Here is a 72089-nt window from a genome sequence, read left to right as displayed (position 1 = left end):
AATATAAGCCCCTTAATGTTTTAAATTGTTTATATGCCCCTACCCTAAATATCCCTAAAATCTATAGAAAGTGGTAGAACATTACGGTAGTAGTTAGTTATGTACCTTAAATGTACGAATCTACCAAAGGCTTGATATATGTTTCTAAGGTAAGTAATCCCTCCATTCCAAAAAGAAAACCTTCTCAACTTTTTTCTAGATGCGGATGTAGATATAGCTAAAACATGTCTATATACCTCCATATCTAGATAAAGTTGAGAAGAATTTTTAGAAACGAGGGAGTAATAAGTTTAGCTTAGATTCATGGGTTATATAGGGTTTGAAACCCAATTAGGGTAAGGGTTCACAAACAGGTGTGTATGTGATATATTCTCTGAAACTCATTCCAAATTTTGGTTGGAAACAAAATGAACTAACTTTCTTAAGATGCATAAAGTTAGAACACTGCATTTTGTATGTGTATCTTTGTTCTTTTCGTGGCCTCGGAGTGATCAATTACCCTATCAAGCGTCTCCAGTTTGTATTTCTCCTAATGTTACACTTGAAATACTAGACAAAATGTGTTTTCACGATTCTCGCGAATTGCTAGGTCTCCGTCTGTGGATACATTGGGCCTCGCGTTGGCTAGCTAGGCTGGGCAGTGGCATTAGCTTCTGGGCCGACTGTTTGTACTGTTTGGGTCAATGCGGTGAGTCAGCAACTGTGCAGTAGCGGGCAGCTATAGCTGCGCGTGGAGAACATATATAATGCTATCACCCCTTTAGGTGCTACCGTACAAAAAAACGTATTTTATATGTGTCAAAAAATTATACAAAAAATTGTGAGTGCTCATAAAGCATGTCCCTACAAAATCCCAAAATTTCATATCCAAAAACGACATGGACACTGAGAAATAAAAAAGAGAAAATCAGCATGAATAGTGTCATTTTCTGATTTGTCTTTTTGTGACACTAGGTAGCACTATTCATGCTGATTTTCTCTTTTTTTTTTCTCAGTGTCCATGTCGATTTTGGATATGAAATTTTGGGATGTTGTAGGGACATGCTTCATGAGTACTCACATTTTTTCGTATAATTTTTTGACACGTATAAAATATATTTTTTGTACGGTAGCATGGTAGCATGTAAAGAGGTGGTAGCACTAGATATCTTCTCGCGGCGCGTGAGCAGATCGATGGGGAGGTTCCAGCTGGCGGCGGACGCCTCGCCACTCGCCAGCCAGCGGTCCACGCTGCTCTCGTCTCGCTGATTTGGTGGATGCGCCCGAGGGGACACCAGTAGGGGCAGCTAGCTCTCATTTGAGGCCACGTCTTTGGGGTTGAGTCCATATGTCCAGTCCAGCTGTGCGCCTAGGGGCGCGTTTGGTAGGCTAGGTCGAAATCCTGCATCACTGGCGCAGCTAGATGAGCGTTCCTGCACATCGAGAACGGGCCACGGGCCACTTTTGACTCATTGTTTGGTAGGTTGTGCTGCATCGGTTCTAATAGAAGTGCACATTGTTTGGATGCCTGGATACATTGCTCCATCTCTGTTCAGCCACAACATATGTGTTTGGTTGCTATTTTGGGCACCCTGGCAACAACTTCTTCTCACCACATTTAAATATGGTGATCTTACCATCATATAACGGCCTACACAAACAGCTCAAACACAATCATAAGCACAACACATACTTATACACAACGAACAGAGTACTTAACAGTTTCTAATCTAGCGTCAGAGTAGTAAGACGCGCGCCTAAACCTGGGGGCAGATTACCCAGGTCCTAAAGCATTGTTCAACTGCCTCTACAGGCCAACATGATAGTGAGATATGCACAAAAGCAAGTGTTTAACAGCCTCCTAGAGGCCAGCACAACAATAGGATCAGACATAAACAGAGGCAGCGATGGAGCAACAGCACCTTAACAGCGAGGATCGGCAAAAGGGCCCTCGCGGCGCTTCTTGCAATCGAAGACGCTGGAGCAGGATATCTCCTTCCTGAAGACGTCGACCTTGAAGCCGTCGTCCTGACGGTTGAAGACGATCATGTCGTCGACGTGCAGCAAAAGCCTGGCAGCGAACTCGCTCCAAGACTTGATGAACCCGACGCGCTGGCATGTCCACTGCAGCTGCACCTTCCGCTCGCAACGCTGGCCCAAGTACAAGTATACCTTCACCGGAGGGCCATTGTTCTTGAGCTTGTACTTCGTGATTAGGAGCTACTCCATGTACGGTGGCACGACGAGGGCACGGAGGTCATGGCTTTCCATCTGCACGAAGAACGTCGGCAGACGCTGCCTGGCAGCGTGCCCCAGGTCAGCAGGACGGCCGGCGTGAACCCTCGGTGTTGTGATCTTGTGGTGGGCTTCCATGAACGCTACGTTGGGAACACGCAGCTGCACACAGACGGCCATGTCGATAGCATCCAGTATGGGTCCTTCCGAGAACACTTCCAGGAAGGGCCAGTTCTGCACAAGCACAAGCAAGCAATGTCAAGCTCAAGCGCAAGCAATGTCATGGACAAGCACAAGCACAAGCAAGCAATGCCATTGCCAAGCACAAGCAAGCAATGCCATTGCCAAGCACAAGCACTGCCGTGCACAAGCACAAGCAAGCAATGCCATGGACAAGCACAAGCACAAGCAAGCAATGTCATTGCCAAGCACAAGCACTGTCATGCACAAGCACAAGACAAGAACAAGCACAACACAAGAACAAGCACAAGCAAGTAATGCCAAGCTCAAGCGCAAGCAATGTCATGAACTTGACATTGTGCCAATGCCAAGCACAAGCACAAGCACTGTCCAGCCAATCATGGTGCTTGATCTTGGCATTGCCAGGTGCTTGAGCTTGGCATTGCCAAGCACAAGCAATGTCGCGGACAATGGCAATGCTAATCTCAAGCATTGTCATGGACTTGACTGCTTGTGATGGACAATGGCAATGCCAATCTCAAGCATTGTCATGGACTTGACATTGTCAAGTCCATGATGGTGCTTGAGCTTGGCATGGCAAGCATAAGCAGTGTCAAGAACATGCATGCACATTGCCATGAATCATATCTACTATATTCCTGTCTACATTCACATGCACAATGTCATCTAGTCGATGTAAACAAGCGAGAAGGAGTCGATTGAAGGTACTTACGATTGGGTGGAGCGACAGCGGCCCAGTCTGAGGAGGAACAAGACGCGCGCAGGCGCCTGATACGTCTCCAACGTATCTATAATTTCTTATGTTCCATGCTAGTTTTATGACAATACCTACATGTTTTGTTCACACTTTATGATGTTTTGATGCATTTTCCAGCACTAACCTATTAACAAGATGCCGAAGCGCCAGTTCCTGTTTTCTGCTGTTTTTGGTTTCAGAAATCCTACAGAGGAAATATTCTCGGAATTGGATGAAACAAAAGCCCACGGTCTTATTTTTCCACGGAGCTTCCAGAAGACCGAAGAGGAGACGAAGAGGGGCCACGAGGCACCCTAACCATAGGGCGGCTCGGCCAGCATGGGGCTCGCGCCCCCCTATGGTGTGGGGCCCCCGTGCCTCCTCCGGCTCTGCCCTTCCGCCTACTTAAACTCTCCGTCGCCAAAACCCTAGTACCGAGAGCCACGATATGGAAAAAGTTCCAGAGACGCCGCCACCGCCAATCCCATCTCGGGGGATTCAGGAGATCGCCTCCGGCACCCTGCCGGAGAGGGGAATCATCACCGGAGGGCTCTACATCACCATGCCCGCCTCCGGACTGATGCGTGAGTAGTTCATCCTTGGACTATGGGTCCATAGCAGTAGCTAGATGGTTGTCTTCTCCTCTTGTGCTATCATGTTTAGATCTTGTGAGCTGCCTAACATGATCAAGATCATCTATTTGTAATGCTACATGTTGTGTTTGGTGGGATCCGATGAATATGGAATACTATGTCAAGTTGATTATTGATCTATCATATATGTGTTGTTTATGTTCTTGCATGCTCTCCGTTGCTAGTAGAGGCTCTCGCCAAATTGATACTTGTAACTCCAAGAGAGAGTATTTATGCTCGATAGTGGGTTCATACCTCCATTGAATCTGGGACAGTGATAGAAAGTTCTAAGGTTGTGGATGTGCTGTTGCCACTAGGGATAAAACATCGATGCTTTGTCTAAGGATATTTGTGTTGATTACATTACGCACCATACTTAATGAAATTGTCTGTTGTTTGCAACTTAATACTGGAAGGGGTGCGGATGCTAACCTGAAGGTGGACTTTTTAGGCATAGATGCATGTTGGATGGCGGTCTATGTTCTTTGTCGTAATGCCCTGATTAAATCTCATAGTGATCATCATGATATGTATATGAATCTTTATTTGTCAATTGCCCACCTGTAATTTGTTCACCCAACATCCTATTTATCTTATTGGAGAGACACCACTAGTGAACTGTGGACCCCGGTCCTTTTCTTTTACATCTGAAATACAATCTACTGCAATCTCTGTTCTCTGTTGTTCTTCGCAAACAAACATCATTCTCGACACCATACGTTTAATCCTTTGTTTTCATCAAGCCGGTGAGATTGACAACCTCACTGTTAAGTTGGGGCAAAGTATTTTGATTGTGTTGTGCAGGTTCCACGTTGGCGCCGGAATCCCTGGTGTTGCGCCGCACTACACTCCTCCACCAACAACCTTCACGTGGCCTTCATCTCCTACTGGTTCGATAACCTTGGTTTCTTACTGAGGGAAAACTTGTTGTTGTACGCATCACACCTTCCTCTTGGGGTTCCCAACAGATGTGTGCTTTACCGTCACAAGCAACTCTTTTTCTGGCGCCGTTGCCGGGGAGATCAAGACACGCTGCAAGGGGAGTCTCTCACATCCAATCTCTTTACTTTGTTATTGTCTTGCTTTACTTTATTTTATTTTCTGTCGTGTTTGCTTTATATCAAAAACACACAAAAAATTAGTTACTTGTTCTTACTTTATTTTATTCTGTTTTCTTAGTTTACTTTTATTACTGCTAAAATGAATACTCCTGAAAATACTAAGTTGTGTGATTTCACTAGCACAAATAATAATGATTTTATAAGTACTCCTATTGCTCCACCTGCTACTACAGCAGAATTTTATGAAATTAAACCTGCTTTACTAAATCTTGTTATGAGAGAGCAATTTTCTGGTGTTAGTACTGATGATGCTGCTGCCCATCTTAATAATTTTGTTGAACTTTGTGAAATGCAAAAGTATAAGGATATAGATGGTGATATTATAAAACTGAAATTGTTTCATTTCTCCTTAAGAGGAAGAGCTAAAGATTGGTTGTTGTCTTTGTCTAAAAATAGTATTGATTCATGGATTAAATGTAAAGATGCTTTTATTGGTAAATATTATCCTCCTGCTAAGATTATATCTTTGAGAAGTAGCATTATGAATTTTAAGCAATTAGATAATGAACATGTTGCTCAAGCATGGGAGAGAATGAAATCTTTGGTAAAGAATTGCCCTACCCATGGACTGAATACTTGGATGATCATCCAAACCTTTTATGCAGGATTGAATTTTTCTTCGCGGAACCTATTGGATTCAGCTGCTGGAGGTACTTTTATGTCCATCACTTTGGGTGCTGCAACAAAGCTTCTTGATGATATGATGATAAATTACTCTGAATGGCACACGGAAAGGACTCCACAAGGTAAGAAGGTAAATTCTGTTGAAGAAACCTCTTTTTTGAGAGATAAGATTGATGTTATTATGTCTATGCTTGTTAATGGTAGGACTCATGTTGATGCTAATAATGTTTCTTTAGCTTCATTGGTTGCTCAAGAAGAGCATGTTGATGTGAATTTTATTAAGAATAATAATTTCAACAACAATGCTTATAGGAATAATTATGGTAACAACAACTATAGGCCATATCCTTCTAATAATGGCAGTGGTTATGGTAATTCTTATGGTAGATCTGTTTTTCCTAGTGAGGAAAAGATATTGGAAATTGAAAGAACTACTAAGAGCTATATGCAATCACAATATGAGCAAAATCAATTGTTTACTAAAACTATGAATGAACAATCTGCCTTGTTGAAAAATATAGGGAATCAACTTGAGAATTTGAATATGGAAATTTCTGGTTTGCAAACTAAGCTTTCAAATGCTGAAAACCAAATTTCATACATGTCTGAGTCACAAGCTTCCTTAATTAATAAAATGACTGCTAAACCTAAGGATAATGATAACAAAATTCTTGCTAAAACAAATGCTATACAAGTTCGAATTAATGATAATATTAGAATGTTGGCTAAATTGCATGCTAGGTGGGATAGAGAAGAAAAAGAAAAACTTGCTAAAGAGAATAATGTAGCTAAAGTTTGGACTATTACCACCACTAGTAATGTTGATTCTTCACATGTTGCTAAACCTCCTACTATCAATGGTAAAATAATTGGTGTTGGCAATGTTTCTACTCCTAGTACAAAGCGTGCAAAATTGCCTGAAACTGCTGAAACTGTTTGTGATAATAGTGCTGAAATTTTTCAGAATGCTGTAGATCATAATGGTTTAGATTTTGATGATTGTCATGTTTCTGAAGTTATTAAGTTCTTACAAAAACTTGCTAGAAGTCCTAATGCTAGTGCTATAAATTTGACCTTTACAAAACATATTACAAATGCTCTCATTAAAGCTAGAGAAGAGAAATTAAAACTTGAAGCTTCTATTCCTAGGAAGTTGGAAGATGGTTGGGAGCCCATCATTACGATGAAAGTCAATGATTTTGATTGTAATGCTTTATGTGATCTTGGTGCAAGTATTTCTGTTATGCCTAAGAAAATTTATGATATGCTTGACTTGCCACCATTGGAAAATTGTTATTTGGATGTTAATCTTGCTGATAATTCTATAAAGAAACCTTTGAGGAGGATTGATAATGTTCGCATTAAGGTTAACAATAACCATGTCCCCGTTGATTTTGTTGTCTTGGATATTGAATGCAATGCATCTTGTCCTATTGTTTTGGGAAAACCCTTTCTTTGAACTGTTGGAGCTATTATTGATATGAAAGAAGGAAATATTAAGTATCAATTCCCTCTCAAGAAAGGTATGTAACACTTCCCTAGAAAGAGAATGAAGTTGCCTTTTGATTCTATTATTAGAACGAATTATGATGTTGATGCTTCTTCTCTCGATGTTACTTGATTTGCACTTTCTGCGCCTAGCTGAAAGACGTTAAAGAAAAGCACTTCTTGGGAGATAACCCATGTGTTTTTATTTTTACTACTGTTTTGTTGAGTCTTGGAAGTTGTTACTACTGTAGCAACGTCTCCTTATCATGTTATTGTGCCAAGTAAAGTCTCTAATAGAAGGTTGATACTAGATTTGGATTTCTGCGCAGAAAAAGATTTGCTGTCTGTCACGAATTCGCGTCCTTCTCTCTGTAGAAGAATCAAAAAAATCTGCCAATTTATGTGCGTGATCCTCAGATATGTACGCAACTTTCATTAGTTTTGAGTTTTTCCATCTGAGCAAGTTAAGTGCCTCAGAAAAATTCGTCTTTACGGACTGTTCTGTTTTGACAGATTCTGCCTTTTTATTTCGCATTGCCTCTTTTGCTATGTTGAATGGATTTCTTTGTTCCATTAACTTTCAGTAGCCTTGGGCAATGTCCATAAGTGTTAAGAATGATTATGTCACCTCTGAACATGTGAATTTTTGATTATGCACTAACCCTCTAATGAGTTTGGTTAAAGTTTGGTGTGGAGGAAGTTTTCAAGGGTCAAGAGAAGAGGATGATACAATATGATCAAGAAGAGTGAAAAATCTAAGCTTGGGGATGCCCCCGTGATTCATCCCTGAATATTTCAAGAAGACTCAAGCATCTAAGCTTGGGGATGCCCAAGGCATCCCCTTCTTCATCGACAACTTATCTGGTCACTTCTAGTGAAACTATATTTTTATTCTGTCACATCTTATGTTCTTTACTTGGAGCGTCTGTTTGTTTTTTTTTGTTTTTGTTTGAATAAATTTGGATCCCACAATCCTTGTATTGGAGATAGACATGCTCCGCTTTTTCATTTGAACACTTGTGTTCTTAGTCTTACTTTAATGTTCATGGCGAAGGCTGAAAACTGCTTCGTTAATTGCTATTTGGTTGGAATCGGAAAATGCTTCATATGGTCTTGAATAATTTGATACTTGGCAATTGTTTGGAGCTCTCATAGATCATGTTTAAGCTCTTGCATCATGTAGTTTAAATCTATTAGTGGAGAACTACCATAGAGCTTGTTGAAATTTGGTTTGCATGATTGATCTCTCTAAGGTCTAGATATTTTCTGGTAAAAGTGTTTGAACAACAAGGAAGACAGTGTAGAGTCTTATAATGCTTGCAATATGTTCTTGTGTAAGTTTTGCTGTACCTGTTCATATTTGTGTTTGCTTTAAACAACCTTGCTAGCCAAAGCCTTGTACTGAGAGGAAATGCTTCTCGTGCATCCAAACACCTTGAGCCAAAACCCATGCCATTTGTGTCCACCATAACTACCTATATGTGGTATTTTTCTGCCATTCCAAAGTAAATTACTTGAGTGCTACCTTTAAAATTTCATTCCTTTGTCTTTGCAATATATAGCTCATGGGAAAATAGCCTAAAAACGATTGTGGTGATGAATATGTAGCTATGTATCTTAGTTCTTATAAGTTGCTTGTTGAGCGGTAACCATGTTTCTGGGAACGCCATCAACTTTTTACACCTTTGTTGAATATCATGTGAGTTGCTATGCATGTTCGTCTTGTCTGAAGTAAGGGTGATTTATCATGATTAAATGGTTTGAGTATGCATATTGTTAGAGAAGAACATTGGGCCGCCAACCAAAGCCATGTATCATGGTGGAAGTTTTCAGTTTGGACATTAATCCTCAATCTCTTATGAGAATATTATCTGTTGTTGAATGCTTAAGCATTAAAGAGGAGTCCATTATCTGTTTTCTATGTTGTCCCGGTATGGATGTCCTAACTTGAGATCTATTAAAAACGAGAAATCAAATGCGATTTATCTCCTTGGACCTTTGTACATGCGGCATAGAGGTACCCCTTTGTGACACTTGGTTGAAACATATGTTATACAATGATAATCCATGTAAATCCAACCTAATTAGGACAAGGTGCGAACACTATTGGTATTCGATGCATGAGGCTTGCAACTTGTAGGAAGTTTTATGCATAACACATATGAATTATTACTACCGTTGACAAAATTGTTTCTATGTTTTCAAAATAAAAAGCTCTAGCACAAAAATAGTAATCCATGCTTCCCTCTGCGAAGGGCCTTTCTTTTACTTTATGTTGAGTCAGTCTACCTACTTCTTTCTATCCTAGAAGCAAACACTTGTGTCAACTATGTGCATTGATTCTTACATGTTTACTTATTGCACTTGTTATATTACTTTATGTTGACAATTATCCATGAGATATACATGTTACAAGTTGAAAGCAATTGCTGAAACTTAATCATCCTTTGTGTTGCTTCGAAACCTCTTACTATGAATCTATTGCTTTATGAGTTAGCTCTTATGCAAGTCTTTTTGATACTTGTCTTGAAAGTACTATTTATGAAATTTTTTTGCTATATGATTCAGTTGTTTAGTCATTATCTCTTTGTTAGCAATCTATTGCTTCGAATCACTCCATTCATCTCATATGCTTTACAATAATGTTGATCAAGATTATGATGGTAGCATGTCACTTCAGAAATTATTGTTTTTATCGTTTACCTACTCGAGGGCGAGTAGGAACTAAGCTTGGGGATGCTTGATACGTCCCCAACGTATCTATTATTTCTTATGTTCCATGCAAGTTTTATGACAATACCTACATGTTTTGTTCACACTTTATGATTTTTTGATGCATTTTCCGGCACTAACCTATTAACAAGATGCCGAAGCGCCAGTTCCTGTTTTCTGCTGTTTTTGGTTTCAGAAATCCTACACAGGAAATATTCTCGGAATTGGACGAAACAAAAGCCCACGGTCTTATTTTTCCACGGAGCTTCCAGAAGACCGAAGAGGAGACGAAGAGGGGCCACGAGGCGCCCTAACCATAGGGCGGCGCGGCCAGCATGGGGCCCGCGCCCCCCTATGGTGTGGGGCCCCCGTGCCTCCTCCGACTCTGCCCTTCCGCCTACTTAAACTCTCCGTCGCGAAAACCCTAGTACCGAGAGCCACGATACGGAAAAAGTTCCAGAGACGCCGCCACCGCCAATCCCATCTCGGGGGATTCAGGAGATCGCCTCCGGCACCCTGCCGGAGAGGGGAATCATCACCGGAGGGCTCTACATCACCATGCCCGCCTCCGGACTGATGCGTGAGTAGTTCATCCTTGGACTATGGGTCCATAGCAGTAGCTAGATGGTTGTCTTCTCCTCTTGTGCTATCATGTTTAGATCTTGTGAGCTGCCTAACATGATCAAGATCATCTATTTGTAATGCTACATGTTGTGATTGGTGGGATCCGATGAATATGGAATACTATGTCAAGTTGATTATTGATCTATCATATATGTGTTGTTTATGTTCTTGCATGCTCTCCGTTGCTAGTAGAGGCTCTGGTCAAGTTGATACTTGGAACTCCAAGAGGGAGTATTTATGCTCGATAGTGGGTTCATGCCTCCATTGAATCTGGGACAGTGACAGAAAGTTCTAAGGTTTTGGATGTGCTGTTGCCACTAGGGATAAAACATTGATACTTTGTCTAAGGATATTTGTGTTGATTACATTACGCACCATACTTAATGCAATTGTCTGTTGTTTGCAACTTAATACTGGAAGGGGTGCGGATGCTAACCTGAAGGTGGACTTTTTAGGCATAGATGCATGCTGGATGGCGGTCTATGTTCTTTGTCGTAATGCCCTGATTAAATCTCATAGTGATTGATGTCTACTCACGCTTCTTTTCCTGTAGACTGTGTTGGGCCTCCAAGAGCAGAGGTTTGTAGAACAGCAGCAAGTTTCCCTCAAGTGGATCACCCAAGGTTTATCGAACTCAGGGAGGAAGAGGTCAAAGATATCCCTCTCAAGCAACCCTGCAAACACAAAGCAAGAAGTCTCTTGTGTCCCCAACACACCTAATACACTTGTCAGATGTATAGGTGCACTAGTTCGGCGAAGAGATAGTAAAACACAGGTGGTATAGATGGTGGTAATATTGCAGAAAGTAAACATGCAGTAAAACAGTAAACAAGCGGCGCCAGAAAATAGCTTGCCGGCGTGGGAAGCAATTCTTTGTGGTGGAAACAAGGCCTAGGGATCATACTTTCACTAGTGGACACTCTCAACATTGATCACATAATAAATAAGTTCTCTTTCCTTTGTGCTACATATACTCTTGTTGGATGATGAACACCACTAATTGTGTAGGGCTACAAGAACCCTCAATGCCGGAGTTAACAAGCTCCACAACATTCGATATTCATGTTTAAGTAACCTTAGAGCATAATAGATCTTTGCAAAATAAACCAAGTACTAACATAGCATGCACACTGTCACCATCACACTACGAAGGAGGCATAGATCACATCAATACTATCATAATGACAATTAACTCCACAATCTACAAGAGATCATGATCATAATCTACGACAAGAACTACACGATGCACACACTGTCACCATTACACCATGCAGGAGGAATAGACTACTTTAATAACATCACATGAGTAGCACATAGATAAATAGTGATACAAAACACATTGCAATCATAAAGGGATATAAATAAGCACTTCACTACGCCATTCATAACAGCGAATAAGTATTCTCTGAAATATAGCCTAAGAGACCCACACGGTGCACACACTGTCACCTTTACACACATGGGACAAGGAGTCTCCGGAGATCACATAAGTAAAACCCACTTGACTAGCATAATGACATCTAGATTACAAGCATCATCATATGAATCTCAATCATGTAAGGCAGCTCATGAGAATATTGTATTGAAGTACATGGGAGAGAGATTAACCACATAGCTACCGGTACAGCCCCGAGCCTCGATGGAGAACTACTCCCTCCTCATGGGAGACAGCAGCGGTGATGAAGATGGCGGTGGTGTCGATGGAGAAGCCTTCCGGGGGCACTTCCCCATCCCGGCGGCGTGCCGGAAAAGAGACTCCTGTCCCCCAGATCTTGGCTTCGCGATGGCGGCGGCTCTGGAACTTTTCTCGTACCGTGGCTTATTCGTCTCGGGGTTTTAGGTCAGGGACCTTATATAGGCGAAAGGGCAAGGTCAGAGGGGGTCTGGGGCCACCAGACACTAGGGCGGCGCGCCCCCCTCCTGGGCCGCGCCGCCACCATGTGTGGGCCCCACGTGGCCCTCCTCTGGCGACTCTCGGGTGTTCTGGATGCTTCCGGGCAAAATAGGAACCTGGGCGTTGATTTCGTCCAATTCCGAGAATATTTCGTTAGTAGGATTTCTGAAACCAAAAACAGCAGAAAACGGGAACTGGCACTTCGGCATCTTGTTAATAGGTTAGTTCCAGAAAATGCACGAATATGACATAAAGTGTGCATAAAACATGTAGATATCATCAATAATGTGGCATGGAACATAAGAAATTATCGATACGTCGGAGACGTATCAGCATCCCCAAGCTTAGTTCTGCTCGTCCCGAGCAGGTAAAACGATAACAAAGATAATTTCTGAAGTGACATGCCGTCATAAACTTGATCATATTGTAAACATATGTAATGAATGCAGCGATCAAAACAATGGTAATGACATGAGTAAACAACTGAATCATAAAGCAATGACTTTTCATGAATAGCACTTTCAAGACAGGCATCAATAAGTCTTGCATAAGAGTTAACTCATAAAGCAATAATTTAAAGTATAGACATTGAAACAACACAATGGAAGATTAAGTTTCAGCGGTTGCTTTCAACTTATAACATGTATATCTCATGGATATTGTCAATGTAAAGTAATATAACAAGTGCAATATGCAAGTATGTAGGAATCAATGCACAGTTCACACAAGTGTTTGCTTCTTGAGATGGAGAGAAATAGGTGAACTGACTCAACAATAAAAGTAAAAGAATGGCCCTTCGCAGAGGGAAGCATCGATTGCTATATTTGTGCTAGAGCTTTTATTTTGAAAACATGAAACAATTTTGTCAACGGTAGTAATAAAGCATATGTATTATGTAAATTATATCTTACAAGTTGCAAGCCTCATGCATAGTATACTAATAGTGCCCGCACCTTGTCCTAATTAGCTTGGACTACCGGATCATCGCAATACACATGTTTTAACCAAGTGTCACAAAGGGGTACCTCCATGCCGCCTGTACAAAGGTCTAAGGAGAAAGCTCGCATTTTGGATTTCTTGCTTTTGATTATTCTCAACTTAGACATCCATACCGGGACAACATGGACAACAGATAATGGACTCCTCTTTAATGCATAAGCATGTGGCAACAATTAGTGTTCTCATATGAGATTGAGGATATATGTCCAAAACTGAAACTTCCACCATGATTCATGGCTTTAGTTAGCGGCCCAATGTTCTTCTCTAACAATATGCATGCTCTAACCATTAAGGTGGTAGATCTCTCTTACTTCAGACAAGACGGACATGCATAGCAACTCACATGATATTCAACAAAGAGTTGATGGCGTCCCCAGAAGCATGGTTATCGCACAACAAGCAACTTAATAAGAGATAAAGTGCATAAGTACATATTCATCACCACAATAGTTTTTAAGCTATTTGTCCCATGAGCTATATATTGCAAAGGTAAAGAATGGAAATTTTAAAGGTAGCACTCAAGCAATTTACTTTGGAATGGCGGAGAAATACCATGTAGTAGGTAGGTATGGTGGACACAAATGGCATAGTGGTTGGCTCAAGGATTTTGGATGCATGAGAAGTATTCCCTCTCGATACAAGGTTTAGGCTAGCAAAGTTATTTGAAACAAACACAAGGATGAACCGGTGCAGCAAAACTCACATAAAAGACATATTGTAAACATTATAAGACTCTACACCGCCTTCCTTGTTGTTCAAAACTCAATACTAGAAATTATCTAGACTTTAGAGAGACCAATTATGCAAACCAAATTTTAGCAAGATCTATGTATTTCTTCATTAATGGGTGCAAAGTATATGATGCAAGAGCTTAAACTTGAGCACAACAATTGCCAAGTATCACATTATCCAAGACATTTTACCAATTACTACATGTAGCATTTTCTGTTTCCAACCATATAACAATTAACGAAGCAGTTTCAACCTTCGCCATGAACATTAAAAGCTAAGAACACATGTGTTCATATGAACCAGCGGAGCGTGTCTCTCTCCCACACAAGGATGAACTTATTCAGAGAATGAAAATAACAAAACGAAAAATAAAAGCACACAGACGCTCCAAGTAAAGTACATAAAATGTGACTGAATAAAAATATAGTTTCACTAGAAGAAACCTGATAAGTTTCGATGAAGAAGGGGATGCCTTGGGCATCCCCAAGCTTAGATGCTTGAGTCTTCTTAAAATATGCAGGGATGAACCACCGGGGCATCCCCAAGCTTAGACCTTTCACTCTTCTCGATCATATTATATCACCCTCTTCTATTGACCCTTGAAAACTTCTGCCACACCAAACTTCGAGCAAACTCATTAGAGGGTTAGTGCATAATCAAAATTCACATGATCAGAGGTGACACAATCATTCTTAACACTTCTGGACATTGCACAAAACTTCTGAAAGTTAATGGAACAAAGAAACCCATTCAACATAGCAAAAGCGGCAATGCGAAATAAAAGGCAGAATCTGTCAAAAACAGAACAGTCTGTAAAGACGAATCTGGACTGGGCACTTAACTTGCTCAAATGGAAAAACTCAAAACTAATGAAAGTTGCGTACATATCTGAGGATCATGCTCGTAATTTTGCAGATTTTTTTGATTTTTTTACAGAGACTTATGTCAGAATTCGTGACAGATAGCAATGCTGTTTCTGCGCAGCGATCCCAAATATAGCATCAACTTTAACATAGAAACTTTACTTGGCACAAAAACATGATAAGGATAGGTTGCTACAGTAGTAAACAACTTCCAGGATTCAACAAAACAAAAATTGCTGTAGTAAAATAAACACATGGGTTATCTCGCAAGAAGTTCTTTCTTTATAGCCATTAAGATGGGCTCAGTAATTTTAATGATGCACTCGCAAGAAATAAGAGATGAAGCAATAAGAGAGCATCAAGAAGAAAATTCAAAGCACATTTAAGTCTAACATGCTTCCTATGCATAGGAATCTTGTAAATAAACAAGTTCGTGAAGAACAAAGTGACAAGCATAGGAAGGCAACACAAGCGCAATTTCAAGATTCTCAACATAAAGAGGGGAAACTTAATATTATTAAGATGCATATAATCATGTTTCCCTCTCTCATAATAACTTTCAGTAGCATCATGAACAAATTCAACAATATAACTATCACATAAAACATTCTTGTCATGAGCAATATGCATAAAATTATTACTCTCCACATAAACATAATCAATTTTATTAGTTGTAGTGGGAGCAAATTCAACAAAGTAGCTATCATTATTATTCTCATCATCAAATATAGGAGGCATATTGTAATCATAATCAAATTTATCCTCCATAACAGGCGGTACTAAAAGACTACTATCATTATAATCATCATAAATGGGAGGCATATCATAATCAACATAAACTTTCTCCTCAATACCCGGAGGGCTAAAGAGATCATTTTCATCAAAACCGACCTCCCCAAGCTTAGAATTTTCCATAGCATTAGCAACAATGGTGTTCAAAGCATTCATATTAATAACATTCCCATTAGCATGCATATAAAGTTCCATGGGTTTTTTAATTCTCTCTTCAAACACATCATGTCCTAATTCAAGATAAAGTTCATAAAGATCTCTCATATTTTTGTTGTTTTCCATTATGCCTAACTAGTGTAAACAAGAAACAAAAAGATGCAATTGCAGGATCTAAAGGAAATAGCTTCGAGTACTTACAACGGCGCCGGAAAATAGCTTAGTAGCCGAGATCCGGAGTGTGAGTACCTTTTACCTTTCCTCCCCGGTAACGGCGCCAGAAAATAGCTTGATGTCTACTCACGCTTCTTTTCCTGTAGACAGTGTTGGGCCTCCAAGAGCAGAGGTTTGTAGAACAGCAGCAAGTTTCCCTCAAGTGGATCACCCAAGGTTTATCGAACTCAGGGAGGAAGAGGTCAAAGATATCCCTCTCAAGCAACCCTGCAAACACAAAGCAAGAAGTCTCTTGTGTCCCCAACACACCTAATACACTTGTCAGATGTATAGGTGCACTAGTTCGGCGAAGAGATAGTAAAACACAGGTGGTATAGATGGTGGTAATATTGCAGAAAGTAAACATGCAGTAAAACAGTAAACAAGCGGCGCCAGAAAATAGCTTGCTGGCGTGGGAAGCAATTCTTTGTGGTGGAAACAAGGCCTAGGGATCATACTTTCACTAGTGGACACTCTCAACATTGATCACATAATAAATAAGTTCTCTTTCCTTTGTGCTACATATACTCTTGTTGGATGATGAACACCACTAATTGTGTAGGGCTACAAGAACCCTCAATGCCGGAGTTAACAAGCTCCACAACATTCGATATTCATGTTTAAGTAACCTTAGAGCATAATAGATCTTTGCAAAATAAACCAAGTACTAACATAGCATGCACACTGTCACCATCACACTACGAAGGAGGCATAGATCACATCAATACTATCATAATGACAATTAACTCCACAATCTACAAGAGATCATGATCATAATCTACGACAAGAACTACACGATGCACACACTGTCACCATTACACCATGCAGGAGGAATAGACTACTTTAATAACATCACATGAGTAGCACATAGATAAATAGTGATACAAAACACATTGCAATCATAAAGGGATATAAATAAGCACTTCACTACGCCATTCATAACAGTGAATAAGTATTCTGTGAAATATAGCCTAAGAGACCCACACGGTGCACACACTGTCACCTTTACACACGTGGGACAAGGAGTCTCCGGAGATCACATAAGTAAAACCCACTTGACTAGCATAATGACATCTAGATTACAAGCATCATCATATGAATCTCAATCATGTAAGGCAGCTCATGAGATTATTGTATTGAAGTACATGGGAGAGAGATTAACCACATAGCTACCGGTACAGCCCCGAGCCTCGATGGAGAACTACTCCCTCCTCATGGCAGACAGCAGCGGTGATGAAGATGGCGGTGGTGTCGATGGAGAAGCCTTCCGGGGGCACTTCCCCGTCCCGGTGGCGTGCCGGAACAGAGACTCCTGTCCCCCAGATCTTGGCTTCGCGATGGCGGCGGCTCTGGAACTTTTCTCGTACCGTGGCTTATTCGTCTCGGGGTTTTAGGTTAGGGACCTTATATAGGCGAAAGGGCAAGGTCAGAGGGGGTCTGGGGCCACCAGACACTAGGGCGGCGCGCCCCCCTCCTGGGCCGCGCCGCCACCATGTGTGGGCCCCACGTGGCCCTCCTCTGGCGACTCTCGGGTGTTCTGGATGCTTCCGGGCAAAATAGGAACCTGGGCGTTGATTTCGTCCAATTCCGAGAATATTTCGTTACTAGGATTTCTGAAACCAAAAACATCAGAAAACAGGTACTGGCACTTCGGCATCTTGTTAATAGGTTAGTTCCAGAAAATGCACGAATATGACATAAAGTGTGCATAAAACATGTAGATATCATCAATAATGTGGCATGGAACATAAGAAATTATCGATACGTCGGAGACGTATCAGTGATCATCATGATATGTATATGAATCTTTATTTGTCAATTGCCCACCTGTAATTTGTTCACCCAACATGCTATTTATCTTATTGGAGAGACACCACTAGTGAACTGTGGACCCCGGTCCTTTTCTTTTACATCTGAAATACAATCTACTGCAATCTCTGTTCTCTGTTGTTCTTCGCAAACAAACATTATTCTCCACACCATACGTTTAATCCTTTGTTTTCAGCAAGCCGGTGAGATTGACAACCTCACTGTTAAGTTGGGGCAAAGTATTTTGATTGTGTTGTGCAGGTTCCACGTTGGCGCCGGAATCCCTGGTGTTGCGCCGCACTACACTCCTCCACCAACAACCTTCACGTGGCCTTCATCTCCTACTGGTTCGATAACCTTGGTTTCTTACTGAGGGAAAACTTGCTGTTTTATGCATCACACCTTCCTCTTGGGGTTCCCAACGGACGTGTGCTTTACCGTCACAAGCAGCGCCGGTTGGTCCTCAAGGAGGTCGCTCTCAAAATCCGGGTGGAGGAGGAGGCGAAGCCGGAGCGTAGGTCCTCAACGACGGCGAGGGTGCAGTGGTCGGGAAGCGGGGCGCCGATGGTGCTGTCGGCTGCCATCGAGCACCGCCTGAACCCCAGCGGCGGCGTGACGGGAGGCGCGCCATTGGGTGCAGGCGGACGCGGCATGCCCCATGGCATCGGCGCGTGCGTCGGGGTTGACCCAAACCCCGGCGGGGGCTCCATCTCCCTGCTAGAGCCCAGTGCACCGGCCGCCATTGCGACCGCTCTCGCCGTCAAAATCCCTAGTGGGGATGGGGCAAAAACCCCCGTCCCCGACCGTTCCGCCGGTCGAATCTCGGCAGATTGAAGAGCCAGGACGGTAGCGCTCCGGGTTGCCACGCCGACCGGCCTCGTGCTCACGAACGGCGATGGCCGATTCAACACCGGCATGCAGCCGGCATCGATCTGCGCCGCCGAGTCACGACCACCGGCCTCGTACTCGCGGACGAGGCGCATGAGCGCCTCATTGGACCTGGTGTCCGTCGGCCGGACGGCTGGATCCGTCGGCGCTGGAGAGGATGGCGGAGGAGGTGAGGAGGCCATGGCGGCGGTTGATGGGACAGGGCGGTGTTGTCTATGCCAGGAGTGGATGGGGAGAGAGAAGGACCGAACCGGTGAGGGGAAGTAGGGAGGGAGGACCAAAACAACTTGATGTCTCTCGCGCTTCTCCACGCGTGCAACCGTTGCACGCGGGCATGCAAAATGTCACTACAACGGGACAGACCCGCTGGAAACTGCCGATTCAGACGTTCCTCAAGGGCCTATCCCAGGGGTGCTTTGAGAACCGGTTGGGCCACAACGTGGACCTCTTACAGGCAACCAAACGGGCCGGTTTTTGCTGGGCTGATGCGAGCCAAAGGGCTCATAGCCTACCAAACGCGCCCTAGCTAGCTATACATCGCCGCCTATAGATTACTCATGAAGAGAATTGAGAAGGAATGAAGTAAACATTGTATTTCGTTGATCGCGACTGTGGTTAGGGCATCTCCAACGGGGCGACGCAAATCAGATGCCCAAATTGTCCGCGTGCGTCCATTTGCGTCGCCCCACAAACGCGAAAATGATCGTTTTGTCCGCGCGTCCGTTTGCACATGGGGTGCCTCCAGCTGCGCGACGCATTTCCGCGTCGGCATGAATTATGATGTTTGAAAATAATAAAATAAACAGTTTCAACGAAGTCATAGTTATTACATCCAAATTTTAAAAAGTCTACATGAAAATAAGATGGTATTTCTCTAGGCATTGTCTTCATGGCCAGCCAATGTGCACTGAAGCTCAATCAGATCCGTCTGCAGGCGTTTGCACATTGCCTCGTTAGTGACTTCGACATTCATATGCAGATAGTGCTCCTAAGATAAAGCCCCAGGGATTGACGGAACCAGCTCACCTTGGAAATCCAAGTGGTTCTCACTGCGGCCATCATGATGCTCGTTCTCAACGATCATGTTGTGCATGATCACGCAACATGTCATCACCTCATGCATGGTTTTTAGCGACCATGTTCTTGCCGGGTGATGGAAAATTTCCCACCGAGCTTGGAGCACACCAAATCCTCGCTCCACATCTTTCCTGCAAGCCTCTTGCATCTTGGCAAACCTCATCGTCTTCTCCGAGTTTGGATTACGGACACTCTTCATCAGTGTGGCCCAGTCAGGGTAGATGCCATCAACAAGATAATATGACTTGTCATATGCATTTCCATTGACCTCGTAGCTCACCCGGGGAGTTTTGCCTTGCATAAGCCTGTTGAAAACCGGTGAACGGTGCAACATAATTATGTCATTGTTGGAACCGGCCATGCCAAAGAATGAATGCCAAATCCATAAATCTTGAGATATGATAGCTTCAACAATGATAGTCCGTCCCTCCACATGCCCGTTGTACTGACGCTGCCATCCAAATGGACAGTTCTTCCACTCCCAGTGCATGCAATCTATGCTGCCAATCATTCCTGGGAACCCTCTAGACTTGTTGATAGACAACAACCGCCTTGTATCCTCAACAGTTGGCTCCCTACAGTAATGTTGTCCAAACACGGCAATCACGGCTCGGCAAAACCTGTACATGGACTGAAGGTAGGTTCTCTCACCCATTTGAAGATACTAATCGAATATATCAGCAGCTATTCCATATGATAGCATGCGAATAGTTGCGGAGCATTTTTGGTAGGAGGTGAAGCCTAGCGCACCTGTTGTATTGGGCCTGCATCGGAAGTAGGGGTCGTACTTTCTGACGCCCCGTAGAATGACCATGAACAGCTCCTTTGACATCATGTACCGGTGTCAGAACATTTTTTCCTTGAACACCGGATCGGAAAGGTGGAAGTAGTCCTTGTGGAGCCGGAGGTGCCCTTCCACTCTATTGCGCGGCAGGTTTTTTGAGCGGCCCTTGACAGAGCCCCTGTGCACCGGCGCCTGGTTTGAATTGTACTCGTGGATGATGGAGGCCGCAACAGTAGCCAATGTCTGCGTCGACTGATCGGATCCTCGTCAGAAGAGGAGTCAACGACCTCCGCGCGGAACTTGTCCAGCATGTGCCACATGTACATCTACGTGGGTACGAACTGCAGATCAATGGCCGCGCACAATAGCGCCGAAAACACGAGTAAGAAACCTACCGGCGCAATTGACCGAACATGTCGTGGGCGGCGAGGCAGGGCGGGGAAACTGGCAAAGTTTGGCCCCAAAAAAGGCGAAAAGTGCGCGCCAGAGCCTACCCCGGCTACGATCCTACTCTCCCGCGTGGCGAGAACCGATTCGTCGGCGAGTACTGCGGCGGTGCGGCGGGACGGCGGCGGGTGGGGTTGGGGTGATGGCGTCGCACTAGGGCAACAAACAAAGGGAAAAAGAAGCAAATCGAAGCGCTCGATTTCGCTGACCTTGACATGCGGAACCGGGTAAGAAAAGGAGGACGTTCGGCGCGACCATGGAGCATCCGCGGAAATGCAAACCTGGCGCATATTTGGGCCAGGTTTGCGTCGTCGCGGATGGCCCGGTCACTTTGCGCCTCCCCGCTGAAGCAGGGCCTAGACGCATTTTCGGTCACGGTGAACGCAAACGGTCGCTCAGCGTCCGTTTGTGTCGCCCCATTGGAGATGATCTTACTTATACTACCCAAAAGTCATGAGTAGATGCTGGTTACAATATTTGTATCCATTTGGTAAAGACAACGTAGAGATTGTTACAAGATTTTGTTCGCAAAATATTAATTTCTCTATTTTTCTGTAATTCATAAGAAAATAACAGTTTTGGAGCAATATGTTTAGTGGTATTATTATTAAGGGATTTCTATTTTCGTGCCCTCAGTTCCTTAGTTGTACTCAGTTTTCCCCAGCTCCTTAGTTTTTCCTCAGTTTTACCCCCAAACGTTTGTCTGAAACCCGCAGAAGCAACTCAGACGGCAGGATTCCCGTTTAGTTGACCGTTCTGTCACGTGTGGGGCCGCGTCGTGTGGGGCCGCGTCGTGTGGGCCCGCGTCGCGTGGGGCTGGTAGAAAGGGACCGCGTGGGACAGGACGAGAAGCGTTTGGTTGCACGTGAGCAGGAGCTGGGTTCTGTCTCTCTCGGCCCCAAATTGGCATTATTTAGTGCACCTTTTTCCCCTCTTTCTCTCTGTCCTTTTCACCAAATTAGTATAAAATCTAGAGAAGCTTGCATTTCTGACTTTCTTCAATTATTTGTGCCTTTTGGCCCTCGTTGTTTGCCCAATATGGCAGCAAATCTAGTACTCCCTCTGGTCCATATGTATGTAGTTAAATCTAGAAGCAAATCTCCAGGATAATGTACGATAAATTCACAGTCATAGTAAATCAAGAAAACTAAGTACGGCCAACAAAATATAGTAGACTAGGGATAGATAATCCCTAGATAATATGGATAGATAATAGGCTGCATACACAGCAGCCAACATAGTAACAGGTTCTTCACAGCACCATCATATTAACATAACAACAAGGGATCCCTAGCTAACAACAAAGGGATCCCAACAACAAACTAGGAGGCAGCAGCAGCAGCAGCACACGTCCAGGGACTCCGCCTACCCCATCTGGCTCTGCCTCCACTTGTTGCTCTTGCTCCCCTTGGGAGCCTTGGGCTTGAGCGGAGGCATGCGGCCGGCGGAGATCTCCACCCGCTGCAAGCTGCGGAGGTGCATGCCGAGCGCCCTGTGCTTGGCGCGGAAGGAGTGGACGTTCACCGTCGTGCCGACGTTGGGGAAGGTGTTGCTGATGTTCTCAGCATGCGTGACGAGGCAGTTGAAGTCCGTGGCGCCGAGTCTCCTGGTGCAGAAGGGGCACCTGTACACCTCCTTGGCGAAGTAGGAGATGTACTGGCCGACCTGCAGCCTCCGCAGGACCTGGCGAGTCTTGACGTCCTCCTCCTCTTCGTCGCTGCCGACGTCGCTGCCAGACATCTGATCCATATCAAACAGAAACTAGTGAATGAGTTGCAACGATGACTAACGTACATGATAACAAAGTTAAGAAAAACAGAGTCAGCCTCAGTTAGAGTGGACATGATTATATATCTACAGGGAAGGTGTTAGCGAACTAAAGCTCATGCACAACAGATTTGTACACAGCAATGGTTCGCTGAACCCTCCCTGTAAAAATTTGTGCCCAACCATTCATCATAGGCAAAGAAACAGATTCTAGATCTGAACTAGATCTAAACTTGAACACATTCGAGATTATTTGCAAAATTAAACGGTTGATATCTTTTGATTAGTGCATAAAATAACTGATTGAGATCCCATCATTACTTGCATAAATTAACTGATTGAGATCCAATATTACTTGCATAAATTAACCGAACAGCCGAACCCCAAATCTTAAACGAAATCAAGAAGTGATCAAAACAAAATGGAATAAAATCGGCGCAAATATTAGCCCAATACTCATCCATCTACAGATCCATCTACACCAGCAAAAATAGGGTTCAAAAAGGAATGGGGAACAAAAAAGGAAGCAAACCGTAGTTACCTCGTTCCATGGGTCCTCCAGGGAGGTGTCGTAGGGGTTCGGGGGCGGGACGTACGGCACGGGGTCGTAGGGGTCGACCCATCCCGCCGGGATCTGACTGCCACCGGCGGCAGCAGCGTCCGATGCACCGGCGGCGGCGGCGGCGGCGGAGGCGTCGTCGTCCGTATAGGGGACGGCGCCGAAGATGGAGGCGTCGCGCTTTGCGCCCACCTCGACGATGGGATTGGCATTCTCCTTGTCCATCTCTACGGCGGAGGAAGAGGAAGAGGGAGAGGGAGAGGGTTTTTTGCTTTGGAGAAGATGATGGGACGTGAGAGAGTTGGCGATGCGTGAGCGAGTGAGAGTGACAGAGAGAGTGCGAGGAGGCGTCTATAAAGGCGAGGGGTGGTTAATGCGACCCGCGTCCTACGCGTGCACCGGTGCACGTCTGCACGTCTTGGACTTCTGCAACGCGACACGCGTCCACGATTGCACGTCTCGACTTCTCCACCGCGACCCGCGTCTACGCGTCAACAATTGCACGTGTCCTCGAGTCTAACCCTGGAAATTTAGATATACTCAGGTATACCCTCGAGTCTTATACTAGCATTTTTTGTGTGCTCAATTTTCCCCTCGAGTGCTAATACTGGCTAGTGCAATATACTCAGTTTTACCCTCAAGTGGCTGGTCAACAGAGAGTCAACAAATGGGATTAACTAGTTAAATGAGTCATTTAATGTGCAAAAAAATCCTAAAAAGAGTGGCACTTACTCATGGAGTCTTTACCACAAATTGCCACTTCTCAAATCATAGATAAATCATAGATAAATCAAGTTTTACCACAAATTGCCACTTCTCAAATCACCTAGTAGCTATGAAGGTGCATGGTTTTCCACAACAAGCCCTTCCCAAAACAGCTTCCCCCAAATCATACTTTGTCTAAATGAGGCCACAATTCTCACACTGATGTATATTGGTATTGCAAATAGTTTGAGGTAGGCCAAGATGGGTTTCATTGTACAAAACACACATTTTCCATTTTTCAAATCTCAAATTTGAATCCCTTAGTCTGTTTACTACTCAGGTGCCCTTGGTTTCTTGATAGTACTCAGTTTTGCCCTCTCTCTTCACAAATTCTCGCAGACGTGCATCATCGCCCTGATTGGTCTAGCCCATGTCACGCGGATCGTGCCCGCCGACCGTTGATCGTATGATATAGGGAACGGGCAGGATAACCCCTCTCTCTCTGTTGGCGGTTAATTAGCTTCCACCCTCTAAGTATGCTGAAGGGCGGTTTTCTGTATTATTTTTCACGCGCTAAAAATTATAAACTATTTTAGGCGTTACTTTTCACGCAAAAAAATGATAAACCATCAACAATTTGTTGTAGCCATTACTTTTCACGCAAAAAAAATGATAAACCATCACCGATTTGTTGTTGCCATTACTTTTCACGCAAAAAAATGATAAACCATCAACAATTTGTTGTAGCCATTACTTTTCACGCAAAAAAAATGATAAACCATCACCGATTTGTTGTTGCCATTACTTTTCACGCAAAAAAATGATAAACCATCAACAATTTGTTGTAGCCATTACTTTTCACGCAAAAAAAATGATAAACCATCACCGATTTGTTGTTGCCATTACTTTTCACGCAAAAAAAAATGATAAACCATCACCGATTTGTTGTTGCCATTACTTTTCACGCAAAAAAATGATAAACCATCAACAATTTGTTGTAGCCATTACTTTTCACGCAAAAAAAATGATAAACCATCACCGATTTGTTGTTGCCATTACTTTTCACGCAAAAAAATGATAAACCATCAACAATTTGTTGTAGCCATTACTTTTCACGCAAAAAAATGATAAACCATCACCGATTTGTTGTTGCCATTACTTTTCACGCAAAAAAAAATGATAAACCATCACCTAATTTGTTACAAAAGCTGGTTTCAGTGAGACCTAACCAAGTTTGGCATACATGATGGCATACCTATAACAACAAGGAATATCTAAAAGGGAAAGTTTCAGAAAATTTGAAATTTAGGGTGAAATGATGCCATACATGATGCTGTTTTTCGAGGTTTTGACCTGAAAATCAATTGGGTATTATAAAGGGAAATAAAAAGTTCGAAAAATGTAAAAACGAAACAATCTATCTATCTATGTATAGAAGATCAGCTGTATGAAATTTGAGGTTATTTAGAGAAGGTAGAAAAAATCACCTTGTTAGAAAAGCTGGTTTCAGCGAGACGAAACGGCATGCGCTTAAGCAAAGTGATTTTTTCGAACATCTCCAAATGACCACAAATTTTCCATACATGATGCCATACGTGTAACAACAAGGAACCCTATCTAAAAAGTGTCAAAAAAGTTTGCCCAACCGTATAGCTCTATCAAAAAGAACCTCACCATGGCGCTAGTATAATTTTGGGATAGTTACAAACTTTCGTTACCTAACCTTCAACATGAAACTTGTTTCAAATTCATTTTGGCCTACGAGAAACAAATCCCAACTTGATTCGAGCACCACAGACTCCAAACGATGCCGATGCCGATATCGGCATGGTCAGAACGGCTATGCTCGCCGCCACTGCTAGGTCAACGTCGGGATGCACCCTCAATCCCGTCCCCTCATTCGATCACTGACACACCAGAGATACCGCCGAGGCCAATGCCGAACGTACATGCTGATGCCAATGCCGAACATGCATGCACGCCGCTGTGGGCACGGCCACGCCGACCCGCTATGCTGGACGCCACAGACCGCCGCGAGGTCTTTCCCTTCGCCACCACACTCTCCTAGCACCCACCTATACACGCCAGAAAGGAGAGACACTAGTTTTCTCTACATTGCTCGTGTTCGTGTCCGACACGGTCAGTCAAAGTTTTGACGTAGTCTTCGATGTCGTCGACCATTTCTTCTCTTCTTTGCATGGTTAAACGCGTCTAGTTCATATCTATCTAATGCGTCTGGTCTCGCCTCATGCAGTTCATTGTGGACGTCGATCTCATCTCGGCACCCCGCATGCCACCTCCTCCGTGCCATCGCTGTAGAGCTCCATTTAAAAATCTAATCCTACCCGTGTATTGCCCCTTGTATCAGCGTCATGGCCCCACTTGTCATTCGATATACCGAAGCCCCACTCGTTCGCGTTTTGGTCAGGGATACAGCGATGCTTACGGTCAAACAAAGATGGATGGTCTGACGTGTCTTTGCGGGCTCTACGTGGCCCCACTAGTCAGAAGATAACGGTCAACCGTCGGGCAACTGGCCGTTACATCACGTGTGATGGTTTCAGACAAAAGTTTGGGTAAAACTGAGGAAAAACTAAGGAGCTGGGGAAAACTGAGTACAACTAAGGAACCGAGGGCACGAAAATAGAAATCCCTATTATTAATGTATCGCATATGTATTTGAGAAACACATGCGGCGTTATCCTTATAGATAATGGTTGGTGATTCTGATGAATCGACACCACCTGATGATTGGATATGATTAATCACTCTGCTAAGCTATACACATTCTCACGAGACTTTATATAGTGCAATTATTCCATAGTGGTTAGTGGAAGTTGCTACTAGAGTCTGTTTTGTCGACTTCTATGAAATAGCAGTTCCACCATATAGAAATGTAGGGTTTCGTTGCAAAGTAACTGAGGAATTGAGTGTTCATACCATTGAAGATTAAAAGTGTTACGTTCACGACTAACATTGTCGATAAAGGTGTACGTCGATGCCGACCTTAATGTTGAGTATAAGTGCAAGCGTTGAAGCGCCCCAAGTGTTGCGCCTCCGCACTTTTACACACATACGGTGTATAGACGTGTCCCGACCTCCGGTCCAGCAAAGTAGCGAAAGTAGAAATCTGGACCTATGTTCCAGCCGTACGACGGCGTGCGTATGGTGGAGAGATCCTAACCCCTATGCGGGTTCCAAAGTTTGGGAACACGCGTGAGGGAGAGGACAGGGAGAGAGAGCTCAAGGGGGATAAATCAGGAGGAGCCAATGTAGGGGTTCACAGCACAAAACAAAAAAGTTCTAACTACAGTACTCCGATTGCCCATGATTTATTTAAGGAGTAGTGCCGGACGAAGATGGTTTCGGTGACGTAGCCTCGTAAGCCGAAAGCGGCTAACGTTGCGCTAGAATGTATTTGATATGGTCGTACATGTCGCCGACCTCAGGGGTCGTGTTGCAGTCCTCTAGGACAACCACTCATGTGCACGTATGTTCTTCGGCCCCGCACAGAGAAAAGCATAGAAAAAAGCAAACAATACCCACCGCACAGCACGGACATGGTTACGGTCGCACCAAGCAAGAACGCACAAATAAAATGTCCGACAAGCAACATCACCGTAGACGTCTCAACTATGGTGGGAGCACCAACACCCATCCTGCAGCGCTGCCTATGGAAGCGTCGCCGCCCCGGTTTGCAGCACCGCAACCCTGGCTTGAAGCACCGCCACCGCCGGTTGCAGCATCTGCCGTCACCGATGGTAGCATCCACAGTCGCAAGTGGTAGCATCTGCAGTCGCCCGTGGTAGCATCCGCCTCGCCGGCTTGCAACATCATCGTCGTCGGTCACAGCAACCACTGCCGCCGGTGGTATCATCTGTAGTAGCTGGTGGCAGCATCACCTGAATCCAATGTAAGCAGCGACCGACGCCATCGGAAGCACCGCCGTTGCCGGTGGGGAGCACTGTTGGTGTTGCCTAGCAGCACCAGCCATCTCGTGTGGCAGCACAAGTGCTCTTGGCTCGCAACACCTTCCATGGGCAGTCGCAACACTCGCCATCGGTAGACGCAACACCCACGACCTCCATCTCCGATGATGGCAGGGCGCCGACGGAGCTGGGCTTACGGGTATCCGCAGCGGGTTCCATCTCCGGCGATGGCGAGCTCCGTGGGGGGAGGGGGGTGTCAGGGCATCGGGCTCGGCCGCGGACTCCATCTCCTCAGACGGCGGCCGGCACAGCGCATTGGCCTCCATCTCCGCCCTACCCGGAACCTCCGCTGCAACTTCTGAAAACTACCGCCGCGCTTGCAGCCCCCCAAAACACCTATCTCCAACTCCTCCAGCGAGCAGCCTAGGCAGCGTGTCCTCACCAGCCAGGCCACGCCGCGGCTCCTCCTCCCACTCCCGGCGTCCCGAGTACTAGCGACGGGGCGGTTGATTTTGGGAAAATCATGGCACGAAGCAAGTGCGTGGAGAGAGGCGGAAACAAGCGGTGCAAGCAGATAAGGCAACAGAGTTGGTGGGGGCCAAGGAAAAAGATGCCGTAAGATGAAGGCATCTGTACGCATCGAGGGGCCACTGAAATAGATCATATTCCAACAATTATTCACAAAATTAAATTGCTAGATCCATCTTAAAAATATAGTTTAATGATCTGCCAGTTTGCTGTAATATATGTTGCTACTATATTGTATAAAGTTGATTAAAATTAATTTTCCTTTTTAACGCACTTATTGGCGGACTGGGTATGTCTTGTAAGAATAGGCAATTGGTTTGTAAGTGGAGTTACCTCTCTCGTCCACCTTTTAGTACTCCCTCGGATTCATAGTAATTGATTCTAAAATATATCTATAACTAAAATATGTCTTTGTTTTTAATATGGGAGCATCGCCCCGGCCTTTAAACTAAAATATGTCTAGATACATCTATATTAGCATCAAGTAATATGAATCGGAGGGAGTACTCGTAGTTTCATTGGGCTGAGGTAAAGGTTACAACACCCAACACTAAAAAAGAAAAAAATCTGGAAAAAAATCAGGCACGTACACGATATAGACGGACCAGTTCGTGAGAGTTTGGATCCAAATACAGATCTAATGATCCAGCCTGGTTCAGGTTTAGAGGTAGTCCTCTAGACATCAAACACGCGCACGCACCCTTTGCCTCTTATAGAAGTTATTAGAAGTAGGACATGACATGACTACACATCGCCAAACACTGTAATTCGAGGGTTCAAGGATAGATCGATCGTGCCGACGAACGCAACAATGTCGCTGCCCGATGACATCGTGACGGAGATCTTCTCCTACCTGCCGGCAAAGTCTGCCAGCCGCTTCCGCGCCGTCTCGTGTGCCTGGCACGCCACCCTGTCCTCGGCGTCCTTCATCGATCTACATCTCCGGCGAGCCAACAAGCCAGGCGAGATCAAGGTTTTCTTCAGTCTGCCTGATGACACCCCAGAAGAAGAACCCAGCAACGACGACACCGTGGAGGAAGAATCCAACGATGACGGCACCGCCGAAGAAGTATCGAACTATAATGGTGAACGAGAACCTAGCGATGACGGCAGCACACCGGAGGAAAAAGCCTATGACGAAGAAGAATCCCACGACGACGACGACGACACCTCGGAAGAGGAAGGATCCCACGACGATGATGATGACAACTGGGAGGAAGAGTCCTACTTTTATGCCTGGCAGCCCGGTGGTGTGGCCACGAAGCTCACTACCAACAATTTTTACCAGCCGACTCCTCTCACCCACTACTAGAAAAACAGGCTTCCGGTGAGCCCCATTAGTCGCGAAGGTAAAGGAACCGCGACTAATGGTACCTTTAGTCGCGGTTCGGGAGGCGAACCGCGACCAAAGGCCTGGGCCCAGGGCGCTCGGTGGCCAGCCGTTGCACGTGGGGGGCTTTAGCCGCGGTTGGCCAGGCCAACCGCGACTAAAGGTGCCCGAAGGCCTTTAGTCGCGGTTGGCTCACAACCGCGGCTAAAGCCGCCCCCCCTATATATACCCACCCAGCAGCCAACACTTAGCCATTTGGTGCCATTTTCTTCACAAGCTTCACAAGTGGGTGTTAGGTTTGCTTTTGGTTCCTCTTATGCACATAAGGTGTTTGATGAAATGCCCCAAGAGCATGAAACAAACATGATATGAAGTGTTGGAGCCACACTTGAGCTTTCTCATTTATTTTTTCCTCCTCGATCGCGGTTAGCAACTTGAACCTTTGATGTGTCGTTGATAAAATGTGCATGTGTGTGTAGTTCATTGTTTAATTTATATTGTTTGTAGCTAGTTAATTAGTTTAACAAATGCATGATGGTTAATTATATATTTTATATTATAATAATGCAGATGAATCGACAATGGATGTACGGTAACCGACTCTCCGGCGAGTTCAGTACGGGTTTGAATGATTTCCTCGTAGTGGCTAATGCGAACAAGCAGGGGGGTTTTGTTATCTGTCCATGTGTTAAATGTAAGAATCAGAAGGGTTACTCTTCCTCAAGAGATGTTCAGCTGCACCTGCTTCGGCACGGTTTCATGCCAAGCTATAATTGTTGGACCAAGCATGGAGAAAGAGGGGTTATAATGGAAGAAGATGAAGAAGGGGATGATTTCATCGATGAAAGCTATCTTGCTCATTTCGGTGATACTTTCATGGAGGATGCTGAAGGTGAAGGGGAAGGTGAAGGGGAAGGTGAAGAAGAGGCACGTGATGATCCCGTTGATGATCTTGGTCGGACCATTGCTGATGCACGGAGTCGCTGCGAAACTGAAAAAGAGAGGGAGAATTTGGATCGCATGTTAGAGGATCACAGGAAGGCGCTGTACCCCGGATGCGATGATGGTCTGAAAAAGCTGGGCTGCACACTGGATTTGCTGAAATGGAAGGCACAGGCAGGTGTAGCTGACTCGGCATTTGAAGACTTGCTGAAAATGTTGAAGAATATGTTTCCAAAGAATAACGAGTTGCCCGCCGCATGCGTACGAAGCAAAGAAGGTTGTCTGCCCTCTAGGTTTAGAGGTTTAGAAGATACATGCATGCATCAACGACTGCATCCTCTACCGCGGTGAATACGAGAATTTGAATGAATGCCCGGTATGCACTGCATTGCGTTATAAGATCAGAGGCGATGACCCTGGTGACGATGTTGAGGGCCAGAAACCCAGGAAGAAGGTTCCCGCCAAGGTGATGTGGTATGCTCCTATAATACCACGGTTGAAACGTCTGTTCAGGAACAAAGAGCATGCCAAGTTGTTGCGATGGCACAAAGAGGACCGTAAGTCGGACGGGGAGTTGAGACACCCCGCAGATGGAACGCAATGGAGAAAGATCGACAGAGAGTTCAAAGATTTTGCAGCTGACGCAAGGAACATAAGATTTGGTCTAAGTACGGATGGCATGAATCCTTTTGGCGAGCAGAGCTCCAGCCATAGCACCTGGCCCGTGACTCTATGCATCTACAACCTTCCTCCTTGGTTGTGCATGAAGCGGAAGTTCATTATGATGCCAGTGCTCATCCAAGGTCCGAAGCAACCCGGCAACGACATCGATGTGTACATAAGGCCATTAGTTGATGAGCTTTTACAGCTGTGGGGCAGACCTGGTGTCCGTGTGTGGGATGAGCACAAAGAAGAGGAATTTGACCTACGAGCGTTGCTTTTCGTAACCATCAACGATTGGCCTGCTCTTAGTAACCTTTCGGGACTGTCAAATAAGGGATACAATGCATGCACGCACTGCTTACATGAGACTCAAAGTGTACATTTGCCAAATTGTAAGAAGAACGTGTACCTTGGGCATCGTCGATTTCTTCCGAAAGGTCATCCAGTAAGAAAGAAAGGCAAGCATTACAACGGCAAGGCTGATCACCGGCCGAAGCCTGCGGAACACACTGGTGCTGAGGTATTTGATATGGTCAAGGATTTGAAAGTCATCTTTGGAAAGGGTCCTGGCGGACAATCAGTTCCGAAGGGAGCTGACGGGCACGTAGCCATGTGGAAGAAGAAATCTATATTCTGGGAGCTAGAATATTGGAAAGTCCTAGAAGTCCGCTCTGCAATCGACGTGATGCACGTTACGAAGAATATTTGCGTGAACATCCTAAGCTTCTTGGGCGTGTATGGGAAGTCAAATGATACAAAGGAAGCACGACAGGACCAGCAAAGTTTGAAAGACCCTGATGACCTGTATCCGGAACGGTTTCAAGGTCGTGCCAGCTACGCTCTGACCAAAGAAGAGAAGGTCATCTTTTTTTGAATGCCTGAGCAGTATGAAGGTCCCGTCAGGATTCTCGTCCAATATAAAGGGAATAATAAACATGGCGGAGAAAAAGTTCCAAAACCTGAAGTCTCACGACTGCCACGTGATTATGACGCAATTGCTTCCGATTGCTTTGAGGGGGCTCCTGCCGGAAAATGTTCGAGTAGCCATTGTGAAGCTATGTGCATTCCTCAATGCAATCTCTCGTAAGGTAATCAATCCGGAAGTTCTACCACGGTTCTGTACGATGTGGTCCAATGTCTTGTCAGTTTCGAGTTGGTGTTCCCGCCATCCTTCTTCAATATTATGACGCACCTCCTGGTTCACCTAGTCGATGAGATTTCCATTCTCGGTCCTGTATTTCTACACAATATGTTCCCCTTCGAGAGGTTCATGGGAGTATTAAAGAAATATGTTCGTAACCGTGCTAGGCCAGAAGGAAGCATCGCCAAGGGCTATGGAAATGAGGAGGTAATTGAGTTTTGTGTTGACTTTGTTCCTGACCTTAAGCCGATTGGTCTTCCTCAATCGCGGCACGAGGGGAGACTAAGTGGAAAAGGCACGATCGGAAGGAAATCAACGATATGTATGGACGGCCATTCTCTGACTGAAGCACACCACACAGTTCTGACCAATTCCAGCTTGGTGGCTCCGTACTTTGAGAAACACAAGAATATTTTACGCTCGGACAACCCCGAAGCCCGAATCCTGGATTAGGAAGGCCCACATGGAGACTTTCGGCGCTTGGTTGAGAAAACATTTAATGAGTGACAATAAGGTTGTAGATCAGCTGTACATGTTGGCCAAGACACCATCTTCGACTATAACGACTTTCCAAGGGTACGAGATAAATGGGAATACATTTTACACGATCTCCCAAGATAAAAAGAGCACCAACCAAAACAGTGGTGTCCGCTTTGATGCAGCAACCGAGAATGGGCAAAAGGTCACATATTATGGTTACATAGAGGAGATATGGGAACTTGACTATGGACCCTCCTTTAGGGTCCCTTTGTTCCGGTGCAAATGGTTCAAGCTAACAGGAGGTGGGGTAACGGTGGACCAGCAATACGGAATGACAATGGTGGATTTCAACAATCTTGGTTACCTTGACGAACCATTCGTCCTAGCGAAAGATGTCGCTCAGGTTTTCTATGTGAAGGACATGAGTAGCAAACCGAGGAAACGGAAAGATAAGAAAACGATCAGTACATCATGCGATGATCCAAAGCGCCACATTGTTCTTTCAGGGAAAAGAAACATCGTGGGAGTGGAGGACAAGACGGACATGTCGAAGATTATAATATGTTTGCTGAAATTCCGCCCTTCAAAGTGAACACCGACCCAAGCATTAAGTTAAATGATGAGGATGCTCCATGGATACGGCACAATCGTAAGCAAGCAGGGACACAAGGGAAGAAATGATGTGTAATAATTTATTATTGTACCAAACTTTGTTGAATGAATCATGTGAATTATATTACCCGTGATGTGTTTGGTGTCCATTTTCGAATGATTCAATTGACTCGAGATAGCACTGATGATACATGAAATTTGGAGTGACTAAGTCATACTCCTGCATACATGAAAATTGGAGTGACTAAGTCATACTCCTGCATACAGGAAATTTGGAGTGACTAAGTCATACTCCTGCATACATGAAATTTGGAGTGATTTAGTCATACTCCTGCCTAGGCGTATAATATGCATACTCGTAGTCTTCATAGCCGCCGCCGTTGTACTGGTAGTCGTCGCCTTCTAAGTTGCCGGCGTCGTCGTCGCTGCTGTCGTCGCTGTCGTCGGGCGGCGCTCGTGGCTCGAATCGAGGGTAGCGCAGCGGGGATATCGCCGGCCGTGATGTAGTCCATGACGCTCTGCAGAGTCCGGCCGTACCACCATAGCCGACGGCCGGCCTCGTGGAAGTTTCCAGGAGGCAGACCGTCCTCCTCATACCTGGCGAGCGCCCTCTCACGCCGATTGATGAAGAAGGCGTCCCAAGTATGCTGGTTATCGGGATGCCAGCGGGGATTCATCCGCTGCTCCGGCGTGAGGTCGAGGTAGTAGTGGTTCGTGATGGCCGCCCGGCGCGCAGTACCCTGAGGGACGGGAGGGACCGGCACGCCGCCGGCGCTTAGGCTCCAGCCGGCAGGGACGCGGTAGCCCGGTGGGCAAGGGTAGTTCGAGGCGCAAAGCTCCTCCACCTGCTGGTAGGTTAGAGTGGGTGCGGTGGAAGCCATGAGAGAGTGATGAGAGATTGTAGAGATGTGATAATGCTGGCCAAGCCGGGCTACATATATGTAGTGAGAAATGGCGGGAAGACGAGGCGGGAAGACAGGGAAGAAATGGCGGGAAGACGAGGCGGGAAGAGGGGGTCGGCGGAAAGAAAGAGGCGGGAAGAGGGGGCCAACGAGAAGATACAGGCGGCCGGGAAGACGAGGCGGGAAGAGGGGGTCGGCGGAAAGAAAGAGGCGGGAAGAGGGGGCCAACGAGAAGACAGAGGCGGCCGGGAAGAACTGGTGGGAAGAGGGAAGATTTTTAAATGAATTAGTTTTATTTTTCTGAATTTTTTGATATATTATTTGAATTTTTAAAATTTTTAAATGAATTAGTTTTATTTTACTGAATTTTTTGATATATTACTTGTATTTTTAAGATTTTTAAATGAATTAGTTTTTTTTTCTGAATTTATTGATATATTACTTGTATTTTTAAGATTTTTAAATGAATTAGTTATATTTTACTGAATTTTTTAATATATTATTTGTATTTTTAAGATTTTTGAATTAGTTTTATTTTTCTGAATTTTTTGATATATTATTTGTATTTTTAAGATTTTTAAATGAATTAGTTTTATTTTCCTGAATTTATTGATATATTATATGTATTTTTCAGATTTTAAATGAAAACAATTTGAAAAATAGCCTTTGGTCGCTGTTGGGGTCACCAACCGCGACTAAAGGTATTTTCCGCGGGAAACGGAAAACCCGCCGAAAATACCCTTTGGTCGCGGTTGGGGTCACCAACCGCGACTAAAGGTACCCCTTTAGTCGCGGTTGGTGACCCCAACCGCGACCAAAGGTCGATTTCTATATATACGCGCGCGCCCGCCTCGGCGGTTTCATCTTCTTTCGAACGACTTCACCGCCAGGCTGCCGCTCGACGCCGACCGCTGCCGCGCCTCGACGCCGCCGCCGAGCACCCTTCCTCGCGCGCCGACCGCGCGCGGCCCTCCTCCTCTCGCCGACCGCCGCCGCCTCGATCGACGCCGTCGCCGCGGAGTGTACGTATACGTGTGCCGCCCCCGCCCGGCCCCCATGCTCCTCGCCGCGCCGCCCCTGCTCTTCGCCGCGCCGCCGCCGTCGGAGGGAAGAGAGAGGAGAGGAAGGCGCGCGGCCGGCAGATCGATACCGGCCGGCGGCCGCGCCGCGCGTGGGAGAGAGAGGCAGGGGTCGCGCCAGTACACGGCGGCCCCTGCCTCGAGATCTCTCTTTTTTTTGTTTTTTTTTTAACTTAGCAAAAAAAAAACTTAGCAAAAAAAAAACTTAGCAAAAAAATAACTTAACATGAATATATGATATAAACAAAAATTTAAACTTAACAAAAATTTAAACTTAACAAAAAATTTAAACTTAGTTTAACAAAAACGGCAAAATAACTTAACATGAAAGGGGCGCCGGCCGCCGGATTTTTTCTTTTTTTACTTTTTTTTGTTCTTTTTAATTTTAACTAGTATATTAATGTATATAATATTATATACTTAACAATAATTTTACTTAACAAAATTTTGACTTAAGAAAATTTAACAAATATGTAATATATATAGTGCCCGACAGCCGCCACTCTAACGCGCCGCCTCCGCCAGCCGCCGCCGCCGCAGTAACCAAAATAACTTAACCAAAATAACTTAAGAAAAAAATAACTTAAAAAATAACTTAAGAAAAAAATAACTTAACCAAAATAACTTAAGAAAAAATCTACTTAGCCAAAATAACTTAAGAAAAAAATAACTTAAGAAAAAATATACTTAGCCAAAATAACTTAAGAAAAAAATAACTTAAGAAAAAAATAACTTAAGAAAAAAATTACTTAGCCAAAATAACTTAAGAAAAAAATAACTTAACCAAAATAACTTAAGAAAAAAATAACTTAAAAAATAACTTAAGAAAAAAATAACTTAACCAAAAATATCCGCTCTCTCGGCACCGCCACCGCTCTCTCGGTCACCGCCACACCGGTCTCTCGGTCACGCGGTCACTGCGTCCCCCCTCTCGCCTTCATCTACTCCATGTTCTAATTAATTTTGTTTTGACTACATGTTTTCAGGACTTACATATGGCGGACGATAGAGCTGACCCGATTCTGGACAACTATGATCTGGACGTTGAAGACCATATATTCGGCATCATAAAAGGGGATATTCCATATGAGCCGACCGGACAAGAAGAAGATGATATCTCTTCTTATCTGAACCTTGACGGTGAAGATGAAGGGCGCCGTCAGCAAGATGATGCCGAAGAAACGTCGGTAAACGACGATCTTGCATTGGAAGTAGCAACCACCTCCGGCGCCGAGGTATATATATACATTGAGCCTCTGGTGATACAAACTAACTGATTTGAATAAATATGTGTGTACTAACGCGCGCGACTCTCTTTCTTATTTTAGCCCTCGGCCGGATCGTCGAAAAAATCGAGTACGTCGTCGTCAAAGCGTGGCGCAACCAAGACGATGAAACCAAATGAAACATGCACCATCGAGGTTGTCGACGAAGCAACCGGCAGGCCGCTGGAGCCCAGCAAGAACGCCACCAAGTTTATCAGCCAATGCGGAGCCGTTGTTAGAGAGAACGTCTCGATCACCGTCCAGGAGTGGAATGAGCCAAAGAAGGCACGTCTTGGTTTCACTTTTGTCGATAAGAGGACAAAAAAAGATTGCTTCAAGAAGCTTATAGAACATTTTGTTCTACCTCCGGAATACCGCAGATACGATGAGGCGGGTAACAAGATTCAGGAAAACAAGGAGAGGTGCAGGCTAGTCAAACAGTTCGCTCTTTCTAAGATGGCCGACGCATTCCGGAAATACAAGCAAAATCTAGCCCATGACTTTGTCAAGCAGGGCAAGACTCCGGATTTCAAAGGACAATATGAGAAACTGCAACATGATTGGCCAGAATTTGTGAAGCAAAAGAAATCGGAGCAGTTCCTTGAATTGTCGAAAAAAAATAAGAAGAATGCGGCCAAGAAGGAGTACAATCATATTATGGGGCCAGGAGGGTATCGCTTTTGGCAGCCTAGGTGGGAGAAGATGGAGAACGAGCTGAGGGCGCGAGGAATCCGTCCAGGTACGGAGGGATGGGACCCAAGGGCCAAAAGCTGGTGGTACGGGCATGGGGATCGGCGAACCCGGAGATGGGGAGTGTGTTTATCAGGGCAAAATAATTAAACCCACCCAAAAGCTTATTGAGGCAATGAGGGATGCTCAAGAGGGGAGGATCAAGTTCAACAGAGAGAACGACGCCCTGACAAAAGCCCTCGGGAATCCTGAACACGGAGGACGTGTACGAGGCATGCCCGGGGACATTCCGTGGAAAGTAGGGTTCCCCCAGAACGATGACCCGTACGGTTACAGAAGCCGTAAGAGAAAGATGGATCGGGATGCAGATGTTGTGGCGAAGCTGGTAACGGAAATGGATGTGATGAAGAAAACCGTGAGTGTACTAGTAGCCGAAAGAGATGCATCTCGGGCGCATCATGAAGATCATCCAATGGATCTCGGAAGCCAGCAGAGAAGAAGCAGCGTGGCTTCCACGGAGGCCTCACCGGCTGGTGCACCGGAGCATCTGGTGGTCGAAGTTACTGCACCGGAGCCTCCTCGCTACCCCGTGGACGATATAAAGGAGATGAAAGCATGTCATCTGTATTATCCTATCGGGAACATGTCCATGAAGGTAGCCACCGGCAGTGCTTTACCACCTGGAGCACTCCACCACAACAACCCCATTCCAGATGGCTATGCTCGTGTCACGGTGGAGGAGATAGTCCAAGGGTTTGAGGACCTGGACATTGACATTGCTACACCTGAAGGGGCGACAAGACTTGGAGATGTCAAGCGCCAGTTCATTCTGTGGCAGAAGAAGTTTATCAAGTTTCCAGGCGAGGCGCCAAGGCAAACAAGTCCACCCCCCTCCGGTGGTGGTGGCGGCGGCGGTGGTGGTGGTGGTGGATCACCTACACCTCCGGCGGGTAAGCCGACGCCGCCCCCCAATTCACCTCCGGCGGGTAAGCAGACGCCGCCCCCCAGTCCTCGTCCGGCGGGTGATCAGACGCCGCCCCCCAATCCACCTCCGGCGAAGAAGCAGAAGCAGTCCTGGGTTATTAACCCGGACCCTTACGTACCTGCAACCACAAACATACCGGAGCCATCACTTAAGCCTCTCCCCAAGAGGTCTTGGGAATGTAGTGCCGAGGAAGTCGAGGCGGGCGCGGCTGCTGATTTAGAGAAATGGAAGGCGAGCTGCAAGAAGAAAATAGAGGGCGAGCCCAAGCCAGTATTTTCTGATGAGCAAAAGAAGTGGGCTAAGACATTTTTGAACACACCGTCCCAAGCCGCGAAGAATCTCCCTGCCGACTATGAACGTGAACTTCGTGCGCAAGCACTCACGTTCCGGAGGAAGCAGGAGGACGCGAAGAAGCAGGAGAAGAAAGCCTTGGAGGAGGCCCAGAAAAAATTAGAAAGGGGGAAACAACAAGTTGCCCAGCTCGGGGAACAAAGTAAACAGTCGATCCCCCCGCTCATAGTGAAAGCCGCAGGTCCGGAGGACGAAGCCCCTGATGTCATAGCAGCTGCGGCAGCACAGGGATTGACTGTAGCGAAAGCCAAAGAACAAGCGGCAGACTTAGGTCTGACTCTTCGTGTAGCATTAGGCCTTGATGACGTGGCAATGAAGGACGTAGTATTTGGATATGTGAAGGATGGTCCTCTCGTCGAGCCTGCGCAGGAAGAGGATCTACCTCGACAAATGAAAGGTCTGCTAAATTGGTACAAGGGTTACATAAAACTTAAAAACGCCAGAGAATATATTTATGCGGAAGTTAGACCTGAGCATCACTTCAAACATTACTATATAACAATTCATCGGAGTGAATTGTTCCAGCTGTTCAATCTGCGCGAGCTCGACAAATCTATCATCAGCTGCTATGTTCTGTAAGTGATTTATTAATTTCTACCCCATCTCGTTCATTGCCTGCACTATAAATATATATATTGTCCTAACTATCTTGTTGTGTACGCTATTATGCAGAATGAAGAAGCGGGAAATGCGAATAAGGCACACCCATGATGTTGGGTTCATTGACCCACAAATCGTTAATTCATATGTGTTACAACACCACCCCAGAGACGTGGAGGGTGACCTGTGGATGTTTCTTACAAAACAGGAACTCAAAAGTGATATTCTATTTCCTTACCATTTTGGGTGAGTGTTTCTGTCTTGAGCACATTCTCTTTTGTTTACTCCATGCATGGTATGTGGCTAATCGATGAGTTATGCATGACTGTGCATGTATCGTGTCCGCAGGTTCCACTGGATTCTGCTAGTAATTCAAATTCAGAACTCCACAGTTATCGTCCACGACTCTCTGAATATGGATACGAAGCTTTGGGCCGACATGAGAAAAATGATGCAAAAGTAACTACTTTCATTCGTTTGCGCTCTATATCGATCGGCCTATTACATTCATCATTTCCTAATATCAAGTAACTAATTAATAACTCTCTTGTTCATTTAATTTTCCTTGCCTCGTAGGGTTTGGAGACGGTTCGTAGATCAAAAGGTCGGTGAATTCAAAAAAGAGCTACATTTTAAAATGGCAAAGGCTGCGACGACCGGGGACATTCAGCCACCGGGGACCAATCTATGTGGATACTATGTTTGTGAGAGGATCCGGAGATACACCACTGAGCGGCAGCCGTCTGAGAACAACACCATGAGGAATAACCTCCGGGCGACGCTTACTCCAGAAGCTCGCTTCCGACCACTTCAAGAGGAACTAGCTGGATGGTTGGCGAACCAAGTCATCGATCCTAGAGGAGAACACTATGTAGAGGACGTAGAACTTTATATGCACTAAATATGTATGGAAACTTGTTCAAAATTGTATATGGTCATCCGATATTGAATATATATTGTATATTCCTCTTGAATTCTTTTTGGTTCTAATTTCAAATTTGTTTGAAATTGTACATTCACATGCATGTATACCGTAGAATATGTGAAACTCCTTCAAAATTAAAATAAAACACAAAAGAAATAAAACAATACAACTTAAAAAGTAACCAGGGGTTAGGGGAACCAGGTTAGGGGGGGGGCTAAAACCCTAAACCTGCGGCGGCCTTTAGTCGCGGTTGGTGAGCAGAACCGCGACTAAAGGTCCTCCGCCCTGGCGCTCGCCTGCCGCCCACGTGGACGGGCCTTTAGTAGCGAATAATAGGTCGCGGTTGCGCAACCGCGACTAATGGCAGTTGCGCACCGCGACCGAAGGCCATTTTTCCACCAGTGACCAGACCCCTTCACGGCCTCGTCCTCATGCGCGACGCCACCAGCTACCACATCTGCAACCCTTGCACGGGAGCAACCTTGGCTCTCCCCGACAGCAGCACACTACCGGCGAAGATGATCTGGCGGCCTTTTCGGGAAGAACCGTGTTACGGGTACGTAGCCTACGGCCTTGGCTACTGCTCAGTGACAGACGAGTATAAGGTTGTGCGTCTGTTTAGCAAGAAACAAGACGAATACAGTCTGATCCACTGTGAGGTATTTGTCCTCGGCACTCTGGCATACTGGAGGCCTACCGCGCAACAGCCTCCCGCGTGCGTAGTCGAGGAGAAGAACCCGGGCGTCTTCCTAGACGGGCATCTGCACTTCCTATGTAGCGACGGCGGTATCCTTACTTTTGACGTCAGTGAAGAGACGTTTGGCTCGTTGTTGCCGCCGCCCAATCCAGAGGAGGATGCTCCGATCAAGATGACGGAGCTAGACGGGTGCCTATGTATCTGCCATGGCCATAAGAATTACGGTGATGGCGCATACAATATATGGATGTTGAGAAATTACAAGCAAGGAAACTGGGAACGACTCTGTCGAGTCGATCCAACAGCTTGGACGGAACCCGAGCGGGTGCTGCTGGACTCCTACTGGATAGCTCCACTTGGCATTTATAACGAGTACAGCGGACATACCAAGATAATGTTTGATACGGGTACTTGCAAGGTATTTGCTGTTGACGTCACCAACGGCAACAAACCAGAGGTCATATTCAACCCTGACGAGACAATTGGTGGCACCTTTGAGGACTTTTCGGAGCCTGGGTTAGGGTTGTTTGAGGAGAGCCTCGTGCCTGTAGGACGCACAATTGGGGAGATGGTCTTGTTGTCGCCACACACCAAAGCTTGGTTTGACATCCTCAAGTGGATGCCGACGCAGTTTGTTGCAGAATTGAGCTTGGTCTGTAGGGCTTGGCGTGCAATGGTCAAGGATGATCATTTTATTCGGTCACACGTCGCCCATGCAAACTTGAATAAAAGCCCTCGGATCATGATGATCAGTGATCCCACCTTCGGACTGTATATTGATTTGGAGGACGTCGTTAATAGAAGGGGAGGTTACGCAGTTTCTGCTCATCTTGTATGTTCACAACCATGTCATGGTCTGAATGCGGGGACGAAAGGTTGTCTGAGCTTTGTATGCAATCCTGTAAGGCGACAGCTTGAGAACATTTTGCTTGATGGTGTTGACGAGGACACATTCTTTGCCGGTCAAACTGGTATGGGATACGACTCAGAGAATAACAAACATGTCCTAGTGCTTGTCACCTACAAAGAAAAGAACATGGCAACACGAGAGTACAAACTTGAATGCAAACTACGGTACGTGGATGATAAAGAATGTCGTTTGGTAGGCCCTCCTCCTAGACCGGTTGCTAATGTGCCACCGACCTACGTTGCCGGCAAAATCTTCTGGTTGGTAGAGCCTGACCTTGGTCCAATTTCCCTAAATTGTGAGATAGTGGCATTTGACATCCGGACCGAAGAATTTGAGGTTCTACAAGGTCCTCCATGCAGCAACCATGCCAACGGGCATAAGTCCATCCTCCAGCTTCATGGTGCATTATGTATGGCTTGTTCGGACAAGAGAAGCAATGTGATTGACATATGGATGATGAAGGATGGCATCTGGTCAATGGAGTATCACATGGAATTAAAAGAGTTCTTGAAGGAGTATCCATCAGAGAGAACAACACCATTAGCTGTTGATCCGACAGATGGTCGGATATTATTTAGCACGGGTCGGTCATTGGGCTACTTCGACCCCGAGACAGCAGCAATGGAGACTCTCTACAGCGACGTTGGCAAGCCCTTTGATGGAAATTTCTGCCCTATTATCTGCGACGAAAGTTTTGTCAGCACACTCTATTCGTTTGACTACTGAATGAATTAAATTTCCCAAGTCCCTCCTACGAATTTAATTTCCAAAGAACATCGTGAGTATCAGTAATTATCTTTTTGAGTTCTTGAGTATCATATTAATTTCATCATACTTTTTATTGGTTTGGTATTTCCTTGCCGATGATTAAGATTGTACTACAGACTATTTGATATTATCTCAAAGCTCTTTTGATTCTATTGTTTCAATGACATTGATCTACCATTCATGAAAACACGAGAAGAATTGCATGATTCAGATATTGCAAACAAAAACAGGAACAATGACTGGTGATATAAGCATAAAAATAACTAGTTTGAATAGTTGTATTGTTTCACCAACGGCGCATAAAAAAATTCCTAAAATTTATTGGCGTGGAAAATGGAAACTACTAATGAGCAATTACTATGGAGCCACATGGGTGAAGTCTCCCATCCTCGGAACCTCGAGCGGAGATTTTCCTTCGATAAAGTTGCTGGTATATTTTGATCATTCGGATCTTAGAGAAAACAAGGGGCCTATACTTGTTTGATTCAACTGATCACAGATTACAGCAAAGAGGTCACCGGTTAAAAAATTTGCCTTTTGGCTTCGAACCGCAGTGTAGATGGTTTAACCGTCTAAGCGCACTTATTTGGACGAACGAGATCGAACCCTCCCTCCAGACCCTGGTTGGCCGAGTTGCCCAGAGCTCTTTCTAGGAGTAATATCCCCGCTTCTCAGCAAAACGACCTTCGTTCCCATCACTGGCCATGCCGACTTCTCTGACATTTCTGAGGCAATTAGACAAATCTTTTATCTTTAAATAGGAATCTCCCACTAGGTGATTTTCCTGGATTCTCATGAGGCCACGTCATCCTTTTTTCCTGCGGTCTAGGTAGTCGATCTTCCCCCGATCACCTAGCAGGTGGCTACTTGCCTGTTCGGCTGTTCCTGAATTTTCTCCAGATGGGCTGGATGAGACATCCTTACATGGGCTGGATCGCATTGGGCTGACTACCTCGCATTCATCCTCCTCGGCTCCTGTTCGTGTTGCGATGCATTATTTGCTCCGCCGCCACGACCTACCGTCTTCCCGATAACAAATACTACTCCATTGCGACCAAAGGGCTCCTCCTAGCAATAATCGAGCATCATTGCCCTGTGTTGGGGCTGCAACATGCAGCCCCTCTTCTTGCTCACTCTCTCGCTCTCGGACGGAGGTAGAACAAGCATAGTAGTTTTCTGGCGACGAACGCCGTGGCGACGAATGTCTGTATCTTGGCCTTTTATTCACTGGAGTCGGCTTAAACCGAATGAACTGGATACATGGTGCTTATAAAGACACTGACGGCGCACCGCTCAGAGCAACAAACTCCAGCCGGGTCTCATGCGCTCGTACGCACGATCCGGTCTCCACTCGTACACGAGCCACGCACTCATACGCACGAAGCGGCCGTCCTCGAAACTGATCGCAAGCCACCATCTCCTCTACTACCTATGCATGCAACTAACAACCTGAAGACGTACTCCACTAGCATGCAACACACGCACACACACGAGCTGACCTGAAACATACCAAGATCAGAATTATACTAACACCCTGCAAATGCACATGAAACTGATCAGATTAAGTGAGAACTGAGACGTCGCTGCTTTCGTGTTTAAAAACCCACCCGTGTTGCCATGAGCATCTTGTGCTCCCGTCTGCTCGCCTCGCAATCTCTAAAACTGTCCTCAAGTCTGGTAGCTGTTTGCTCCCGAATTTTCTTCTCCCTTTCTTTTTTCTATCCCCCACTCATGTTGCCTAGTCTTCCAGGTTGTGATCTGGCTCGAAAGCTGGTCGACGTGTTGCCTCGACCAACGATTTGATTGGATTTTCGTTGGAGTCTGCGTAGTGCTCACTCAAGCCAGCCCCAATTTCATTGGATTTTGCGTCCTGGATGCTCAAGCAAGGAGGTAGCGGTCCTATCATCACGTGCACAACTTACAGACATTGAACATCAATAGCTGCTTCCACTCATATACAATACTCTTGATGGTTATGAGCATATTAATCTCCTATTTTCTTACTCTTGATGGTCGTATGTATTTGTATCCTAGAATCTCCCCTGAAATTTATTCGTTACATTGGAATTTTCTTTCCTTGAACCTTTCATCAGATGAATTTGGAAATATAGAATTATAGATTGACTGGAGAGCAGAACAACACCATGCTTCCTTTTACTACAATTTGTTTGTTTGTGTGCACGCTTTGCAACGATGGATAAACCTGAAATTCTGCAAGGCATCCTGGTAAGCATTTAGTCCCACACGCTCATGAACCCCAACATTGGTAATTTGTATCACCTGCCTGAGCTGGAGATTTTTTTTGACCCACGTCTGCAGGTTATATATCTCTCTGATCCCCCATTTGCTGATGCAGTTGAGTTGATACTGAACCCAATTTCTTATGTCATACGTGTTGTATGGGCTCTCAGCCTTTTTGGCAAATACAATAATACAGTTGTACACTATTTGACAGTTTTTCTTATAGCATTCGATTATTGTTCGATCTTTCTCAAAATCCCAAAAAAGATCACTTATTCTAGGCAGGAGTTGATTTATTTTCACCGGATTGGGTCTAATTAGGCATGAAGAAACACGGCATGATGAAGTAATGTATTTTCAACTGCTTGCAATTGTAAGTTGTAACTTCTGTCGTTCGTGTGAAGGCCTGAATAAATAAACCAGGCCAGTCCAAGACTATAGATGAGTGATAAACCTAAAATTCTGAGAGGCATCGTGGTAAGTATTCAGTCCCACACGGTCATGAACGCCAACATTGGTATCACCTGCCTGAGCCGGAGATTTTTTTTCGGCCAGCGTCTTCACCTACAGGATATTCTGCTGATGCATACTGAACCGAATTTCTGAGGTCATACGTATGGTATTGGTTCTCAGCCTTTTGGGCAAATACAATAATACAGTGCTACACTATTTGACAAATTTTCTTATAGCAATTGGCTCATGTTCGATCTTTCTCTATAATCCCAAAAAAGATCCCTTATTCCAGGCATGAGTTGATTTATTTTCCTTGGATTGGGACTAATTAGGCATGAAGAAACACGACATGATGAAGTAATGTATTTTCAATTGCTTGCAATTGTAACTTCTGTTCCTGTGAAGGCCTGAATAAATAAACCAAGTCAGGGCCTGAATAAATAAATCAGGTCAGTCCAAGACTATAGATGAGTGTCTCGACACTCGACCAATCTGTTCAAGCTAACTACAGGATTTAGCTTCCAGTTGTAAGGTGAACTACAAAATGGCCCAAAGTCGGCAACATTTTCCTTTTAGATTGGACGTTAGATCTTCATTACCTCAGAGAAGACAAAGAGTATCAAGTGAATGCATCGTCCTAAGTATCTGGGGTATGTACTAGCTTTGTCTAATGATATACGTCTTTTTTATTCTTATCTAGAAGAGCTTTTATTAGTTTGCCAATGCATATTCCAATGGAAATGCATATATTTGTGTTACATGATTAATGTACACATATGTTCGAATACCTCTCTAAAGGTATCAATATTCGAGCACTTATGGTTTATTATTTGGTAGTTCACCTTACTTTGGATTCACATAATGAAATGAAGTTATCGGAAATACTATGAAGGATCTAAAGAATATTTCCTCAATGTGAAGGACGTATCGCTCTCTCCAATTACACAAAAAAAAATTTAATCAGTACGAATTCAATGTTGACAAACTATCTTAGACTTTTTTCTTTTTAATGGTGTTGTAATAATCCCTTAAACGAATTATGAACCACATAACATCAATGGTCACATTTCCTTTATTAATATGAATTCAAGTACAATGGTATGAATGATCGCTTAAATATTTCCGCCGCAACGCGCGGGGTATCATCTAGTTGGTCAAAAGGTGTTAGGCATGGTAAATAAATAACTTCTTATCGAGGCGCAGGGATGTCTTGTTCATGCATCTGAATTCTCAGCACGCCCTCTGTACATGGAACCAATGCACGATAATATGATGCAGACTTTCCAGTTCACCTTGTTAGCGAAAATCATGTAACGGTACAAACCGGCAGTATCATCTCCTTCCTTCTTTGTGTAATTCCGTAGTCAATAGGGCCTAGTAATTGCTGATTGCAATCAACCCAATTAAGCCCATTAAAGCACTGATTGGAGTTGCCTTGTAAATTGTAATGCCACGCCAGGGGGCTCTTCTTGGCTATTATAATTATAAACACGTACACGCCACCGAGAGAAAGGTAAGAGTTTCCACCAAATTGATATGGTATCAGAGCCATTCTCTTCTACCTTTGTCTGGCAAAACCAAAACATGTCGTCCCCAGCCATCGTCACCATCAACCACCAAGCCTCCGAGAAACTCACTCGCGAGAACTACCTCCTATGGCGTGCCCAGGTCCTCCCAAAGATCAGGGGCGCTCAGCTCTTTGGGTACCTTGATGGTACCATGGCGGCGCCTGCAGAAACCCTCACCGCCAAGGACGCGCAGGGCAAGGACAAGGACATGGTGAACCCATCCTATGTCGCGTGGGAGGCGCAAGATCAGGAGGTGCTCTCGTACCTCCTCAACTCCTTGTCCAAGGAGGTCCTCATCCAAGTGGCCCGCTCACGAACGCTAAGGCAATATGGGACGCCCTCATGAACATGTTCTCCTCAACGTCACGCTCCCGCATCAACAACCTCCGCATCGCCCTCGCCAATGCAAGAAAGGAACAAGAAGTTGCCAGCCTTCTTCGCCGAGATGAAGTCCTTTGCGGAGGAACTCGCCACAGGTGGTAAGCCACTCGCCGAGGATGAAGTAATCTCATACATTCTAGCAGGGCTCGATGAGACCTACAACCCGCTCGTGTCGGCACTTGATGCACTGATGTCTACGTTCCCCCTCCTTTCCTGTAGACAGTGTTGGGCCTCCAAGTGCAGAGGTTTGTAGAACAGCAGCAAGTTTTCCCTTAAGTGGATCACCCAAGGTTTATCGAACTCAGGGAGGAAGAGGTCAAAGATATCCCTCTCATGCAACCCTGCAACCACAAAGCAAGAAGTCTCTTGTGTCCCCAACACACCTAATAGGTGCACTAGTTCGGCGAAGAGATAGTGAAATACAGGTGGTATGAATATATATGAGCAGTAGCAATGGTGCCAGAAAATAGCTTGCTGGCGTGTAGTTGATGGTGGTAGTATTGCAGCAGTAGTAACACAAGAAACAGTAAACAAGCAGTAGTAACTCAGCAGTATTTAGGAACAAGGCCTAGGGATTACACTTTCACTAGTGGACACTCTCAACATTGATCACATAACAGAATAGATAAATGCATACTCTACACTTTTGTTGGATGATGAACACATTGCGTAGGATTACACGAACCCTCAATGCCGGAGTTAACAAGCTCCACAATAATGCTCATGTTTAAGTAACCTTAAGTGTAAGATAGATCAAAACGACTAAACCAAGTACTAGCATAGCATGCACACTGTCACCTTCATGCATATGTAGGAGGAATAGATCACATCAATATTATCATAGCAATAGTTAACTTCGCAATCTACAAGAGATCATGATCATAGCATAAACCAAGTACTAACACGGTGCACGCACTGTCACCTTTGCACACATGCAGGAGGAATAAAACTACTTTAATAACACATCACTAGAGTAGCACATAGATAAATTGTGATACAAACACATTGCAATCATCAAGAGATATAAATAAGCACTTCACTACGCTCTTCAACAGTGAATAAGTACTTCGTGAAATATAGCCTAAGAGACCCACACGGTGCACACACTGTCACCTTTACACACGTGGGACAAGGAGTCTCCGGAGATCACATAAGTAAAACCCACTTGACTAGCATAATGACATCTAGATTACAAGCATCATCATATGAATCTCAATCATGTAAGGCAGCTCATGAGATTATTGTATTGAAGTACATAGGAGAGAGATGAACCACATAGCTACCGGTACAGCCCCGAGCCTCGATGGAGAACTACTCCCTCCTCATGGGAGCAGCAGCGGTGATGAAGATGGCGGTGGAGATGGCAGCGGTGTCGATGGAGAAGCCTTCCGGGGGCACTTCCCCGCTCCGGCAGGGTGCCGGAACAGAGACTCCTGTCCCCCAGATCTTGGCTTCGCGATGGTGGCGGCTCTGGAACTTTTCTCGTATCGTGGCTTCCTCTGTAAGGGTTTTCGATGCAGGGGCTTTAAATAGGCGAAGAGGCGGCGCAGGGGGGTCAACGAGGCGACCACACCATAGGGTGGCGCGGGCCCAGCCCTGGCCGCGCCACCATGTCATCTGGGGCCCACAGGGCCCCCCTCTGGCGGCTCTCGGGTGTTCTGGATGCTTCCGGGCAAAATAGGAACCTGGGCGTTGATTTCGTCCGATTCCGAGAATATTTCGTTACTAGGATTTCTGAAACCAAAAACAGCAGAAAACAGGAACTGGCACTTCGGCATCTTGTTAATAGGTTAGTTCCAGAAAACGCATAAATATGACATAAAGTGTGCATAAAACATGTAGGTATCATCAATAAAGTAGCATGGAACATAAGAAATTATCGATACGTTGGAGACGTATCAGCATCCCCAAGCTTAGTTCTGCTCGTCCCGAGCAGGTAAAACGATAACAAAGATAATTTCTGAAGTGACATGCCATCATAAACTTGATCATATTGTAAACATATATAATGAATGCAGCGATCAAAACAATGGTAATGACATGAGTAAACAAGTGAATCATAAAGCAAAGACTTTTCATGAATAGTACTTCAAGACAAGCATCAATAAGTCTTGCATAAGAGTTAACTCATAAAGCAATAAATCAAAGTAAAGGTGTTGAAGCAACACATAGGAAGATTAAGTTTCAGCGGTTGCTTTCAACTTATAACATGTATATCTCATGGATATTGTCAACATAAAGTAATATAACAAGTGCAATATGCAAGTATGTAGGAATCAATGCACAGTTCACACAAGTGTTTGCTTCTTAAGGTGGAGGGAGATAGGTAAACTGACTCAACAATAAAAGTAAAAGAAAGGTCCTTCAAAGAGGAAAGCATCGATTGCTGTATTTGTGCTAGAGCTTTTATTTTGAAAACATGAAACAATTTTGTCAACGGTAGTAATAAAGCATATGAGTTATGTAAATTATATCTTACAAGTTGCAAGCCTCATGCATTGTATACTAATAGTGCCCGCACCTCGTCCTACTTAGCTTGGACTACCGGATCTTTGCATGCCATGTTTCAACCAAGTGTCACAAAGGGGTACCTCCATGCCGCCTGTACAAAGGTCTAAGGAGAATGCTCGCATTTTGGATTTCTCGCTTTTGATTATTCTCAACTTAGACATCCATACCGGGACAACATGGACAACAGATAATGGACTCCTCTTAAATGCATAAGCATGTAGCAACAATTATTATTCTCATATGAGATTGAGGATATATGTCCAAAACTGAAACTTCAACCATGATTCATGGCTTTAGTTAGCGGCCCAATGTTCTTCTCTAACAATTTTGCATGCTCCAATCACTAAAATGATAGATCCTTCAGACAAGACGGACATGCATAGTAACTCACATGATATTCAACAATAGTTGATGGCGTTCCCCAGAAGCATGGTTATCGCACAACAAGCAACTTAATAAAATATAAAGTGCATAAGTACATATTCAATACTACGATAGTTTTTAAGGCTATTTTGTCCCATGAGCTATATATTGCAAAGGTGAATGATGGAATTTTAAAGGTAGCACTCAAGCAATTTACTTTGGAATGGCGGAGAAATACCATGTAGTAGGTAGGTATGGTGGACACAAATGGCATAGTAGTTGGCTCAAGGATTTTGGATGCATGAGAAGTATTCCCTCTCGATACAAGGTTTAGGCTAGCAAGGTTATTTGAAGCAAACTCAAGGATGAACCGGTGCAGCAAAACTCACATAAAAGACATATTGTAAACATTATAAGACTCTACACCGTCTTCCTTGTTGTTCAAAACTCAATACTAGATATTATCTAGGCCTTAGAGAGACCAAATATGCAAATCAAATTTTAGCAAGCTCTATGTATTTCTTCATTAATGGGTGCAAAGCATATGATGCAAGAGCTTAAACATGAGCACAACAATTGCCAAGTATCACATTATCCAAGACATTTTAGAATTACTACATGTAGCATTTTTCCAATTCCAACCATATAACAATTTAACGAAGAGGAAACTTCGCCATGAATATTATGAGCTAAGAACACATGTGTTCATACGATCCAGCGGAGCGTGTCTCTCTCCCACACAAGGATGAACTTATTCAGAGAACTAAAAATCACACAACAAAAATAAAAGCACATAGACGCTCCAAGTAAAGTACATAAGATGTGACCGAATAAAAATATAGTTTCACTAGAAGAAACCTGATAAGTTGTCGATGAAGAAGGGGATGCCTTGGGCATCCCCAAGCTTAGATGCTTGAGTCTTCTTAAAATATGCAGGGATGAACCACCGGGGCATCCCCAAGCTTAGACTTTTCACTCTTCTCGATCACATTATATCACCCTCTTCTATTGACCCTTGAAAACTTCCTTCACACCAAACTTCAAGCAAACTCATTAGAGGGTTAGTGCATAATCAAAAAATTCACATGTTCAGAGGTGACACAATCATTCTTAACACTTCTGGACATTGCATAAAGCTACTGGACATTAATGGATCAAAGAAATGAATCCAACATAGCAAAAAAGGCAATGCGAAATAAAAGGCAGAATCTGTCAAAAACAGAACAGTCCGTAAAGACGAATTTTAGGATGGCACCAGACTTGCTCAAATGGAAAAACTCAAAACTAATGAAAGTTGCGTACATATCTGAGGATCACGCTCGTAAATTGGCAGATTTTTTCGAATTTTCTACAGAGGACTGTGCCCAGATTCGTGACAGACAGCAATGCTGTTTCTGCGCAGCGATCCCAAATATAACATCAACTTTGACATAGAAACTTTACTTGGCACAACAAAACACAAAACTAAGATAAGGAGAGGTTGCTACAGTAGTAAACAACTTCCAAGACTCAACAAAACAAAAATTGCTGTAGTAAAATAACACATGGGTTATCTCCCAAGAAGTTCTTTCTTTATAGCCATTAAGATGGGCTCAGCAATTTTGGTGATGCACCCGCAAGAAATAGTATTTGAAGCAAAAGAGAGCATCAAGAGGCAAATTCAAAACACATTTAAGTCTAACATGCTTCCTATGCATAGGAATCTTGTAAATAAACAAGTTCATGAAGAGCAAAATAACAAGCATAGGAAGATAAAACAAGTGTAGCTTCAAAAATTTCAGCACATAGAGAGGTGTTTTAGTAACATGAAAATTTCTACAACCGTATTTTCCTCTCTCATAATAACTTTCAGTAGCATCATGAGCAAACTCAACAATATAACTATCACATAAAGCATTCTTATCATGAGTCTCATGCATAAAATTATTACTCTCCACATAGGCATAATCAATTTTATTAGTTGTAGTGGGAGCAAATTCAACAAAGTAGCTATCATTATTATTCTCATCATCAAATATAGGAGGCATAGTATCATCAAAGTAAATTTTCTCCTCAATGCTTGGGGGACTAAAAATATCATGCTCACCAAAACCAGCTTCCCCAAGCTTAGAATTTTCCATAGCATTAGCAATAATGGTGTTCAAAGCATTCATAGTAATAACATTCCCATTAGCATGCATATAAAGTTCCATGGGTTTCTTAATTCTTTCTTCAAACACATCATGTCCTAATTCAAGATAAAGTTCATAAAGATCTCTCATATTTTTGTTGTTTTCCATTATGCCTAACTAGTGTAAACAAGAAACCAAATGTCGCAATTGCAGAGTCTAAAGGAAATAGCTTCGAGTACTTACAACGGCGCCGGGAAATAGCTTAGTAGCCAAGGTCCGGAGTGTGAGTACCTTTTACCTTTCCTCCCCGGCAACGGCGCCAGAAAAGTGCTTGATGTCTACGTTCCCCCTCCTTTCCTGTAGACAGTGTTGGGCCTCCAAGTGCAGAGGTTTGTAGAACAGCAGCAAGTTTTCCCTTAAGTGGATCACCCAAGGTTTATCGAACTCAGGGAGGAAGAGGTCAAAGATATCCCTCTCATGCAACCCTGCAACCACAAAGCAAGAAGTCTCTTGTGTCCCCAACACACCTAATAGGTGCACTAGTTCGGCGAAGAGATAGTGAAATACAGGTGGTATGAATATATATGAGCAGTAGCAATGGTGCCGTAAAATAGCTTGTCGGGCGTGTAGTTGATGGTGGTAGTATTGCAGCTAGTAACACAAGAAACAAGAAACAAGCAAGAGTAACTCAGCAGTATTTAGGAACAAGGCCTAGGGATTACACTTTCACTAGTGGACACTCTCAACATTGATCACATAACAGAATAGATAAATGCATACTCTACACTTTTGTTGGATGATGAACACATTGCGTAGGATTACACGAACCCTCAATGCCGGAGTTAACAAGCTCCACAATAATGCTCATGTTTAAGTAACCTTAAGTGTAAGATAGATCAAAACGACTAAACCAAGTACTAGCATAGCATGCACACTGTCACCTTCATGCATATGTAGGAGGAATAGATCACATCAATATTATCATAGCAATAGTTAACTTCGCAATCTACAAGAGATCATGATCATAGCATAAACCAAGTACTAACACGGTGCACGCACTGTCACCTTTGCACACATGCAGGAGGAATAAAACTACTTTAATAACACATCACTAGAGTAGCACATAGATAAATTGTGATACAAACACATTGCAATCATCAAGAGATATAAATAAGCACTTCACTACGCTCTTCAACAGTGAATAAGTACTTCGTGAAATATAGCCTAAGAGACCCACACGGTGCACACACTGTCACCTTTACACACGTGGGACAAGGAGTCTCCGGAGATCACATAAGTAAAACCCACTTGACTAGCATAATGACATCTAGATTACAAGCATCATCATATGAATCTCAATCATGTAAGGCAGCTCATGAGATTATTGTATTGAAGTACATAGGAGAGAGATGAACCACATAGCTACCGGTACAGCCCCGAGCCTCGATGGAGAACTACTCCCTCCTCATGGGAGCAGCAGCGGTGATGAAGATGGCGGTGGAGATGGCAGCGGTGTCGATGGAGAAGCCTTCCGGGGGCACTTCCCCGCTCCGGCAGGGTGCCGGAACAGAGACTCCTGTCCCCCAGATCTTGGCTTCGCGATGGTGGCGGCTCTGGAACTTTTCTCGTATCGTGGCTTCCTCTGTAAGGGTTTTCGATGCAGGGGCTTTAAATAGGCGAAGAGGCGGCGCAGGGGGGTCAACGAGGCGACCACACCATAGGGTGGCGCGGGCCCAGCCCTGGCCGCGCCACCATGTCATCTGGGGCCCACAGGGCCCCCCTCTGGCGGCTCTCGGGTGTTCTGGATGCTTCCGGGCAAAATAGGAACCTGGGCGTTGATTTCGTCCGATTCCGAGAATATTTCGTTACTAGGATTTCTGAAACCAAAAACAGCAGAAAACAGGAACTGGCACTTCGGCATCTTGTTAATAGGTTAGTTCCAGAAAACGCATAAATATGACATAAAGTGTGCATAAAACATGTAGGTATCATCAATAAAGTAGCATGGAACATAAGAAATTATCGATACGTTGGAGACGTATCATGCACGCACGGAGCCTATCACGCTCGATGATCTGTTCGCGCAAATGTCGAATTTCGACCAACGCACCGAGCTCCTCGGCGGATCAAGCATGGACGGCAGCGGAGGCTTCAAATCCTCCACCAACTTCTCTGCGCCACGTGGGCGTGGGCGGGGACGTGGAGGTAGTCCGCGTGGTCGTGGCAATGGAGGCCGCAGCCAAGGCCGTGGAGGCCGACCCCCCTTCAACAACAACAACAGGGGGGCCCTCGCTATAACAACAACAACTACGACGGCGGACAAGGATCCGCCAACGCCAAGGTCACATGCCAAATACGTATGTGGCAAACCCGGGCACAACGCACGGGACTGTTGGTACCTATACCGCAAGGATGATCAAGAGGAGCACTCCGCCAATGCTGCATCCTACGGAGTCGACACAAATTGGTACATGGACAGCGGAGCCACGGACCACATCACCAGCGAACTAGAGAAGGTGACCATCCGCGACAAGTACTGCGGGCATGAACAAATTCACACCCCAAATGGTGCAGGTATGAAAATTAACCATATTGGTCGTTCGGTTATTAAAAACCCCATCCATAAAATTCTATTAAACAATATCCTTCATGTGTCAGATGCCTATAAAAATCTTCTTTCCGTCAATCGCATTAACATTGATAATCATGCTTATGTTGAATTTTGGCCCAAATTCATTTTGATCAAGGATTAGGTCACGAGGAAGGTAATATATCGAGGCACGTGTAGAGGAGGCCTCTACCCGTTGATTCCGCATGATAGGACCCCCAATAAACAATCTTTTGGCACCACCAAGGTTTCATCCCCGAGGTGGCACAACCATCTTGGTCATCCATCTTTTTCAATCGTCGAACGAGTGCTTAGGAATAATAAGCTTCCATTTCATGGAAAGCTAGAGTCGGTGTGTGACTCTTGCCAAAATGAAAAAAGTCACCAATTTACGTTGGTAGACACAACTATTATGTGAGCTTTATTGATGATTTTCGAAAGTTTACATGGATTTATCTCATTAAAAAGAAATCTGATGTTTTTAATGTCTTCCATAATTTCCAAGCACTCGTCGAACGAAAATTTGGGAGAAAAATTATTACCCTCCAATCCTATTGGGCAGGTGACTATGAAAAATTAAATTCTTTCTTTCAAAAAATTGGCATCTCCCATCATGTGTCATGTCCTCATGCACATCAACAAAATGGCTCCGCCGAACGAAACCATCGCCATATTGTAGAAGTTGGTCTAGCTCTTCTAGCTAATGCATCCATGCCATTAAAATTTTGGGATGAAACTTTTTTGATATCCACACATCTCATCAACATGTTGCCTTCCAAAGTCATTGACTTTCATACTCCCTTTGAACATCTACTCAATGAAACTCCAGACTATACCTCTCTTCGTGTTTTTGGTTGTGCATGCTGGCCAAACATTTGACCCTATAATACTCGCAAATTATCTTTTCGATCCAAGCAATGTGTGTTTCTTGGGTATAGTGCCATGCACAAAGGAGTCAAATGCTTAGATGTTCAAACTAGGCGTGTTTACATTTCTCGAGATGCAGTGTTCGATGAAACCATTTTTCCCTTCCAAAACCTTCACCCTAATGCCGGGGCCCAACTTCGCAAAGAAATTTTACTTCTTCGCGACAACTTGCGCTCTTTTGACCATGGGGAGGAAAATAACCGTTTTGATCACTTGGTTAATTCTCATACTACTAATCCTGCGGAAAGAGAAGTTGATGCAGAAAATGCAAGACAAAACGGTGCAAATTTTGGTCAAAACCGCACCCTGGAAGTTCCTATGATCGTCGTACAAGAACCTGCAGAAAACGACGGGCATGGGCCGGAAATCGAGGAGGATTCGGCGGGGCCTAGCTCATCGGCCTGCCCAGGAATGTGCGCCCGACATGGCGCGATCCCGAGCTGGCGCTATCAGGCGCGCGAGACGTGCTGCGCCCACGATTGGGTGCTCGAGAGGAACAGGCCGAACGGCCTCGGACGCATGCACGCCCGCATTGGAATCATGACATGTGGAGGATGTCACGTCCAAGTCCAATCCAAGTGGGCTGATCCCATCGACGACCTCCTGCCCGGCCGGATCGGCCATAATCAGTGAGGCCCCTAGCACCTCTGGATCTTCTATAGCAAGTGACCTTTGTTAGGATTCGTAGCATAGAAAACAAAAAAATTCCTACCGCAAGAACGAATAACGTACAAGACAAGATCTAATCTAGTAGATGGTAGCAACGAGGTGAAGATCAACATACCCTCGAAGATCTCTAAGCGTTAACGAGATAAATCTCATGGTGGATGTAGTCGATCACTTGCCGCTTTCAAAAGCGCGTAGAAGATCTTGACGGTGCCACAATCGGGTAGCACCTCCGCACTCGGTCACACGTACGGTGTTGATGACAACGTCCTTCTCCCCGTTCCAGCGGGCAGCGGATGTAGTAGATCCTCCTCGGAATCCTGCCAGCACGACGGCATGGTGACGGTGGTGGTGGAGATCTCCGGCAGGGCTTCGCCGTAAGCGTTGGGGGAGAATAAGGAGGAGGGAGTAGCTAGGGTTTGGGAGAGGGGGTGCTCTTGGGCGCCGGCCTTGGTGCCCCTTGGGTGGTGCGGCCAAGTGTTTCCAGCCCCTCCCTCTCCCCCTCATTATATAGGTGGAACCCCCTAGGGTTTTCCCAAAGATTCGAATAAGAGTCCAACTCAAAAACTTCCATATTGGTGAAACCTAGGGGAGGTGGGACTCCTCCCTTTCCTTCCCCTATGGCCGGCCATGGTGGTGGAGTCCACCATGGACTCCACCTTCCCCTTTGGTCGGCCTAGGGTTGGTGAAGTCCATCCGGGACTCCACATTCCATGGTGATTTCTTCCGGAAGGTTCTAGAACAATCTAGCGCCTTCCATCAATGCACCGGATCATTTTCAAACTTGGAAAGTGACTTCCTATATATGAATCTTATTCTCCGGACCATTCCGGAACTCCTCGTGATATCCTGGATCCCATCTGAGACTCCGAACAACATTTGAACTCCATTCCATATTCCATATCTACTTAAAACAACATCAAACCTTAAGTGTGTCACCCTACGGTTCGAGAACTATGTGGACATGATCGAGACTCCTCTTCGATCAATAACTAATAGCGGGACCTGGAGATCGATAATAGCTCCCACATATTCAACGATGACTTCGTGATCGAAAGAACCATTAACATAAAATAACAATTCCCTTTGTCTCGCGATATTTTACTTATCCGAAATTTGATCGTTGCTATCTCCATACCTAGTTCAACCTCGTTACCGATAAGTACTCTTTACTCGTACCGTGATATGATATCCCTTGTGAACCAGTCACATGCTTGCAAGCTAATTGGATGTCATTCCACCGAGAGGGCCCAGAGTATATCTATCCGTCATTAGGATGGAAAAATCCCACTATTGATACAAGTGCCTCAACCCTATACTTTCCGAACACTTAATGCCACCTTTATAGCAACCCAATTACGCAGTAGTGTTTGGTGTCATCAAAGCATCCATCCGGTGTAGGTGATTAACATGATCTCATGGTCGAAAGATTAAGTTACTATGCATATTAAAGCTAGAAGCATAAAGAACTAAATGACTTGATCATATGCTACGCTTACTATGGGTGTATGTCCATCACATCATTTACCTAATGATATGACCTTGTTATTAATAACATCCAATGTTCATGATCAGGAAACCATGATCATCTATTAATCAAACAAGCTAGTTTAACAAGAGGCTTACCAGGGACTCCTTTATGTTTACAAAACACACAAGTATTAATATTTCCGGTTAATACAATTATAGCATGGGATGTAAACATTTATCATGAACACTAAGATATAACAATAAACAGTTTTATTATTGCCTCTTGGGCATATCTCCAACAGTCTCCCACTTGCACTAGAGTCAGTAATCTAGTTTACATTTGTAAAGATATAACACATTGGCCTTCTGGTGCTTGTCATGTTTGCTTATGGGAGAGGTTTCAGTCAACGAATCTGACATACTCAGAAACATATGTATTTTGCAATTCATTTGCGTCTCAACGCATCACTCATTTTCCAAATGAGTAGGCATTAATCATATATGTTCAGTCTTCTGGTGGAATCTTAATTCCGCGGTCTGAAATATGTCACTAATATTGTCACACACAATATAGCTTCAAAGTTTTGACACTATCGGAACTACACCAAGTTCTCAAAGAACTCCTCGAATTACATCCTCAGTCATTGTCAAAACAATGACATATTCTGCCTTCGTTTGTAGAATCCATCACAATATTTAGAACTCATCTAAATCTAGCATAGACTTCTTCTAGTTCATTGTGATACCTTTTAAACAACACTTAGCCTAATTGAGATTGAAATTTTTATTTTTATATGTGACCAAACTAATATCGGTGCAACACCTTACATCGATTTGTTTGTCATTACCCCATACAAAAACTATATATATATCCTCGGTTCTTCTAAAGCACTCAGGGATATTCTTACTGTTGTCAAATGATCATTACATGAATCATTCTGGTATATGCTCGTAACACTTTAGAGCACAAGACATCTGATTTTGTACATATTATTCGTGATCTAAAATCACTCATGTGTTTTTACTCATCGAGTGTCAAATACACTCAAGTCTTGTTAAACCTTCACATGGAAAAGAACACCTTCTTAATTATATTGAACTACTTCAATACTCATTCTATGTATTTTGACTTAAACTTATTATGTGTTTCAATCTATCTTCATAGATCTTGACACTAAATATGTTTCAGTCCATATCCTTTCATTGAAGTTAATTCTCAATGAAACCTTTTAATCACATCAAGTATATAATTACATCATTTATAATCAATAATATGTCATCCATATATAATATTATAACTATGTCTCAGCGCTCCCACTTAATTTCTTGCAAATGCAAGCATTTTCATCGTTTCTGATGAAATCAAAACTCTTTGATTATTTCATCCGGTGAAGATTCCAACTCCGTGATACTTACTTTATCCAGTGAAGTTTGTATACCTATCTAGTATTCCACGGACTAGCATAACTCTTTGGTTTGTATCTTAGTATACATCCTTCATACACACTTCTGGTAAGGAATGTATTTCTGCCATCCTACTATCATATCTCATAAAAGGAATATGTAGCGATTACTAGAATAATCCACATAGACTATAGGCATTGCTACGGAAGATCTAATCTTATCGTAGTCAATTCTTTGAACTTTGTCGTAAACAACTTTTCGACAAGTCGAACTTCTTCAAGGATATTCCATCCAAGTCTATAAATTTTATAGATCCATTACTTTCAAAAAGTATTCACCTATCTTGGATTTCATGACGCATAGCCATTTTAACGGAGTAAGGGTCCATCATAACTTCTTTGCATGTAGTTAGTTTATCATTGTTCAAAAAACAATCCTTTGTCCACAAAATCATTTATTTGATCACAAAGTAAACCACATCTACAAGGTTCAATAGGTACTTTGATCTCCATGACTATAACACTTTGTAGACATGGGAGCCATGATCGTCGTGGCCGCTTCCGGAACCATTTCCGATGCTGTGCTACTTTGATCATCATGCTCAGGTTCATGAACCTTATCAAGTTCCATTGTCCTCCCACTCAAAAACTTCGCTAGAAATAATTTCTTGAAAATAAGTAAGAAACATCGACAAATACTTTTGTCTTTGACTTTATAGTGGAAAGAATTCCCAATCAATTCTCTAGGATAACCAACAAAGACATTCATCCGATTTTGGTTGTAAACTCATTTACTTATGCTACGCATACCAAATTTTAAGAAAGGACTATTAGGGTTTATACCCATGCCATAACTCATATGGTGTCATTTTAACGGATTATGATGGCGCTCTATTTAGTGTAAAAGCGGTAGTCTCTAAAGCATAATCCACAAAAATATAATGGCATCATTTTATTTTATCTCATCATTAATCCAACAAGGTTTGGATACGTCTCTCGGATACTCCATCATCATTATGATACTCCAAGAAACGTGAGTTGTAGAACAATTTCATAACTCTCTTAGATGTTCGCTAAAACTCGTAATTCAAATATTTCCACCATGATCCAATCATAGATATTTGACTTTTATATTACGATGATTTCCACTTCATGCTGAAATTTATTTGAATCCATTCAAATGTTTCAAACTTCTTCCTTATCAAATAAATATATCCACATATATATACTCACTTCATTGTTGGAAGTTTTCATGAAATAGAAGAACCTCCCGCACACAACTATGCCCAGTGAACCACATACATCATCATGTATGTTTCCACTAAGTTAGTTGCCCATTCAACTCTTGGCCTATGAACGGTATTTCAGTCATTCTCTTTAGAAGAGATTTGCAAACGCCAAACGATTCAAAAATCAAATGACTCCAAAAAACCATTTGCATGGAGTTCCTTTATGCGTTCCTTTCTAACATGACCTAAATGGCGGTTCCACTAATGAGGAATTCACATCATTTTCCTTATGGCATTTTAGCGTCAGTGTTATGTATGTGTGCTTCACCATAAATATTTATAATAACTTATCCATCATACATGGAATGCTGTTATAATTTGAACAACTCATTGTTTTCATTTAACCAGAATAAAACAACAATTATAAAGTTCTTTATTATAAATCTGAAGGGCTAGGTAGAATGCCAACGATGAACACAATAACACTTTATTTTGTTCCAGACGTGCATTCCTACCATATTCCTTGTCAGTCACTTATGCCATTGTATTCTTGTATTGCATTGTTTTGTATGACACCTCATATCAACCAATATGGTATAGATACCCAAGAATTTCATTGTGTGACCAAACAAGGAATACATTCATAACATGTATATCATCTATATACACCTAAGCTAGACTTTCTAGTCTTTTCTTTCTTTCCGCCAAAAATCTTTTGTAGTTTATCTTTTAGCTTTTCTCATTCTCAGAAAACATTTCACCTTCAATAACTTCCAGGTCCATTGGTCAAATACCAATAACCTTGAGGTTCTTACTTTGAAGTTGATCATCACATGACAAGTGTTCCAGATTTCACTATTAGTAACTTTTTAATGTGATGAACAATTTCACTGATAATTTTATCCATCAAATCATGACGACTTTCCGAGACCATGTCTGTACATGCTAGACTCGTAAAGTTTAACCTTAGTACTCGTATGTGCAAATCTGGCTTGCACCCGTTGTATGCACATGTAGAATCTATAACACCCGATCATCACGTGATGCTTCGAAACGACGAGTCTTAGCAACGGTGCGTACTAAGGACGATCACTTCATGGATATGCGAATATCGTTAGTGCCCAACTAGTTGGAGGATTGGGACGCCTGGCGTCTTCAACCTTCATACATTCCCATAAAACTTATGAGTTTATGTAGTCTCACTAGATTATATTTTATCATCTTGCAGTAAGGTCTTAGATATCATATATATCTCATACCTTGCTTATTTCTGAAAACAAAATTTCCAGCTCCTTACTTTTCAAACGGATTTGAACTTCAAGTTTCACGGAGACAAGATGATTTTAGGTACTAATTGAAACCATTGTTCTTTGAATCAGCAATGTGAGGTTTACTAAAAGTTTGCAATAGGACTTACTCATTTCTTGATTCTTTAACAATACGGTACCAGTCCGTAAAGTTACTTGTCAGATTTAACAGTATTTCAATCTCAATTACAAGACTAGCGCATGGTAGAAAACGGATGCCAATTCTACAAATTTAATTCAAAATACTATTCATACTATGTTCATGATAATTAGTTCAAGTTTTAATGTAATTACTAATGAACTCCCACTTAATACAACATCCCTCATAGTTGTTAAGTGGTACACGATCCATATCCACTAAACCAAAACCGATCATCACGTGAGATGATATAGCTTCAATGGTGAACATCAACATGTTGATCATATCATCCATATGACTCGTGTTCAACCTTTTGGTTTCCGTTGTTCCGAGGCCATGTCTGTACATGCTAGGCTCGTCAAGCAAACCCAAGTATTTCCGCGTGTGCAACATGGCTTACACCCGTTGTATGTGAACGTAGAATCTATCACATCCGATCATCACGAGATGCTTCAAAACGATGAACTGTAGCAACGGTGCATACGAGGGAACACTTTATTATCTTGATATTAATGTGAGGGATCATCTTATAATGCTACCGTCGCGATCTAAGCAAAATAAGATGCATAAATGATTAACATCACATGCAATTCATAATGTGATATGATATGGCCCTTTAGTCTTTGCGCCTTTGATCTTCATCTCCAAAGCACGGACATGATCTCCATCATCAACGGGCATGATCTCCATCATTGTCGGTGTAGCGTCAAGGTTAATGGCGCCGTCTTCATGGTTGTTCACAACATGTAGCAACTATTACAACTACTTTGAAATACTACTACTACATGAAATATAAAGACAACCATAAGGCTCATGCCGGTTGCCACAATATAATAATGATCATCTCATACATATTCATCGTCACATTATGGCCATATCACCTCACCAAACCCTGCAAAAACAAGTTAAACGCCTCTAATTTGGTTTGCATATTTTACGTGGTTTAGGGTTTTCGAGTAAGATCCAATCTACATACGAACATGAACCACAACGTTGATACAAGTGTTATCAATTGAAATTGTAAATTGAATCTTAACTATGGTGAGAGAGACAGACACCCGCAAAGCCACTTATGCAATACAAGTTGCATGTCGAGCGTGGAGCAAGTCTCATGAACGCGGTCATGTAAAGTTAGCCCGGGCCACTTCATCCCACCATCCCGCAAGATGCAAAGTACACATAACTAAAGACAACAAAAGCATCAATGTCCACAAATCCATTGTGTTCTACTCGTGCAACCAATCTATGCATATACACGGCTCTGACACCACTGTTAGGATTCGTAGCATAGAAAACAAAAAATTTCCTACCGCAAGAACGAATAACAAGCCAAGATCTAATCTAGTAGATGGTAGCAATGAGGTGAAGATCAACATACCCTCGAAGATCGCTAAGCGTTAACGAGATAAATCTCGTGGTGGATAGAGTCGATCACTTGCCGCTTTCAAAAGCGCCTAGAAGATCTTGACGGTGCCACAATCGGGCAGCACCTCCGCAATTGGCAACACGTACGGTGTTGATAACGACGTCCTTCTCCCCGTTACAGCGGGCAGCGGATGTAGTAGATCCTCCTCGGAATCCCGCCAGCAAGACGGCGTGGTGACGGTGGTGGTGGAGATCTCCGGCAGGGCTTCGCTGTAAGCGCTGCGAGAGAATAAGGAGGAGGGAGTAGCTAGGGTTTGGGAGAGGGGGTGCTCTTGGGCGCCGGCCTTTGTGCCCCTTGGGTGGTGCGGCCAAGTGTTTCCAGCCCCTCCCTCTCCCCCTCATTATATAGGTGGAACCCCCTACGGTTTGCCCAAAGATTCGAATAAGAGTCCAACTCAAAAACTTCCATATTGGTGAAACCTAGGGGAAGTGGGACTCCTCCCTTTCCTTCCCCTATGGCCGGCCATGGTGGTGGAGTCCACCATGGACTCCACCTTCCCCTTCGGTCGGCCTAGGGTTGGTGGAGTCCATCCAGGACTCCACCTTCCATGGTGATTTCTTTCGGAAGGTTCTAGAATATTCTAGCGCCTTCCATAAATGCACCGGATCATTTCCAAACTTGGAAAGTGACTTCATATATATGAATCTTATTCTTCGGACCATTCCGGAACTCCTCGTGACGTCCTGGATCCCATCCGAGACTCCAAACAACATTTGAACTCCATTCCATATTCCATATCTACTTAAAACGACATCAAACCTTAAGTGTGTCACCCTACGGTTCGAGAACTATGTGGACATGATCGAGACTCCTCTCCGATCAATAACTAATAGCGGGACCTGGAGATCCATAATAGCTCCCACATATTCAACGATGACTTCGTGATCGAAAGAACCATTAACATAGAATAACAATTCCCTTTGTCTCGCGATATTTTACTTATCCGAAGTTTGATCGTCGGTATCTCCATACCTAGTTCAACCTCGTTACTGATAAGTACTCTTTACTCGCACCATGATATGATATCCCTTGTGAACCAGTCACATGCTTTCAAGCTAATTGGATATCATTCCACCGAGAGGGCCCAGAGTATATCTATCCGTTATTACGATGGACAAATCCCACTATTGATACAAGTGCCTCAACGCTATACTTTCAGAACACTTAATTCCACCTTTATAACAACCCAGTTACGCAGTAGTGTTTGGTGTCATCAAAGCATCCATCCGGTGTAGGTGATTAACATGATCTCATGGTCGAAGGGTTAAGTTACTATGCATATTAAAGCTAGAAGCATAAAGAACTAAATGGCTTGATCATATGTTACGCTTACTATGGGTGTATGTCCATCACATCATTCACCTAATGATATGACCTTGTTATTAATAACATCCAATGTTCATGATCATCTATTAATCAACAAGCTAGTTTAACAAGAGGCTTACTAGGGACTCCTTTATGTTTATAAAATACACAAGTATTAATGTTTCCGCTTAATACAATTATAGCGTGGGATGTAAACATTTATCATTAACACTAAGATATAACAATAAACACTTTTATTATTGCCTCTTAGGCATATCTCCAACAACCTTCAGAACCAGTTGTGCAGCCTCTGCAACGACAACCGGTTACGTGACTTTAAAAATGTATCGTGCAACCAGTAAAATTATATGATGGCCTTATACGGTATGCTATGTTGTCGTTTACAGGTGAACCTGAAAACATTGAGGATGCACTCCAAGATGAAAAATAGAAGAAGGCTATGAACGAGGAATACATGGCATTGATGAAAAAAAAACGTGGCACTTAGTTCCACCATATGAAGGTAAAAATCTCATAGATTGCAAGTGGGTCTATAGGATAAAGAAAAAGGCTGATGGATCCATAGACCGTTACAAGGCAAGACTTGTAGCGAAAGGTTTCAAACAACGATATATACGGTATAGATTATGAGGACACCTTTAGTCCAGTTGTAAAAGCAGCTACTATTCGTCTTGTTTTGGCTATTGTTGTTTTCAGGGGATGGAGTCTTCGAGAGCTAGACATACAAAACGCATTTCTTCATGATGTTCTAGAAGAGGATGTGTACATGAAACAATCATCGGGTTTTGAAGACATGAATGCACCATTCCATGTATGCAAGCTTGATAAAGCTTTATATGGACTCAAGCAAGCCCCCAGAGCATGGTACTCTCAGCTGAGTTTGAAATTACAAGAACTTGGTTTTGTTCCCTCTAAGGATGATACATCCTTGTTTATCTATCACAAATCTGGTCTTACAATGTTCATGCCTATATATGTTGATGACATAATTGTTACAAGTTCATCTGATGAAGAAGTTACAGCAGACGCAAAATTTGCCCTCGAGGACTTAGGTGATCTACATTATTTTCTCGGCATTGAGGTAAAGAAAACAAGAAATGGTATTACCTTGACTCAAGAAAAATATGCAACTGATCTTGTGACTAGAGTAGGAATGCAAGCATGTAAAGCTGCGCCTACACCTCTCTCTAATATTGAAAAATTATCTGCGTGTCATGGTGACCCGCTGGCACAAGAAGACAACACAAGGTATAGAAGTATTGTTGGTGCACTTCAATACTTGACACTTACTAGACCTGATATTGCGTTTTCGATAAATAAAGCGTGTCAATTTTTCATGAACCTACATCAGTACATTGGATAGCAGCTAAGAGAATACTTAGATATGTTAAAGATACTGCTAGTCTTGGACTCGCTTTCGCGATATCTTCCTCCATCTTGGTTAGTGCCTTTTCTGATGCAGATTGGGCATGATTTCTTGATGATAGAAGATCCACAGGTAGATTTGCTGTCTTTCTTGGTCCGAATTTGATATCGTGGTGTGCAAAGAAGCAAGCAACCGTTTCAAGATAAAGCACATAAGCAAAATATAAAGCATTGGCAAATGCAACTGCAAAAATAATATGGGTCCAATCATTACTTGCAGAACTTGAAGTGAAACAGGAACAATCTCCTTGTCTTTGATGCGATAATTTGGGTGCCACTTATCATCAGCTAATCCCATGTTTCATGCAAGAATGAAGCACATTGAAATTGATTTTCACTTCGTGGGAGAGAGGGTTGCAAACAAACAATTGAATATCAGATCTGTACATTCAAAGGATCAAGTTGCAGATGGCTTTACTAAAGCTCTTCCAGTCAAGAAATTACGGGAATTTAAGCGTAATCTCAACTTGGCCAAGTTGTGATTAAGGGAGGGTGTTAGCGAAAATCATGTAACGCTACAAACCGGCACTATCATGTAATCCCGTAGTCAATATGGCCTAGTAATTGCTGATTGTAATCAACCCAATTAAGCCCATTAAAGCGCTAATTGGAGTTGCCTTGAAATGCCACGCCAAGGGGCTCTTCCTGGCTATTATAAACATGTACACGCCACCGAGAGAAAGGTGAGCGTTTCCACCAAATTGATACACCTTCATTATGTTGGGAAATGAAGCGGTGCACCTCCGCAGTTGGTCAAGCGAATGATAGATCATGCGTCTTTGATTGTACTGTGTTTTGTAAAAAAAAAAACTACTACAAGAACCCAGCACTTATATGGCACTGAGCACACTAAAAGGAACATCTTAACAGAAGCTGAGAGGGCTGGAATTCTAGAAAAAAATCTCAAATTATAACCTGCACTACATGGTAGATTCAAAATGCAACGGCGGTCCTGGCGCGGTGGTAGAGTATCTCCACTTGTGTGCTGAAGGTCTTTGGTTCGTATCAGCCTCGTTGTATTATAAAATGCAAGGGAAAGACTGCCTAGAAATACCAAGCCCCACAATGTGTGGGAGCTTTCGGCACTGGATACGCCCGCATAGTAGATTCAAAAACTGGCATGTCGCCCAGTAAATTAACATAATTTATCCATGCTATAAATGCCCTTTTTAAGATTTAAGATAGTCATAGTTATTATCAGAGCGAACGGTAGATGAAACCTGATTCTGAATAACAGGAAACAAAGCCGATTTTGCAGCCAAGGGATTTACTAATCCCATGTACATGAACTTCAACTATAGCACAAAGAAGGTTCGTCGAGATAAGCGGGCTATAGATAGCCGAGAGAGAACTCTTAACACATCAGCCAAGAGTGAATTGCAGTGTTTACTATGATTTCTAGCTAGCACAACGTATCATATTGGCTCTCCCTACATCATGTTCAAGCTCCGGCTATGGACCCATTGTTTATACTCCACTATTCTATGCACATGGAGTGCATGGCATCTCAACTCCAAACAAACTCAAACCCTTATCAGTTCTATTAACAGACTGCCTGATTGTGCAAGTAATGGAGTAGCATAGCAAAATGAACCTGTAAGAATTAAGAACCTTCACCCCAAGAGAATTATATACCTTTTGCGATCTTTGCAACACCAGCACATCCAGCTCCTGCTTGGAATCGAACACCCTGCTGATGAGCCCCATCCCCTTGGCCTCGCGCGCGGTGATCCTGCGTCCTGTGAGCGCGAGGTCGGCGGTGCTCCCGTAACCGATCGATGATCATTGGCAGGCTCTGCAGCACGCCGAGATCTGCGACGTTGGCCATGTCCACCTCTTTGGGCACAAACGTGGCGTCCTTGGAGCAGTACCGGATGTCGCAGGCGGCGTCGACGAAGGCGCCGTGCACGACCGCGCTGACGGGCTTCCGGCGCAGCTCGACGGCGGTGGGCGCGGCCTGCATGTCGAGGATCGCGCGGCGGAGCCCCTCTGCGGCGGCGACGGGGTCGGTGCCGGGGGGCGCGGCGAGCGAGTTCACGGGCCCGCCGGGCTCGATGCCCGCGCAGAAGTGCGGGCCGGCAGCCGAGAGCACGACAGCGCGGGCGGCGAGCCGGCAAAATCAGGGGATCATTTTTTCCTCTGATTACTTTGCAACTTCTTTTGGAGAGAATACCTTATTTCACGCTAATTAAAATTTCAGTTTCTTATTTGGCTCTGTGAAAAAAATTCTTCCCTTTTCGATATGTAAAAGCTTCATTTTCTTTCCTACACGATACTGCCGTTAATTATGTTTTTTTTTTTGAAACTATAGGCGACTTTACTCAATGATAACCAAGTCTATTACAAGAAAAGGGAGAAGGAATCCAGGTGGCTGATCATACCAAACCTCCCCAATCCTTTCCCTAAAAGAAAAACAAGCAAGCTCATCCGCGGCTACATATGCTTCTCTAAAACAGTGCAAAATCGTCGCCTTACCGAGCTCATCATCTTTTTTCGGCAATCATCTATCACCACCGCTCCTACTGCTCTATATTTTGACGGGTTGAGCACCGCCTGAACCAACTTCATCGGCTCGCTTTGAACTAACAACGAATGGACTCCCAACTGCTCTGCAAGGTTCAATCCCTTCCACAATGCAGTAGCCTCCATTGACGGCACATCAAGTGCAAACGAAACATGTTTAGTCTTAGCAGCAATGAACATCCCTAAAGAGTCTCTTAGGACAGTACCCATCGCTGCATCAACGTTTAATTTTATAACACCGGATGCAGGTCTAGTCCATCTAGATTGGACCACTGCGGTCTTCTTCTTTCGCGCCAAAGCCTAGCAACAATTTCGCGAATGGAAAGAGTTGATCTTTCAGTTTTTCCACTTTCTCGTCATGGACTATCTGACAGCGCTCCCACCAGATATACCAACATGCAACCATAATCAGTTCAACTGCATTAGGTTCACTCAGTCCACACCACCTGGATTAGCTGAGCAAATCAAATCCTCTAGCACTGCGACCCTGATGTATCAGCATTCACTGTGGCTATTATAGTACTTTCAAAGCCTAGAAACCTACAAATATCTCTCGTCCGATCACATTGAAATAATAAATGTTTCAAATCTTCAGGTTCGGTTTTGCAAACAGGGCACACCACTGCCTCCTCGAAATAGGCTTTCGCCCCGCTTTATAAATAAAGCCGCAACGGCCGAACCGATACAAGGTGGTGAGCAGAACCTCTTACAAAGCAGATCAAGGATAAACAAAAAAGAACACGAAAACCAAAACTTGCGGCGACATTGAAAACGGCCCGAGTTGCAACGGAGCTCCACAACGGCGCCCCCAAGAGGGTAACGACGCATCACGCCGCCGCCGCCGAGACCGCAAGGTCGAGGTTTTCACCTGGAGCCGTCCCGCAGGGAGGATACCCACAACGACGCCCCCAAGAGGGTTGCGACACCTGCAGGCATCGCCGTCGCTGGCGCCGAGGCGCTGAGCTTTCGCCCGGAAGCATCCTCACACCACGCCCGGAGAACTTAGCCGCCCGCAGCCACCGAGGTAGGTTTCCGAAACAAGATCTGGGAGCTACCAAAGCCGAAGCGCCGCCAACCCCAGGAACACCCATCGTCCGCTCCACGCCATCCCCATGACCGAAGAGTGGGACCACCACCACCGCAACGTTGCCCGCCGTAGAGCCAACCGTGCAGTCCGCCTTCCGGGGCCGCCGCCCCGGCCTCCCACAAGCTCGAGCCCATGACCTAGCCAACACGCGAAACGCTGACGAATTGGACAGGGCAGGCTAACACCATAGCTAACAGTCATCAGGGCCAGCGCCAGCTAGGGGAGGGGATCCGCCCTCCGGCACACAAGGTGCCCACCGTCCGGACGTGGTAGCACTACCAATTAGGCCTAGATCAGGCCCGACCGCCTGCCAGGCCCGGATCAGGCCCCATTAGCCGTGTTGCCGCGCTGCTATGCCCACGTCGCCGATGCCATCCAACTGCAGCCCTGTGCCGAGCCAACCCATGTCGCCACCGGCCAGACCACCATGTGTTAGGCAGATGCAAAGGAGCACCCCCGCCGCAACGCCCGGGGACGTAGTTGCACCGTAACCGACGCCACCACGCAGCCGATCAAGCCCGTCGCTTTGTCGGCCTCCAAGAACTCGCCTTTGAACGCCGGCAAGAACATCTGACGACCCGCCCGAGCAAAATAGGGGACGAACACAGAGCTGCCCGGGCAGCCAGATCTGGGCCCACCTGGCCCAGACCTAGATCCAGCCGCAGTGCAGCCCGGAGGGAGCCCCGCCGGCGGTGGCCCTGCCCTGGCCCGCCTGGCCATGGACAGTGCCCGCCAGGCCCAGATCGGGACCCAACTGGCCCAACCTGCGCCGCGCTGCCAGCCTGCCCCCTCCGACGCCGCGCTCCGCCGCCTGCTCTGGCTCGCGCTGCGCCGCCGCCGCCATGCCTTGCCGCGCGCGCCGGACCGAGTCCCGGACGCCCCGAAGAGCACCGCCGCCGGCCGCATCTGCCCTGCGCAGAGCCCCACGCGCGCGGGTAAGGAAGAGCCCGCCGCCGCCGGCACCACGCGGGCTTTGCCCGGCGGCGCTCGCCGGCGGCGGCGGGGAGGAGAGGAGGAAGGAGGGTGGGGTGCGAGGAGAAGCTAGGTTTCGCCCCGGTCGCCCGCGGGGAGCAACGCGGAGCGAAGCGTTTTCGCTCGCGTACTGTAGGATCCCGTCACACCACTGCCCACTGGTGACTATATATGCCTTTTCGAGAAAGTGCAATAGCATGGCACTCCATGTAGAATCCTCGAACTAAAAATCTGAACATTAGGAGGTGCACACATTTCCCAAACTTTTTTCCAGACCGGATGTGGATCAGCTGCTCCGGTGACTTCATCTAGCCGAGCTCTCCGTCTGTACTCTGCTCTCCATTCTTCATAATATGCAGACATAACAGAAAAACATCCAGATTTCGTAAAATGCCATGCTATGAAATCTGGCTGACCAAACGAAGGAAGAGAGATTTGAATAATCAACAAGCTGTTCATCCCATCCTCCTGTTATAGGATCAGTTAGTTCCTCAACAGTACGGAGTAAGCATCGTTGTTTTGGCGTCATTGTTATGGCCGGATTTTAGCCAACTTAGGAGATGGGCGGTGATTGAGATGGGTTTAGAGGATATGCACATAAAGTGTTTCTGAATCGGCCTCGTGCGAGAGTTTGGGCTAGATTGCCTGTACATTATGGTAGATCACGTTTCAGTTTAGAATTAAGAGATAGAGTTTGGTTCGTACACAGTTAGGTTTATTCCAAAGATAGAAAGTCTACGGACTATAAATATGTACCTAGGGTTATTGAGAAAGGAGGACGATCACGTTCACAACAAACACAATCTAGGCGCATCGCCACCCCTTGTTTCGAGGGTTTGTTCCGGGTAAGCGTCATGCTGTCCAGATCGCATCTTGCGATCTGGGCAGTATCAGTTTATTCGTTGTTTTGTGTTGCTCGTACTGAAACCTTGTTGATGGCGAGTAATATCGTTATCATAGATGTTTTGGGGCTAACATCGATACTTTTCTGATATGTTTGCTTAGTTATGCGGCCCCTAAATATCTAGCTGCCTTTGCACCTATCTTAGGTGTAAGGGCAGCATCTTGCTTGGTCTTTATTTAGTAGATCTGATCTGTTATGGTTGTTCCTTGTTCTCC

General features: G+C 44.4%; 1 pseudogene; it reads right to left on the bottom strand.

Annotated features, from left to right (window-relative positions):
• Positions 1-43416: 43416 nt before the first annotated feature.
• LOC127346893 (delta(3,5)-Delta(2,4)-dienoyl-CoA isomerase, peroxisomal-like) lies at positions 43417-69121 on the bottom strand (annotated as a pseudogene).
• Positions 69122-72089: the final 2968 nt, after the last annotated feature.

This window comes from Lolium perenne, chromosome 4 (genome assembly GCF_019359855.2).
Source record: "Lolium perenne isolate Kyuss_39 chromosome 4, Kyuss_2.0, whole genome shotgun sequence".
NCBI lineage: Eukaryota > Viridiplantae > Streptophyta > Magnoliopsida > Poales > Poaceae > Lolium > Lolium perenne.
Note: the sequence above shows the minus strand (reverse complement) of the source record. Positions and strands in the feature narration are given on the sequence as shown.